Raw genomic sequence first — 72,089 nt, forward strand, 5'->3', positions numbered from 1 at the left:
TATACTTTCCTTATCCTAGCCGCCATCCAATGTCAGAACTTCTTGTGAGATTTCATTTTCATTTACCCCTTTCCTGAGGCATTTTGTATGCTTTCACCTCGAGATAGACTTTTTGTGCTACCATAGATAGTAGGAGTTTATATGTGCAACTGCCCTGTAATGGTAGAAGAAAAACATATCCCCCAATTTATCATTCATGTGTATCTCTCACAGTCTTTCCACATAGTGTTCAAATAGGTTACTTCCCAGAAACCCAAGCCTTACTCTTTCTATTGTGGATATTTTTTTAGTTCACCATTGAGACACAGGAGAGTTGGCTTCACCAGGCCCAGGAACTACTTTTCTGGTAAAAATATTTTCCAACACCACAGTGTGAGAAATAGTCAGACACATGTTTTTGTAGCTTGTGGGCCCCAGAACATGTAATTTGGCTTGACATATTTTTAAAAATTCATTGAATAGGAGGTTTCTTGAATCCTTGGTCCTGGTTCATATTTTATGACATTGATTTTATTTTTTCAGTATGTGTGTGTTGGGGGGGGGGTCCTTGAAAATGTATCACATTTAGGGCTAAGCATTCTACATTGTTTTATTATCTACACATTGACCATTTGAATGCCTTTGGTAATTACTAACTACTGCAAGATGTAACACATACAAAATAAATAAATAAGTAAACAAATAAATAAATGAAAGGACTTAGAGACAGATATAAGGGTTCTGTCTGAATATCAGCGAAGCAAAGCAGCCAGCAACTAGTTCTCACATCAAGTCCTAGCTGAAAAGACTGATCCACCAGCTATTCATCATGCCTCAAACTGCTGACTCTACTCATTGTGACTGGAAATGAAAGCCTCCAATCGTCAGTGTGGCTGGAGAAGGAATGCTTCCTACTTAATTCCTGATACTACCTTATATACCTCTCATGAGTCCTGGAATTAAAAGAATGAGCTACAATTCTTTTAGACTGATTTAATCTTGAGCAGATATTGGTGGCCTTGAACTCACAGAGATATGTCTACCTCTTAATCCTGAGTCCTAAGATTAAAGGTATGTACAACAACCTAGCTTCTTGTTTCTGGGATATGAGGTGTTGGCCTCGTTTCTATGGCTTGTGGATGATTTTGTTTTCTGAGTCCCCAGGGAAGCTTTAATAAATCATAAATAATATATCACTACAGCAAGAAGTATCTGTCCCAAACATGCACAAATCTGGTTTTTTCAAATGCCAATTATGGATTCAGAAGTGGCTAATTGAGTTAAACCTCATGGATGTTTGAACAGAGGAGTCACTGTCTTCAGATTTTTTTTAAATATTTAATCATCTCTCATGGTTTTTATTAAAATAAGAAAGAATCATATTTGAAAATATAAGTGTCATCCAAAATAAATGGCATGAATTACAAAATACAGTGTAAAATTTATAATAATTTGAATCAATATTTACAACTTGTTTTCAATTCCTAAAATACAATATAGTCAAGTATGGAACAAACTCTTGAAAAATGTGGATTCAGAAGATTTGAGGCAGGAAAATCAGAAGTCTCAGAGAAGCCTGAGTTAAGCAAATCTAAGAAAAGTCTTGTCTACATAGAAAATCACTCTTTGTAACAAAAATACAGGCAGAAAAGTAAAATATGAATCATATACACATGCATCTCTAGAGCACTGACCAATCACATCACTACAGGATTTTTTTGTTTGTTTTTTTTTTTTTTGTTTTTGTTTACCATTATTTTAATTTAATCATGAACTATATTTTTAGGGATCATTTCTATACTTTGTTATTGTCTTCAGATTTTTAACCACTGATGAGTCCAACGGTATCCAATAACAGCTACATATTCATATTCACAAAGAAAATAGTAATTGAAGTCTGTGGGATACAGAAGCCAAAAAAAAAAAAAAAAAAAAAAAAAGTCCTGGGTATTGGGAAGAGACTTGCATAGAGAAGAGGGAATTCATGGGTCTAGGGTGGAGATAAGAAAGAGTATCCTTTTATAATAGCAACAAACAACATAAAATATCTTGGGCTTGTTTACCAAACAAGTAAAATATCTGTATAGCAAGAACTTTGAGTCTCTCAAGAGAAAAATTAATGAAGATACCAGAAAATGGAAAGATTCCCCATGATCATGGATAGGCAGGATCAACATAGTAAAAACGGCAATCTTACAAATACCAGTCTAGAGATCCAATTCAATCTCCATCAAAATCCCAGCACAATATTTCACAGACCTTGTAAAAACAATAGAGCCTTTAGTTGATAGCTGATGGAAACAGAAGCAGATACCCACACCTAAACACTGAGCCAAACTCCTAGATTCCATTTGCAGAGAGGGAGAAGTGATAAGCAAAGGGGTCAAGGCCAGACTGGAGAAACCCACAGAGACTTCTGACTTGAACAAGGGGTAGCTCATGGACCCCAGACTGATAGCTGGGAAACCAGCATTGGACTGAATGTGGGTGTAGTTAAGAGGCCTAGGATATAGATACCACCTCTGATAATGGAACGAGGATGTATCCCTAGTGCAGGAATGGACTTCAGGAACCTGGAGTCAAGGCCCTATTCCAAATGATCCTCATTGAAGAACTCATGCTCTCCCTGGGGAGTAAATAGGATTGAGTTGGGGCAGTCTGTGAGGGGCATGGGAGGATGGAAGGAGAGGGAAATGGGATAGATATGTAAAATAAGAAAATATATTTTAAAAATATAAAAAAATTAAAAAGCTAAGATTAAAGAATTATACAGACAAGATAAAATGTGTGGATTTTCATAGATTATCATAATTGTAAATTGATGTAGGGTGACTCAATATACCTTGGGCAGCATCAGTCCTTGTGGATGTGGCCCTGGCTGCATTGGAATACTAACTTAGCATGAGCCCCAGAGCAAGGCAGCGAGCTGTGGAAAGCCACAACCCCATGATGGCGCCTGGCTCGATGCCAGGTAGTGCCAGCTTAGCTGTAAACAAGCCTTATTTGGAAGTGCTTAATGGAACTGGTGCACTTCCTCCTTCTGTGGCCTATCTGAGATCACCAGGTGGCATGAGCTGACTGGGCAGTGAGCACATATTTAAGGGCTTGCTGGGGCTGGGAGGAGCAGAATTTGATATACAAGGTGCACTTCCTTCTTCTGTGGCCTATCTGGGATCACCAGGTGGCATGAGCTGATTGGGCAATGAGCACACATTTAAGGGCTTGCTGGGGCTAGGGGGAGGAAGAAGCTGATGTACAAGGTTCCTGAATAAACTGCTTGAAGAAGAGTAAGTCGTGGTCGTGTTTCCTTGCCGGCTGAGGTAGACACAATGAGTGGTGGCCCATAAGGGGAGCCTATCTCCATGGGTGAAGAGCTCAGAACTTCCCGCAGTCAGGGCAGTCAACTGGTAAGTCCCAGGTAAGGTGGAACCAAGTTAAGGACCTCAGTAAAGAGACAATAAAGTCTCCAGTAGGAGCCATAAGGACCTCGGTAAAGAGACAATAAGGTCTCTGGTAGGAGTCTTAAGTTCTGGGATCAGACAAGGTAACAGTAACCAAAAGTGAAAGTATGGGGAATGCGACATCACAAGCCATTTATCTCGCTCTTCAGGAGCTGTTGCATTCTGAGAGAATCTGGATACTATATGGTATTATATTGTTTTTGTATTGTTTGACTACTGAGGAAACAACAACTGTTAAAGGAAATGCTTCTGGATTAATCCAATTTATATATTTTAAAAATGCGTTGACTCCAAAATTTAAGTTCAAGGACAAGTTACTAGGGAAAAGGATTTCTATTTTTGTTTCCACAGATATTAAAAAGCTGTGGATTCCTTCCAGACTAATGTGGCTTGAGCAAGCCACACCCCCTGAAATAGCTGATGTTTTTGCTCTTAATCACCACATGGTGAAACCATTTGGAAGAGCACTGCCACCTGGATTAGAGGTTGATAGCCTAGAGCCCGGGAGAGGCATAACTGGACTATTCCCCCGCAACCCAGGTGGGCTCCTTATTGTAAGGGACAGAGAGATAAGTATTTACTACCTTGGACTGGATGTCAGGCTGGGCAAGTTACGTGGGCGTTAAAAGGATACTTTACCTTTACCCACCTAATTGGGACATATTTTAATGAGACAACTTCTGGGTATAATTGGACTTATCAAAACCCAGCTCAAAATGGAGCCTCTAATCCTTTTGATCATTGGTTACTCTGTGGCGTTAATGGTAGCTGCACTGATCTCTCCCCCATGGCTATGATTAAAGGGGGGATGGAATACATCAGATTTGTTTGAAAGCACAGTAAAGTTGATAGCCCCAGGAAGGAATATATCTTTTGCACCCACCTCTGTGTGTGTTTGGCCTCCTTTTGTGTTTGTGATTAGCAATAGCACCTTTGAAGCTCTAATGAGAGAATGCTAAATTGTACACCTGAAGTATGCTTCTATTCTTTATGTTGGGATGGAGGAAAATTTCCTTTGGCCCTTGTGACCAGAATGCCCAGGTACGTTCCGGTTCCAGTAAAGAGCCTGAGCACCATGACCCTCTTTAGACAGAGGAGAGTTGTTGGAATCACTGCTGCTATCGTGCTTGCCATTACAGCTGGAGCTGTGGGAGCCACCATGGCTGCCATTGCCATGCATTCCACTGTTCAGACTGCAGCTGCCTTAAATAACCTATCAGTGAATGTAGCCACTGCTTTGGACGTACAATCTTCCCTTAATGTTCAATTAAAAGATGGTATTATGGTACTGAACCAAAGAATTTATCTAGTTCAGGAACAGATTGACACTTTGTGGCAGTTGGCATGAATAGGATGTGAACCTCTGTGCCATATCAAAAGTATTCGGTGGCTGCCAATATGTCTAACCAGCTTTCTCAGTATCTTTTAGGCAATTGGTCTGGCAAATTCGATAAGTTAATGTAGGACCTGAGACTTTCCATCATGTATGTGAATTCCACCAGGGTCAACGTCTCGATTGCAGAGGGACTATCTACATGGATCACTCAAGCATGAATTACCTGAAAGAATGGGCAGGAATGGGTGCCCTGGGAAGGGTGCTTATCCTAGTCAGTCTCATTGCCTTATGGTGTATCTGCAGGATGAGGGTTACACAGTGGAGAAGTAATGCCATGATTGCATAAGCCTTCGCAGCCCTGGAGACAGGGCAATCACCTTGGTTAACTGTGTTAAAAGGCTAAGCAGTCATCATGCAAGATGAAGTACTGCACTTAAGGCCAGCTTCTAGTGGCTTCATGGAGGGCAAGTCTGATTGCATATGGGTTGTTATCATAATCCCATCTCTGAGAAAAGATACTGGAAGGATGTGGCACCAGCTTGGCTGATAACTGGGCACGGGGGCATTACAATGTCCCTTGTTCATCAGAGATCAGACCTCTGCCCTTGCCTGTTGCATTTAAAACAAAACAGGGGGAACTGTGGGAAGCCACAGCCCCAAGATGGTGCCTGGCTGGATGCCAGGTAGTCTGAGTTTAGTTGTAAACAAGCCTTATTTGGAAGTGCTTGATGGATCTGGTGTGCTTCCTCCTTCTGTGGCCTATCCTGGATCGTGAGGTGGCATGAGCTGATTGGGCAGTGAGCGCATATTTAAGGGCTTGCTGGGGCTGGGAGGAGCAGAATCTGATGTACAAGGTTCCTGAATAAACTGCTTGAAGAATAGTCATGGTTGTGTTACCTTGCTGGTCAAGGTAGACTCGACAGTTAAATTTTGAGAGAGGCACAGAAATAATTAGAGTTGGAGAAACAGAAACAATTGTTATTCAATTTCAACTACCTTTAAAAAGTTTTGATATATAAAAAGGGCAATTATGGGTTGTAGATTCTAACCAGTAACTGTGATTCTACTAGCACTGATTAGATAGCTAGGTTTTCAGTACTAAGCACAGTATCCTCTTGGAGAGTCTTCATCCTAATCAAGAAAACTTCTCTCTACACTAGATGTAAATATTACAGAAAACACAACCAATCAATTTGCAGAATGGTGGAAGTGAGTGCCAATGGTTACATCTACAACTTTCCCATAGCTAAAGCTTAGGGGTGACTTTACAGAAAGGGGACAGAAAGATTGTAAGAACCAGAAGAACAGGGAATTCCATGTGAAATACAATCTCCAAGGAACATCAAAAGCTACATCCTAAAGTGTCACCAAAACAACTTCACAAACATGAGCTGAACAAGCAGAGCATCAAAAGACATGCCAAACAGCACTAGGAAGAGTCCTTAAGGCCTGATCTCCATCTACACAAAGGACTATGGGCAATAGATTAAAGCTGGTCAAGGAAGCACAATCCTTGGTTATTCAATGCCAAATGGTCATCTTTGAAAACTAACACACACACACACACACACACACACACACACACGTATGGAGTGAGCATTTCATATATGTATATAAAGTATATACATGTATAGAAGAATAATTGATGAAAGAGGCAATGAATTTGAAGGAGAGCACCATTCCTAGGAGGGTTTGGAAGGAGGAAAGGGAAGGGGAAAAGGGTAATTAAAACACAGACTCAAAATAAAGAGAGAAATGTGGAGAAGGAGGAAATGGAGAAAGGAGGAAGAGTTTTGAGTAGAAAGAACAACAAAAAGTCAATGACTTACACTCTTCTCTGTTATGGATGTATTCTTTCTATGACAGAGTATACATGGTTTGTGTAAGACACTGAAATTAGTTTGAAATTTATAATATGTTGACAAATGTATTAAATTTTAATGAAATTTTGAAATAAATTAGTGTAATACATAGGAAAATATATATGAATAAAATGTTTCTGTGACTGCTAAATAAATGATATAATGTCTCACATTAAATTTGAAAACAAAACCAAATAAAGTCCTCAGTGTTTAATGAATGTAGTGATACATGTCTGTGATCAGTAGACAGAAAATGTGCTTTGTGAAGACTCCAACAGGAGGAAGAGATGGGAGAACTTGAGGGCATCTCAACCAGTTTCCATATGATGTCTCAGCCCTTCTTTGAAAATGCTAGACATGTGTTTGCCCAGGATGTGCCTTAGCACTCTCAATGATGTGGAAATCATGATGGCCTGAGCCCCAGCCTCCAGGGGGAATGCCTCGGGTATGTGCGGACAGCTGTGAGTGGGGGAAAATCCTGCTCTACAGTTAGCTAAAATTGGCCTCCACGGAGTTTCTACGTTTCCTCCCAGCTTTAAACTGCAGGGCCATCAGCAGCCAATCTGAGGCTCTCACACATGAAAGCTCTCGGGCTATTTGAGAGGTGCTCTCAACTTCCCCTTGAGCCTTCTCATCTGCAGATTCAATATCTACAATTCCTGTAAGGAGGCTTCATCTGTCAAGCTGTCAATTCCCTACCCCAATGCTGGGCTCCAACTCTTAATGCCAGCCTCTTTATCAATATCTTTCTTAAAGTCAGTGATTATAACTGAACATGCTGAGATTCCATCCAAGGACAGCAGAGCTGTCACTTTCCTCCTTTTGTGCTCCTTCTGCTGTCCTTATTCTGTGTGTCTATCGATATCAACCCATGAAAATGACTTTTTCGTGGCAGTGTGGTGCACAATGACTCGTGTTATGAGCTTGATTCCCTATTGCTGCCTTTGATTCTGCTGTCAAGAAACTGCCACATTATTATTATTATTTTTTTAAACGAGTAGTAGCTTTCCTTCTCTGTGTTTGTGCGGTCACTATGTTAAATGTTTTTGTATTTACCTGTTTCTCGTCTAAGATATCTGGGTTAATCCAACTAATTCTCATCATGCCAGCTTAGTATATTTCTCTCACATGTCAAGATATTTATAAAAATCGTACCTTGCGATTCTGTATTTCCTCCACATTTAAAAATTTAAAGGATTGAAATATCAGGCTTTAGGCTATATTTTTCTTTTTCAAATTATTTTTTTTTATTTTACATATTGATCCCAGTTCCTTCTCCCTCCTTCCCTCTCTCCATCCATCCCTCCCTCCCTGCCTCCCTCACATCCTCCCCCTCCCATCCCCCCAACTCCACAGAGAGGATGATGCCTTCCAGGAGAGATCAGCAAAATCTGTCAAGTCATTTGGAGTAGGACTAGGCCCTCCCTCCTGCCTCTAGGTTAAGGGAGTATCCCTCCATTGGGAATGTGCTCCCAAAGTCCTTTTGTGCACCAGGGATACATCCTACTTCCACAGACTATATTTTTCTAATCAAGTACCAACCATCTATTCAAGATAGAAACACAATTATATAATAAGGATTTCAAATTCCCTACATTATCTAAAATTTGTTTCAGTTACCTTCATTTCTTTTCCACATGTATATTACAAGCAATAAAACATGTGTAGGGAGGTCTCCTTGGAGTAGAAGCTTTAGGGTAGCATGGTTTAAGTTTCTAGTGTTTTTTCTTGTGAAGAGGAAAGTAAACATTTAATGAATATGATAAATGATGCTATCTTAATATTTCATGGTTGCGTTTAATACATGAAAAAGCTACACAATATTATTTCTTGAATACTGATCTACATAAGTATGCATGTTCTTAGCAGATATTGTTATTTTCTTTCATAATTCAATAAAACAATAACTCATGGTGTAATATATCTAAAATTTTTACTAGTTACTTTAGTATATCTAATAAAAAATATAACAAAAACTGATAAATATTCACACCTGAGACAGCCAAAGTTGGATTTTCGAAGGTTGTTTTGTCATGGGTGGCTATTCTAGAGAAGGGCATTGGTACCAAAATTGGTTGGAGGTTTATAGAAAATGTTCCTTTCATTTTTGTTCCTGTAAAAATTCCAACATGTGAGAATTCACATCTTTATTTGTGGCCAATCTAAACATAAAATCTATTGAAATCGTTTTTGTATGCTGTCCAAAACTCTATGTTATGAGCCAGAAATTCATGAAAATGGTGCTTATTTTGGTAGTTTGGCACATTGCTCATTGGTCATTTGAAAACCAGAAAATAACAAGGTTTGAAAGAATCTGATTGAAGAGAGCTGTATTGAGCATACTGAACAGATTATGATGTGTACAAAGGTTGTCTTTTATATTTAACCAGGCTTCTCCATCCTCATCATTCTATCCCTGTGTGAAGAAATATTTAAGAAAAAAAATTACTTAATATTATAAATTTTTGATATTATGATATGGTTTCATTACTCCATTCTTTAACCTTCCTCAAACCCTCCCAATCACTCCTCCTATCGCTTCTTCAAACTCATGTTCTCTACTAGGTCACATGCTCAGAGGATCATGCAGATAGTTTCCTATTGTCTTCCAACCTCACTTCATCCCTTTCTTAGCTGCCAACACTGAAGGCAATCTTCTTTGTGAAAACTGGCTGGCCACAGCAGCAAGGAAAGCAGGTAGGTAATCTTCCACTCTCATGCCCATCAATTCCAGTTCCAATTCTGAAGTCTCAACACTAGCCCTGTAGTTGAACATCCACCAGGGCCTGTTTTTCCACTCTTTTTTTTTTTCTTTTTACATATGGATTCCAGTTCCCTCTCCCTCTCTCCCTCCTTCACATGCCCCCCAACCACCCTCCCATCCCCCCCAACTCCACAGGGAGGGTGATGCCTTCCAGGAGGGGTCAACAAAATCTGTCCAGTCATTTGGAATAGGGACTAGGTCCTCCTCCTGCCTCTAGTTTAAGGGAGTATCCCTCCATGGGGAATGTACTACCAAAATCCTTTTATGCACCAGGGATCTATTAACTTCATCTTCACCTTGCTGATGAGAAACATTAAAAAATGTTATTAAAATTAAATTGACATACTGACAATGGTTCAAGCTTAGCACATACTATGTGGAAATGGATTACAGTCTCAAAATGACTAAATTAATGGAGCAAAATGAATTTACCCTCAATGTGTCTTAATGCTACAGAGATCACTTCCTTAACAAAGGCTACATTGAGAAAATATTTGAGTTTAAATTATTCTCTTTTTATGCTAAATCAAATACCCTTGTTTACTCTTTGGAAAATAAATCCTTCTGAAACTAAGCAGTTGCTTCATCAATGGAAGCTTCTAAGGAAGCTATTGTAGTGTATTTTCAGACAGTAAAGTAGAACTAAGAACCTACCCACCCAGTTCTTGTGTAAAGAGATACCTAGAAAGTGATATGTTAATGGACACTTGGTACCTCAAAGACTATATTCTCTGTTTATGGACAGCCAGAAATGATTTGAAGCAAACTTGAAGCTGAATATTTAAGGCTCTTTAGCATATGGAGCCAGAATTTCCTTTAATTACAGTGGCTGGTTTTACTAAAACATGATGTGAACAATCGTATTGAAAGACATTGAATACTGGGCCCATTATTTCTTTAAAACAGTAAAGGTCATTAGTCATGTTCATTCCATCTCTTGTTTGCATTTATTAAAGTATGATATTGTAATTCGAAAGGGACTTATTAACTTCACATCCTTCATTTCCAACAGGACTTGCTGTCCTTGAGAGGTTGTTTATATGGCCATGTAATCCAAATTATAACCTAGTAATCCAACTATTGCATAGTTGTTCATTTATATGTTAGGTCTTTTCAAGGTAAGAAATGCTGAATTCTATTCCAATTTGAATTAGCAAAGACAACAACATTTTAAATCTTGAGCTGTACTGTGAAATACATTCTGTTTTTTTTTTTTTTTTTTTTTCTGCACAATCAGCTCCTTGGCCAGTAATCAACCGATTATCCGTGAAAGCCAAATCTATACTTCACTGACCACGTCAGGAACAGAAGTGGGCCCACTATTGTTCCAGAGCCAGCTGGCTTCTGTTATGGATATCAGTGGATGATGCGAAAAGGATGAAAAAAAAAAAAAAAAAAGAAAGTTTCTTCATGATCTAACCTACTCCTCTCAGCAAGTTTCTGCACATAAGCCCTCTCTAGGCTCCAATCCTGCCATGCGGATGAGTTCTATATCTGGTGTTCAGGATCCTCTGTACACGATACCCCTGAACTTCACAAGATTCAGCATTTAAGAACAACGTATAAGCCACTAAACATTTTATAATTCAAATTGTTTTTCCTACAAAACACCTAATGATAAAAGTTTTCTGTTACATTTTAGGAAAAATAAATCTAGCTATTTATATCAATGGAACACTTCAACTCATTAAATCATTTCCAGAAAATTCTTTGCCCTTTCCCAGAAGATGAGAAGTTGAACCATTTTTCAGGTGCCCTATCAGTTCTTCCAGGGTAATGGCTGACAATTACTTCTATATCTGTGCTTTAAAAATTCTGATTTCCTCCTTCTTGCCCAAACTGTCTTTAGTCCACTTCCTTAATATACTTATCATGAGTTTTATCAAAACTTTTAATATGTTGTATTTGAAATGGTATTACATTATTTCATATTCCTTACTTTTCTCTGCAGTCCCACCCAGCAACCCTTCCTTCAACCCTCAAGTGGATAGCCTTTTTCTTTATTATTGTTACACAAACACACACACACACATATACACATTCATATACTGTGCACATATACATAACTTGCACACCCATCTTCAACCTGATGTATGTGCCTGTTTTTTGTTTTAATGTGTAGAGTTTCAGGAATGTCTGCTCTCTGATGCACTAGGCAACCAAAATAAACAAAGGGGCTCATCTTTGTGATAGGCTAAATCTTCTTCTCCCAGCTGCCATCAGTTTCCTATACTTCTTTGTCTTGGTGGTATATGATGGAATTCTCCGACATCCATTCATATTGCTGTTGTTCTAGTCTTTTTACTACAACTATGAGAGACTATTTCATGAAAGACTTCCTTATAGTCTAGCTCTTAAAATCCTTCTACTTGCTCATCCAAGATGTTCCCAGGGGCTGTGATGTAGACATTTCATTTGAGGTTAATCTCGCCATGACACATTCATTTGTATAGGATGTTCAAGTATGGTTTTCAAGAATCGTCTCAACTAGCAAAAACTTTGAGAATTAGGAGAAGATTAAGGAGTCCATTAAGAAAATATGTATCCTCATTAAAATAGTAGTAATAAATTCTTTTCTAAGTACCAAGACCTCAGAAGCCCAAAGAAGATTGTTTCTGTTACTAGGTTTCTGGTACTGGAATTGACCTCTCTTCTGTTCTGTCCACTGGGCCTTAAGTTTACTTAGCCTTTGGTTGCGACCAGAATGTGAGTTTCACTTTCTACACATTTATGCATATATCATGGTAGTAATTGTTGTATTTCATAGGTATTACATGTGGTAAGACTATTCAATTTATTCTCTCCCTTTGCAGCTTTCATAGTATTTTCTGACAACTATGCAGCTAGAAGGAAAGACACTTTTAAGCTAGATTTATATCCTATGATCTGAGTCCTATATCCTAAATTTGCATTGTGTTTAACAAGAGGAACCTATTCAAACTCCTGAAAGGAAACAAGGGCTACATATATAATCTATATTATGGGGGTAGTCACTTGGATTATCCTGACAAACTTTTTTTGTTTTTTTGTTTTGTTTTGTTTTTGTTTCTCGAGACAGAGATTCTCTGTATAGCTTTGGAGCCTATTCTGGCACTCACTCAGCAGCCCCGGCTGGCCATGAACTCACAAAGTTCTGCCTGCCTCTGCCTCCTGATTGCTAGGATTAAAGGCATGTGCCACCACTGCCTGGCTCCTGAGGAAACTTTAAAAGGTTTCTTCTTCTGTGTGGATTTTATTGGTCTCTGGTTCTCTTTTTGTCTGTCCATCTTTTGGGTACTTGTCTATCGTCTATACATCTACTCTAGACAAACATTCAGATAAAATAATATGACTCTTTGAGACTTTATTAAACACCTGGTTTTACTTGTCCTTGTACCTCCTTCTTCTACTACATACCTCTTATGATAAACCTCGTGGGGAACCTTGGTACATTCCATGGCAGGTGAAGTTAACTGAGGAAGGAGGGACAAACACACGATAAGATTTATTAGGAAGGGGAGGTACAAGGGAAGGAAAGCGAAAAGAGGTAAAGAGACACAGAGAGAGGACAGAAGAGAAGAGGGAGACAGGAAAAGTCCTGTCTGCCCCAGGGGAACGCAGAAAGGAGAGAGAGAAAGCGTGTGGAAGCCAGGTGAGGTCTTTCTTTTAAAGCGGTCCTTTGTACCGGCAGTGACTAGGGTACTGCCAGAGTGCATTCTGCCTGGTGACAGGGCCAGGCCCAGCATAATGCCTGAATCCTTACACTACCTTCAGCCACTGTTTGTTTATCAGTTTCCCATTTCTTGTTATCCATATCCTTCTATCTCTCTCCTAATCCTCCTCTTCTGCATAGAACCCCTTTAAAATTTCCTGGTTTGTGTGGTTACTCCATATTGCATATTCTCCTCAGATGTAGAAACCATGAATGAGGGAACACATAACATGAATCTTTCTTGTTCTGTGTTACATGACTCAATATAATCTTTTTTGTTCCATTCATTCACAAGCAAATTTCATGATTTCCTTTTCCTCTAAAGATGTACATTTTTTTAATTGGATAAATTACCATACTTTAAATATCCATTCATCAGATATTGATGTCTCAGCTATTTCTAATGCCTGACTATTGTGGCAATTAGCATTGCTTAATAAATATCTATGGATCAAGATGTCAAGTCCGTTGAACATATGCCAAAAAGATGTATAGTTAGGTTGTCTGGTATATTCGTTTTAAGGGTTCTGTTTTTGGTTCTTTGAGTATTTTCCATAGGAGTTTTCTGAATGGCTGCACCAATTTGTCTTTTTACCAACATTTATGAGGGCTCTTATTTCTCCATACTCTTCCCAACATTTGTTGTCAGTTGTTTATTTTGCAACCCTTTATTTTGTGTTGTTACTTTTATATTTTCATTGGACTAGGGGGAAGTTCTCACTTGCCTGGAATCTTTTCCTCTATCTACATTATGCTATGAACTTATCACTCAAGCACCCAAGGTCACCTTCAAATGCCATGCCCTCAGCAGACATTTGAAACTCTATCCTCAGACTTTAGTAATAGTTGACCTCAATGTGCCATGAATGAGCTTAACTGCAACAATTTTGTCTCTGCTTTACTATTTGTAGCTTTACTACATTTTTGTAATCTGTAAAAGGAAGGATAATATCAATATCTTCAACCAAAGCATAACCCACTATTTTGTACACAGAGAAGCACTGTAATATTTCCAAATTCTCTGTAGCTCTAAATCCAATAATAGATTTTTGTAGCCTATAAAAGCCAGGTGGAATTTTATGGGCCTTTCTTTTTGAAAAATCATTGAAGATACAATTATTAATACTTCCATAATTTAAAAGTATCATTTGGATGGCTTAATATCACTTGGATTAAGTAAAAAGTTGCCTTTACAGAGTGATAATGAAGGCAATGCTGTGTCTCATTGACGTACTACTCTCTAGTTTTTGTATTCCACAGCATTCCCCAGATTCCAAAATATCTCCTGAGTCCTCATTTTCTCACATTCTATTCATCTCACTGCCAGTTTCTGAAATGGCACACACCCTCCTCAGCATTCTAAAATGCAGACAGCTTCCAATCACATTTAATGACAGTGTTTATTTGATTAGTAAGATGATAAATAATCACATACTCTGTGTCTGATTAATGTAAACCCAGCCATAACTTATCTTTGTTTCCTGTCCTGCTTACTCCTCATTTTCAGTCTTTTCTCGTTGTAGTGATTTGCTTTTGCTTCACGTCTTTGGAAGTCCTTATTTTATTTAACAACTCTTCTCCTATGATTAGCTGTAAAGATTTTATGAAGCCCATTACAAAACTAGCTTTCAAATAGTTCTCAAAACCTCTGTACTCACTGTCTCTTGATTTTGTGGCGATATGTGTTAATTTAAATGATCTTTTCTGGAAGCTTTGTACTTGACTATAGTTTATATGTCACTCCTCCTTCCTATAATTACCATCCATGTCAACATTCTTATTCCAAATTTGTAACCTTTTGTTTTTCAATTATTAATGTTATACAGGCCTACATATATTTCTATTATGCAAACAAACGTATGTATTACAAAGTACTGAGTCCATTTAGCATCACATAAATGTAGAGATATCCAGGGCTGTGTGTGTGTGTGTGTGTGTGTGTGTGTGTGTTTGTGTGTGTGTGTCTGTCTGTCTGTCTTTCTCTCTCTTTGCCTGTATTTGTTTTGGGTACATGTCTCTGTGTGTTGTTATATCTCTCTTTCTTTTCTATCTAATATGATAAAAGTCTTCTTTGTCAGTAAGAATTTACTTTACTTACCATGTAATTTTTGAGAGGAACTGAAATAGTGGTATCTTGTCATGAGAGGCAACATGCAAAATACTCAGGCGGTATACATGGTGCAATGAAGTAAATTATCCAGAAACAAAGTTCATGAAAGTAATAGACCTAGCTGAGATAAGTGAAAGAAATGTACTTTCTTTTCTATGAGAGTTCCTATGAAAATGTCAGGCAGGCTATTCTCTTTGTTTTAGCTCTGATTTCTTTTTCTTGCAGTATATCATCCAAAATTGAATCAATTGCATTTGACTTTTACTAGAGAGATTGCTCTGAAGTGCATTGTAATGCCTACTAAAGTGGAATTGGACCCAGCATTATTAGAACATGACATATGGACTCCTGTCTGTTTAGAATAGCCAAGGAAGTTTCCACAGGTAATCTGGCTGAAATTGAAAACTGAGTTTGACTCTGTCAGGTGGACAAGGACAAGGAAAACAAATCTGACAAAAAGGGTGATTATTAGACAAAACATAGAGGCACAAAGGAAATAGTTATAAACAGCTAGTTCTTGGCCTGCTTTGAGTTTAATAAACAGATTGAGGGTAATGGATGTTGGGATTGGAAGAGTTAGGTGCAGAATACCACATGATTTGAGTATCAGATATAGACTTCAAATAAAGTTTTTATGTTTTGGCAGTTGGGACCATAAACAATGAATTGGTTGCCAGGGGGTAGAGTTTTGAAGAGTAGTTTCATCATCAAGGTTCTGCAGAATTACAATTTGATGGGTATTGAGAATATAATAGAGACTCAAGAAGGCAAGAAGCAGTTATAAGGAGTAGACACTTGGGGCAATACACTCAAGAGCTTTATGTTTCCCATAGAGCCTGTCTCTCTGTCTTTCTCTTTTCTCTTTTTTTCTAGTTTCTATTACCTTTAGAGCATGGGGCATCTCCCCTCCCTGATTTTGCAAACATGCTTCCTCCAAATAAAGAGAAGCCTATCTGCTTCTGTTGAAGCCTCTATAATCTGTATTCAAGCTCTAATAAACCTCTCCACTTTATGACTTCCTGTTTAAATCCTAAAAAAAAAAAAAAAAAAAAACAAACTAACAAATAGCTATTTGTCATGTGGTGAGTGAATTTCTTTTGTAAAAATGAGATTATACAAATAAGAGAGGGATGGAGATGGGAGGAAGGAGGGAAGGAGAGGAAAAAGACAAAGGCAGAAGAGGAGGAAGACCAAGAAGAAGTACAGAATAGGAGAAGGAAAGGAGAAAGAATGGGGAGGAGAAAGGGAGAACGGGGAGAATGAAAGAGAAATTGTCATGTGAAGCTTTCCAAATGATCCTGGAGGAAAGATGTGTGAAGATGTCTCCTTCACCAGGAACTTCAAAGGACCCATGAAAGAAGTGAAGAAGTTGAAGTGTAAAAACACAGTCTGCCAAGAATCACAACGTGATCAAAAGTATAAGAACTTTCTTAACATTTAATAAGGTTTTATTGTCATGAAGAGAGGGGTGACTATCTAAAATGTCTATAATATAGCAACTAGTTTTTAGAAGTGGTTCTCTGAGACCTCAGTGTACAATGACAAAGTATTACCAAAATTAGTTTAAAACGAAACAAAAACAAAAACAAAAAAAAAAACAAAACAAAAAAAAAAAAACACTGTACTCCAATAGGCAAGTGGTGACTTGATTCCTTCTGGTTGCTAGTGAGTACAATTTGATTTGATTTGCGTACCAAGACCAAGAGTAAGAAGAAAGGAAAGGGAAGAATACACAAGTGGAAAGGGGTTGAATGTATAAGAAACGAAAAGAAATTAATAGAGTATATCTTTAAGGAGAGAGAATTATATAAATCTACTTTACAGGTGATGGTAAGAACCAAGGGCATGCATTAAAATCTACTCATTATTCTTTATAATAAGAAGGAAATTCTACATGGGATGTGTGTGAATACATAATTAGATTTCTATTAGTTTAGAATGTATTTGTTTACATTGAAGTCTTGAACTTTAGTACAAAATAAGAGTTAGTGAAATCTTATAAAGAGGAGGAGGCCAAAATTTATCTGCTTAGAAATGCTAAAATGTTGAAACTCCTGGAGAAATGAATCATCTTTGTGTCAAGAGTAACATAATAGGATTTTTAGCACAAATATATCGTTGGCCAAGTTTAATTTGGCCAAAATCCAAAAGACTGAGAACATTTTTTAGAAATTTTCATAAGATGGGAAAATACAAGAAAATATCTCAGGAATAAAAATCATTCCACCATTAACTTTTTAATAACCAGAATTTCAGGGAAATAGATATTATAAAGAAGCTAATGGGTAATGGATGGTAAAGAAAAAGTTATCAAACAATTAATAATATGCATGGGAGCAAAAGTATCTGTGGTAGGATCCTTGCTATGCATAGATCGTTAAAAACCAAAATATAGCAGTAGGGTGCTTCATATAGTTTACCAAATATTTTACAGTAAGGAATCTAGATAAAACTTTGTTAATATATGGATAATGGAACATTAGGGATACTAATTTCACAAATAGTAGGTAACAGCAGTGTTTCTTAGGCCATAATATCTAATCTCCACTGCTCAGTCTCACTCCAGTCCATGCTGAAACATTTGATACACATATGTAGATAGCCAAGTCTTCATGCTGATATCCAATTACATCCTTCATAAACCACACATGGTATTCTTCAAGTGGACAGAGCTTTAGAAATGGTCCATGAAGACCCTGTAGGCAAGTACATATCCAAGTAGGCTGTAAGTTCAAGTTACCTCTTACATAGTGCACAGAAGTTAAGGGGTAGGTGACTGTAGGAAGAGGCTTAACTTGGTCTTAAAAATTTCTTTCCCCACTAGTTGGATAGTAAATAGTGAAAGAGCAGATGGATTTCTTCACAGAGGGTGCTCCACTCTGTGTGCAAAGAAATATTTTGGAAAATTGGGAACAGGGCCATTGAGAATTCAAAAGTAAAGGCTGTGTCTGGAAATTTTACTGATATTATACTTGTGGTTATAGAAAGAAGTAAAAATGAATCTATATAGTGTTTCAGAATGTATATACTGTGAAGAGAAAATGTAAGAGAAATAAGCCAAATTATTCAAACTCTTACTTGAAATAGTCTCTACCTACCACATCACATAGTACAAATCAGAGCTAAAGTGTCGAAAAATACAGTGACTTATTAAAAAAAAAAAAAAGCCAAAGACAGAGATGATGGAATGCCTTAAGAGAGAGCAGGGATATGTAAGAAAATAGAAATAGAAAAGTAGGAGACATGTGCACTAACCTAAAAAAAAAAAAGTGATATCATAATTAGAAGCTGGAGAGAAAGGCTGAATACTACATGGATTCCTAGAAAACAATCATTCCTTATCCTCTATCGGTCAGGAAGAGGATGATTCAGGAAGGGTCAAACACCTCTTTAAGTCATGGCCTTGAAGAAGTGGTGAGGAATAACTCACTAACAATGAAAGTGACCTCATCATTTCTGCAAGCAAACAAATGAGCAGGTAATACAATGGCTGGATTTTCAACATTACTTGGCAGAAATGTATGATCGTTGTTTGGAAGATGTTCCCAGGGAGGGCACAACAGTCCCACCCAACCTCCTCCCCCAAAAAAAGTAAACTAAAGGACAAACACACAAACAAACAAACAAACAAAACCTAAGATGCGCCTGGCAGAAAACCTCGGACAGGGAATCTACAGATGGTACAGAGGAGAAGGGAGTGGGAATGCCTATACATGTCCCACACTTCATGTGGAATGTTAACTTTTGAGTGTTTGAACAAATGTGAAACTTATATGTAAGGTAGTTTTTATTCTTCATATAAATTAGTACCAAAGAAGTGATTTTGTCACTAATTATGAAACTAATGACAATGATGAAAAAGTTATGAATAACAACTCTCAACTTCTAAAATGGCAAACAGCCTTTCGCTTGGTGAAATTTTACTGATTATTAAAGTAACTGTAAATATCTCAAATTTTATTGTGAATGCTTTTTAACACATTTTATTTCTTTAAAATTGTAACAAAATAGCATCAGTTTCTCTTTTCCTTTTCTCACGTCAACAACTCTTTAGAACCTGAGTCCTTGATCTATCACATTCCTTACTTCCTTTTCTCTAGTTGTTGTGGTGATATTTTGTTGGTACTTTAACAGATACAGCTTGCCTGAAGATCAGAGTGTGGAGCTAGCCACTAATTAGCCTTTGAGGCCAGGCGGTGGTGGCAAATATCTTTAATAAAATCCCATTGGAGACAGTGGCAAGTGGATCTCTGAGTTCAAGGCCAACCAGGGCTACATAAGACTGATCCAGTCTAAAAGAAAAACAGAGCCAGGTGGTGGTGGCTCATGCCTTTAATCCTAGTCCTTGGGATTAAAGCCTTTACTCACAGCACTACCGAGGTAGAGACAGGATTGATATGGATGGGCAGATAGAGGCATGTATTCAGTACGTGATTTCCTAGAGACAGCATTTATTCAGAGGATTTGTAGGGACAGGATCACCCCTTTGGTCTGAGGATTCAGTAGAGGTAAGAACTGGCTCCTCTGCCTCTCTGATCAGTATTATCCCCTGTAATTGACTCAAGTTTTTTATTATTAAAACAAATTATAATGTGTCTAAAAAGTTGCTGCTGAAATTTAGGGGTAGAATGACAGAGACAATCTCCTTTATTGAAGAGCTTAAAACTGCAATATCGACCATCATACTCAGCAGCCACCTGTGCCAAAGGAACATTTGAAAACTGTTGATTCCAAGTTGAGATGCTCAGGTAGTATAAAATATATTAAACTTTAAAAACAAAGTATGTCAACATTTGATATAAGTATATAATAATTATGTTAATTATATGATTAAAAGGAAATATAGAGATTTTTGTTATATATATAAAGTCCATTAAGTTACAGATGTTATAATTTCAGAATATCTGTAGATATTAGGTCTGTATATTGAATTTCTACAAATATAATAGATAATTTTTCTATTAAATTGTGAACTGATAAAAATTAAAAGCAAATACTAATAATTTGCAACTCTGATTTAATACAACAAAACTCATATAATACTCAGGAATAATACTAGAGAGAACAAAAAGGAAGTAATTCATGATGAAATATGTATATAGACATTCAGATACTAAACAAGAAGAGCCCAGATTTTATCTGTATACAGATTTCTTGTTCAACCTAGAAGCCACAAAAAGTATACTACACATAACTATGTTAAAGTAGTCATTCAAATGCCCAAACAGTGTCACTGTTACTTACAATGGGTGTAATTATCAAATATAAGAAGAGTTCTAAACTGAATAATTTCTTTCACACACCACAAATTCCTTCTTTTAAATTATATTCCTATTAAATAAAAAATCATAATATTGAAGCATGACATTGTTAGTTTTGTAAGTTTTGAGCAGTAGTGAGTTCTGTGTACTTCCAAGGAAGGCAATAATTACACATTTTATAAATAACCAATTCTTAGAGAGATCACTTCTCAGATAAGCCAACACATAAAAGGTAACCTTTGTTTAAGACTAATAGAGTTTGGAAATTTGTTCTTCTAAATTATATTTAGCAAGTACTTAGATGGTGCTGAGACATTAAAAGGAGAAATTGCAAAGTCTGGGAGGCAACAAAGTACATAATATACTGTTTAACATAGTGGTTAAGGCATGAGCTGCAGAGATAGATGTCTCTACCCAGTTTTACATCTGCAGTGATGTGCTATGGAATAAGAAATCACTCTCTCCTAGAGTTCAGAGTGTCTTTTCTATAGAATGAGTAGATAAAGCATATTCAGGTAGGGCAGGGTACTAATCCAAAAAGCAAGCATTGAGGTTCCTATATATTTTTTCACTTCACACATTACATAAAAGAAATAAGAGCAGAAGCAATGTTGTATAATATTCGTACACTGTGTATAAAATGTATTGCTGTGACTAGTATAATAAAAAGTTGAATGGCCAATAGCTATGCAGATAGAGGTTAGGTGGGACTTCCGGAGACAGAGTAAACTCTGGAGGAAGTGACTCTGGGAGTTGCCAGACAGATATGGAGGAAGCAGCGTGAGCAGTTTGGAGAAATGAGGTTATGAGGACCTGACAGAGTGTAGTTTATGGTAAATTGGTTAATTTAAGTTATAAGAGCGAGTGGAACAAGCCTAAGATAAGGCCGAGCTTTCAAAATCAATAATAAGTCTTCATGTTATTATTTAGGAGTTGCCTGTTGGGACAGAAAAGAACTCATTACAAATCAGTGATTAAGACTTGGAGACACAATTAGCAATGCAAAACATGCAATCCTTCTGTTGAAAGGGCCTTACATGCACTTACATCATTGTTGATTGTCTTCTAATTTGTGTGTCACTACTACATCTCTGTGGATATCTTTTGCATTGCTAGCCATAGTTGTGATTCAATTTTATTACAACTATTGATTACCCACCTTTACAGCTTGCATAGGATCTTTTAATAATATGAGATCGTATATTTTGGGGAGGAGTTTTCCACATGAGATACACATAAATCCCTTCAAGTCTCGCTTCAGAAATATATGGTGTGTCCAGAAATAAAGAATTACCTTCTCATTCTGGAAGGCCACTGAAAAAAATCACAAAGGGAGAATCAAGCTATTATGAGGATGTGGCTCCAGAGAGATCATCCAAAGCCCTAGCAGATTTTGTTTGTTTTTTTTTTTTTGTGTGTGTGTGTGTGTGTGCATGCATATGTGTGTGTCTGTGTCTGTCTCTATGTATGTATGCATATGAATGCACACATGTGTATGTGTATGTGTGTGTGCATGTATCTGTGTATCACAGTAATTGAAGAATAAGAGCTAGCAGATAAAACATAGAAGACGTTAAAGAGAGAAGATAGAAGAGGAAAATGATGTCAACTGTGTGTGTGTGTGTGTGTAAAAGAAAATATAAAATAAAAAATAATGAATATTAAGACCTTGATTCAGTCAAGAGTCAGTCTGGTACAGAAAACAAAGGTATTTTCCTCTACATAAGTTCACTAATAAATGAATGTAAGTATAGTGTTTTGTCACTTATAATAAAGAAAGAATTGGGAAAAAACTTCCAGAAAGGAGAAAAATCAATTTTTAAGTTGGTGTCAGCATCATCACATTGTAAAATAAATTCCCTGATACAGGTCATCTCTTGAGTTAGGCTTTCCATTTTGGTAGCTACATATATTAGATTTTGCTATCAGAAAATCCCCTACTGCCAAACATCTAAATTACATCAGCCATAATCTGATTTCTCTGAATTTACTTCAGCAGCAACAAAAACTATTTTTCAATCTTCAGAGTTAATATCACTACCATGACAAATAGGAAAAAAATAATAGTCTCTTGGACTTAACCTCAAATTTATAGCCCTGTTCTTTGGGTACATGCACTGGTATAAAAGTAGTAACTATAAGTTTAATAACAAATATGTCCAGCACCTCATCAAAGCATCACTTCTATATTGCCATGTGCCAATTAAAAACACAGACATATAAATACATATTATATTTTTTCTTATTACTGTTTTATTACATCTAAACTATTTATGATCAAACTATCCATTCAATAATATGTGTCTTCAGGAAGGAATGAGTTCGCAAGTTTGTACCTTCAAAGTGGATTAGTCTCCATAGGAATAGAGAGATATGAAAAATTATGTCTCCACTCAGTTCTTGCCATACGAGTAAAGTGTCTACTTCACTAAATGCACCTGCAACCCCTGAAACCTTAAACTTTCATGAGTCAATAAGTATTAATGAAAAATATTTGTTAATTAAGATAACAAGTCTATAGAAAGTTTGTAGCAGCCCACACTGAAAAATACTTCTTCTAGACTTTATAAACTATAATAATTGTAATGTATGCATAAGTGGATTAATATGTATAAAAGATAGGCAACAATTTAGAATAAACAAAATATTACATTAACATGGTTTTCCTAATCAGCTTAAAGAAAGTCTCTAGGAGTAATTAACAAGATGATACATTATGTGAATAATATTTATTAAATATCTACTATAGGTTTTTGAAATTATTCTCAAAATTAATTTTCCCAGGAAAGCATCATTATATATATTCTATTATAAGAGAAATTATTTTAGATTACAATAGACAGCCAGGTCAAAGCCAGAAACTTACTGTACTGTAAACATAGGACAACACTTTAACAACTTATTTTCACATTAGAAAAAAAAAAAAGAAAACCCTGTCTTTAAAGGTCATTGCTATTTATTATGAATTATATATTGCACATATTCCAATAATTCTCAGAAAGACAAAACTATCCCATGCTTTGTTAAGGACTAGTAAAATGCAACTGAGTTCCAGAACCTTAGCACATGATTTGCTGTGGGTCACATTTGCTGTTGATCAGTAACAATCCACAACCCAAAGACACTAGGTAAAAAGGAGGACCCTAAGAGTGACACACACTTCCCAGGAAGGAAAATAGTTAAGATCTTCTGGGTAAACTGGGAGGGGAGTAGAAGGAAGGGATTATGGCTCAGAATATGAGGGATCAAGAAGACCAAATTGGGGGGGAGGGGCAGAGAGTAGAGTGATGAAAGAAAAGTCCTTTTTTATTATTTAATTTATTCATTTAATTTATTATTTTACATGTCCATCCCAGTTCCCTCTCTCTCCCTCCCTCCCTTTTACCCTGTCTGCCCCTTCACACGCACCCTGACCAACCTCCCCTCCCATTCACTCACCCCAATTCCACATGTAGGGCAATACCATCCAGGTGGGGTCATGTAGATCTGTAAGGTCATTTGAAGTAGGGACTAGAACTTCTCTCCTGTCTCTAGGTTAAGGGAGTACTCCTACATGGAGGATATGTTCAAAGGTCCTTTTGTGCACCAGGGATACATTCTGGTTCCACTGTCTGATGTACCTTAGACTACTCAGTTCTTCTGGCTGAGACCCATATTTAATTTGTTTGTCTCTTTTTGATTTAATTTTGGTAAGTGATCGTTATCCTCAAAATTGTTCATTTACTTTGTAATTTCAATTTTTATGGAATACAGATTTTCAAAGTATGACCTGAAAATTGTCTGGATTTCCTCTGTGTCCATTGTTATGTTCCCCTTTTCGTTTCTGATTTTGTTAATTTGCATGTTCTCTCTCTGCTTTTTCATTAATTTGGATAAAGGTTTGTCTATCTTGTTGATTTTCTCAAAAAACAATCTCTTCATTGCATTGATTTTTTTGTATTTTTTTCCTGGTTTCTATTTTGTTGATTTCAGCCCTCAAGTTGATTATTTCCTGGCGTCTGCTCCTATGGGGTGAGTTCGCTTCTCTCTGTTCTAAGGCTTTCAGTTGTACTGTTAATTCTCTTATGTGACTATCCTCTGTTTTCTTCATATGGGCACTTAGTGCAATGAACTTCCCTCGTAGCACTGCTTTCAAGGTGTCCCATAATTCTGGTATGTTGTGTCCTCATTCTCGTTGGATATTAGAAAGTCCTTAATTTCTTTATTTCTTCTTTGACCCAGGTGTGGTGCAATTGCACATTGTTCAGTTTCCATGAGTTTGCAGGTTTTCTGCGATTTGTGTTGTTGTTGAATTCCAATTTTAAAGTATGGTGGTCTGATAAGATACAGAGGACTATTCCAATTCTCTTGTATCTGTTGAGGTTTATTATGCCACCTAGTATGTGGTCGATTTTAGAGAAGGTTCCATGTGGAGCAGAGAAGGTATATTCTTTTGTATTTGGATGGAATGTTCTATAGATGTCTGTTAAACCCTGTTGAGACATAACTTCGGTTAGTTCTTTTGTTTCTTTGTTGAGTTTCTGACTCATGGTCTTGTCTAGTGGTGAGAGTGGTGTGTTGAATTCTCCCACTATAAGTGTGTGAGGTTTTATGTGAGCTTTGAGTTTTAGTAGCGTTTCTTTTATGAATGTGGGTGCCTTTGTATTTGGGGCATAGATGTTCTGAACTGAGACTTTGTGGTGATGTCATATCTAGTTGTAGAAAGAGTAAGAAATTCCTCCCATATTAAGGTTAAAAGAGGCAATCCTGTAGGAGGAAAGGGTCGCAAGAGTAGGCAACAGAATCAGAGATAGGCCCGTTCCCACTGTTAGAAGTCCCACAAGAAGTTCAAGCCACAAAACTAACATACATATGCAGAAGGCCTAACTCAGTGCCATTCAAGTTTTCTAGTTGGTTATAAATATCTTTTTTAATCCATTGTATATTACTACAGCAAAACACCAGAAGCAAGATGACATACAAAATAAATAAATAAATAAATAAATAAACAAACTTTAATGGAATTTTGGAAATCATCTACTGAGTATGATGAAGGCAAGGCAGCTAATAGATGGCATCAGCAAGTAGAATGTACACCGGAGAAATAAATACAATGCATAGAAGAATGATTCTTCAGGACTGGAAGAAGCTCCCTCATACCTGTTCATACTTACTGATCAGCATTCAATTCTTCTTCATGTGGGTGTTCTATGAAAGAACTTCTGTGCATTCCTACCCACCCCTTATCATTGCTACAGTGGAGACACAAAGGCATGTGCCACCACCTCCTGATGATATTCTGCCTTCTTGAAGAAAGGATGCACATCATAAGCCACAGCTTCTCGCAGATAATCTCAAAGGACTGGTAATAAATCTGATATTTTCAAACATAAAGTGACTTTCCTAAAGTAACATGGCGAGTACACTACTTTCCAGAGACTTTTGTGGTTCATCAATTTGCTAACACATTTTAAACAACTGATTCTGTAACAATCGTTCTTCCTTTCCTATCCCTTTCATCAACTTCCTTCCACCTGTTTTCCCTGACTTTTCAAACTACTTTAGTTTCAGTCTTTGATTTTTTTCCTTTTTGTTTCCTTGAATTTAAAACATAAACATTTAAAGACAATCATTTTCTTTAGTAAGATAAAAAAAAATTCACTGACTTAGAAAGCATATGCCATTTTGCATCAAAAGATAATTGTTTTGTGTTATCACTCAATCTCAACTCCAGTAAAATAAAGGGAGGGACTTGAGCTTCTCTGGTTACTGAATTACTACACTCTCCCTCTATAACATTCTGCCTCACATTATAGGTTATCCCCCCACAATCCTCCCCCAAATTCAGTGGGTGATTTCCCAGAATACATGACACAACATCTGTGGTGCCTTCCACTGAGATTTATTTAGTTAGATTTCATTAAAATAGCAACTGAATTGACTCAATAAAGTGTTGCTTATCTTAATAAAGACCCTTAGAGCTTTGCAAATTTGCATTTAATAGTCTTTAGTGTCATTATGGCATTAATAATCTGTGCCTAAGGAGTACTAACGAAAACTTTAAACTTTCTGTTTAATGGAAGTTGCTTCATATACTTGCATTTCCATGCAACTTGGGCTTTTAAAATATCAAACAGAAAAAGAAAGAAGCTCCTAGCAAAATGTAGTTCAACTGGAGCTGCTTACTTAGATCAATGAGTCTCTGATTTCTACGGAGATACCAGACTCCATGTTACTTAAGATAGGAAAACTCCGTATATCTGCTTTCTCAACTCTTTTTCGTGTCTCATCATCATCTCATTAAAAATAAACTATTTGTGATTTCTTCAAGACTGTGCGAAGACAGCAAAGATCGTGTTTGGTGTGGTGGTAAGGTGGGAATGTGTAAACAAGATAATAAAAATATAAATATTGGCCACATAGGTTTTTTTTCCTTTGTTTTTTGTTTTATTGTTATTTTTATCTTTCCTCCTTTGCCTTGTTTCATTGAATGTTAATGTAGAAGATACTTCCTTACCATACTGTTTCAGCTGACAGGATATTCATGCTTTTAGGAAGAACCTATTCAGAGATCTACCATCTTTTTTAAACTAACCTTATCTACATGACATTTAACATGAGTGATGACATTTATTTTCTTTGGTTCATTCATTGATACTTAGCTCATGAGTAGAATATAAATTAACAAATACAAGAGAATTTTAACATAACAATGAGATAGGTGAAATTTAACAAATCATCAAAAGAAATAACAAAAGTGCTATCCTTACTTTACGTTGCTTTGTTAATAATTTAATATTGTAGAATTCTTTAGAATGGATGGCCCAAATGAAAATACAAAGAGGTAAAACAGATAATGATAACTATTTCAATTGCAAATTTCAGCAAAGAAATTAATTTTTGTGCCAAAGCAGAATTATTAAAGAACTGTGAACTAATTTAGTTTTACAGATCAAACCTCAGATTTAAGCTAATGGAGGCTTCATGAGCAGTGCTTCATCCGATGTCTCAAATTTTAGCCAGAAAGATTCAAGAAAATAGTTGTGACTTTTGCAGTTGAAGAAGACAAAATTGTGGATCTGACATTAGGTGAAAATGAAGATGTGTCTTTACAAGGGGATGCTGGAAAAACTACAAGAATGGCAAGAGGATTTGTGCAATAGTTTGTGTTTCAAGTTTTCCCTGGGGTGCATTTTAAACAGCCAACGCTAAAATTTCCTCTGAGATCACTGTTGTTTTCTCCAATTCAAAGCTGTGTAGTGAAACACAGAGAAGCCTTTTACTTGCATTTCTTCACTCTCTCAAAATGTCATCTCTCACAAATGGGCCAGAAGCATCTGTCAGCAAACCAGAAATGACACATTCAGAATGAACTCCCAGGAAAATATTCAGAAGAAGAATATTACAAAATTGATCCAGGAAAATGATTTTTAAAAGGCTAGCAGAGTTTTTCAGGGAAAATGTGGTGTACTGAATGATAAAATACCTTCAAGTCAAACGTAAATATGAGGAAGGCGTCTATTATTGTGCAGAGTCGTAAAGAATGAACACTAAGGCATCTTAAAGTATCCTCTCAGAGACAACTGTGTCTTGTGTTTCACACAGGAATACAGGAAACAAATCTGTTATTTAGACAATGTCTCAAAGCTAAACAGAAAATCATAGTAGCAACATTCTTTTCTAATGCAAGAGCCAATGGTAATTGTCAAGGAGACTTTTCTGAATGGAAGAATTTTTGTAATATCTTCTCATTGACTTCATACTGTTCATATGTGTTATTAGTCCTCAATTATATAGCCAGAACCAAATCCACGAGATAGGGCAAGTTGTAAATAATTTAATTAACTCACTGATGGGGCAATTTACTAAATCAGTCTATAGTAAGAGCTCTGCAATATTACAAGTAGTTTTCCTGCCAGCCTGGTCCCACAGCTCTATCAGCCCCAAATAACACACAGAAATGCTATATTATATATAAAGATGTGGTCCAGTTACAATCGTATCTTATTGGCTAGCTCTGTCTTAAATATTAACCCATTTCTATTAATGTAAGTGTTTCCACGTGGCCTTATATTAAAAGAGAGAGGGTCCTGATCTTCTCAAGTCCCTACATCTTGACTCTCCTCCTACAGCTCCCAGACTCCTCCTTGTCTTCTAGTCTGGCCTATCTTGCCTTTCTATTGGCCAACAGGGCTTTGTTCATTAACCAATTAGGGACACATATTTACAGAAAGACATCTCTCATCAGTGCAATGCCTCAATCTCAACCTATACATTCTAATCAACATGGCTGCCTAAATATGAGTTGACCTGGAACTACAGCACTAGACAGACTAGGATGGCTCAAGCCTACACAGAAAACTACGAACAAGTAAGTAAGAAATTGTGGAAGTGGTGAAATTAGTCTTCCCAAGAGGGGGAAAGCATTCAATTGTTTATCCAATACTTTGTCTTTTTTATTATTATTAAAGATTTAGTTAAAATATATTAATGTTATAAGCAGATATTTCTAAACAGATTAAATAAAATGAACAATAATAGTCACTGGGTATAGGAAAGCAAATAAAGTAAAACTAAGAATCCCCCTCACTCTAATCAGAATTGCAATTATTAAGAAGTATAAAAATGAAGCCAGAAAAGATGTGGAGAAACCAGCACTCTATGTGCTACTAATGGAAATGTTAACTAGTAATGCCACTGTGGAATTCAGAGTGGAAGTTTTCAAAATAAATGAAATAGATTTATCATAAGGCTTGGTTATACCAGTTTTGGGCATTCCTCCTAAGAACTCTAAGTAAACATTATCACAAAGTATTTTTTATTAACTTTATTGAAATGTTATTCACAATAACTAAATAATAAATCATCCTTTTGCCAGTCAACAAGAGGAATAGTTGTTTAAGTATTTTGGAAATCTTATAGAAGGCATATGTCACCTTCACAATCACATGTAAGTGCTGAGATAACATTTTTTGTACTTTCTGAATACAAAGTCACATTTTAAATTGATTGAACATTAAATTAAATTATATGAAATTACAAACCTGAATAGGTGTTCTCAGAAAAGCAATATATGTAGATATGCTGAGTTCCATGGTAATTATGGGAAACTCTCAGGAGTGTACTTGTCAACGATAAACAGGTTCCAGAGTATTTTGTTGTGTTTTCTCAATTGTTTAAAACAAAGCAGTAATAATTGCCTCTAAGGAGATGTATTCAAATCAGATACATAATTATCCCATAACTAAATAACATTTTTAGTGTTTTAGATATAGAGGGAATAGTTAGTGGGATAAAAGGTTCTATTTTGAGTATTTACTTAATTCCACATAGTGAAGTCTGTGAAAAAGAAAAAATATTTTTCTACTGAAATAGTTTTACCTTCCCAGTTCAACATTGTGTTTTGCAAAGATAGACAGCTGAAGTTCCCCAATTATTAACAGAAAAAATGGGAAAAAAATGTAGCTTGTATCTGAATTTGTTTTTCAATCTCCATAGTTAGTAAACCTCTGAAATATGAAAATCTAGTTCAGCATGTAAAAAAGCTGCCATTATACACTTGCCATTATATAAATTATCATAGTATGTAAATATGACATGAAAAAAATTAAAAATAATTTATGAGAAAATAATCTATTTCTTAATTGGAGATTGAGCTAACATTAAGGCTGAGGAATAATATATAAGTTCATTCAAAAAGACTGGACTTAGTAAAACTTCAAACATATTGTTTATATCTCTATCATGTCATAAAATATCCTTTAATGGCATCAAGGAAAATATTTATTTTAAGAGATAATATAATTATTTGTATAAAGCTGAGACTGCCTGGGATGAGAAATATTGAGAAGGGAAGAATACATCGTTTGTTTATGCAATACAAAATGGTCATCCCTGAAAACATATATAAATGTATTTGAATGAGGACATGGGGTAGGTATAGTGGAGTTATTAGAGGATGGAAAAATAATGGAATTATATTTTAATCTCAAAATACAAAATGTTATTTTTTAAAAGAAGAAAATAAATAAAATTATAACTGTGATCATTGCACTGGAGACAGTCTGCAATTGATGGTACCTTTAAAACTGTTGTGAGCATTTCATGTGCTTATTAAATGTATAGAAGAAAATTATTGCTAAGCAAAATCAAATATAACCTGACAATATAATGCTAAAATATATCATGGCTTTTTACTTTTCTTGTACTATCCTACTTTGACATATAAAAGTACTTTCTTGATATTGCAGATATTATAAGGACTACTTGTCATGACTGAAATCTTAACATTAGAACACATTATCTTGATTATACATTCACCTGATTTAATATTTCAGTAAGCTTTTCCTAATGACTACTTTCTGATACCATGTACAATGCAAGTCAGAGTGATACTTACTCAATATTACCTACTAGTATTTCTTTCTTTGACATCTGTGTTTCTTAGATTTGATTTTTAAATATATAATTTAAAGTGCTAAAATTCCTCATTTAATGCTACAGATAACCCTCCATTTCACAGTTTCCTCTTGGGCAAACCCTAATGAGATAGCTGCTATGGGCTTGGAGATCAAGAGAAGAGTGATAGGAGCTTCCTGAAGCCTGGGGCCTATGCATCCTCCAGAACCTGCCAGATTCCTGGTCCTACCTCCACCACAGAAGGAGCCTGCCTTCTGGTGCCCTGCTCTCAGAGCCTTGTGAGGACTGGGGACTCTGTGAAGAACAGCCCATCCCCATGAACTGGCCTATCCAGAGTCTGCCAGCACCCTGGTTTCATCTCAACCTCAGTAGGAGTTAAGCTTGGGTCGGTTTCCAGCCTACTTTCCAGAGCCAGAAACATGGAACCCTGAGAAATGGTCAAACCTAAGAATAATTGGTATAGAAAAGGTGAAAAAAAGCTACTCAAAGGTGCAGAAAATAAATTCAACAAAATCATAGAAGAAAACTTTCCCAAACGAAAGAAAGACATGCCAATGAAAGTACAAGAAACTTACAGAACACCAAATAAAGTCGACCACATAAAAAGTCTCCTTGCCACATAGTAATCAAAACAACAAACACAGATTAAAGAGAAAATTTTAAGAGCAGCAAAAGAAAAAAGACAAATAGCATATAATGGCAAACTTATCAGAATTATATCTGACTTTTCCATGGAAAATCTGAAGGACAGAAGGACCTGGGAAATTATTCTACCAACACTAAGAGACCATGGATGCCAGCTGAGACTACTATACCCAACAAAGCTTTCAATAACTATTGATAGAGAAGCCATCAATATGCTCAAAAACATAGACAATAGATAATCCCACTTTACCAAAAGAAAAATGGTAAATACCACCACCCATCAACAAATTCAAAACAAACAGGAATAAACAATCAATGGTCATTAATATCCCTCAAAGTTAATGATCTTAACTTGCCTATAAAAAGACACAGGCTAACAGAATGGATAAGAAGGCAGAATCCATCCTTCTGCTGCAAACAAGAAATACACCTCAGCTTCAAAGACAGATGTTAACTCGGAGTTAAGGGTTTTGAGAAGATTTTCCAATGAAATGGACCAAGAAGCAAGCAATGCTAATATCTAACAAATTAGATTTTACACTAAAAGCAATCCAAAGAGATGAAGAAGGTCATTTATGATTCATCACAAGAGAAATCCCTCAAGATGAAGTAACATGGTAAAATAAGGATCAGGATAAACAAATAGGCCGAATAGATGTTTATTCAGGGAGAAATAACTTACAACCTAGACAGATGAACACCAGGAAATTCAACCCGATCCTCTCCTGTCCGAGTCACGCCAGAAAGAGAGCGCCTTTCCTGGCCCCCTCCGACCTCCTACCACAGGTAACTCCGCCCATGGCTCCACCCCCAATGGGCGTGGTCAGTGCCACAGAACTATCTCACTACAATGAAGTCTTAATTCTGAACATCTATGCCCTAAATACAAAGGCACCCACATTAGTAAAAGAAACATTACTAAAACTCACAGCATGCATAAAAGCAATGAGAGATTTCAAAACCTCACTCTCAACACTAGACATGTTCAACAGACAGAAACTTAACAAAGTAACAAAGAAACTAATAGAAATTATGACCCAATTGGGTTTAACAGAGATTTATAGAACATTCTATCCAAACACAAAAGAATACACCTTCTTCTTGGTACCACATGGAACCTCTAAAATTGACCACATACTCGGCAATACAGAAAAGCTCAATAGGTGCAAAAAAATGGAAGAATCCCCTATATTTTATCAGAGGATCATTTTTTAAAGTTTGAATTCAACAACAACACAAATTTCAGAAACCCTACAAACTCTTGGAAATTGAACAATGAGCAATTGCACCATTCCTGGGTCAAGGAAGAAATAAAGAAAGAAAATAAAGACTTCCTGGAATTCAATGAGAATGAAGGCACAACATACCCAAACTTATAGAACACTTGAAAGTAGTACTAAGAGGAAAGTTCATTGCACTCAGTGCCTACATGAAGAAACTGGAGAATAGTCACAATTAGAGACTTAACAGCACAACTGAAAACTCTAGAACAAAAAGAAGCAAATTCACCCCAGAGGAGTAGACAGGAAGAAATAATCAGATTGAGGGCTGAAGCCAAGAAATAGGAAATTAGAAAAACAATACAAAGAATCAATGTTACAAAGACTTGATTCTTGGTGAAAATCAACAATATAGAAAATACTTACCCAAACTAACCCAAAGGCAGAAAGAGAACACACAAATTAACAAAATGAGAAATGCAAAGGGAGACATAACAAGGAATACTGAGGAAATCCAGGGAATCTTCAGGTCATACTTTGAAAACCTTTACTCCACAAATTTCGACAATGGACAATTTCCCAGAGAGATACCACTTACCAAAATTAAATCAGGAACAAATAAGCAATTTAAGTAGACCTATAACCTCTAATGAAATAGAAGCAATCATCAAAAGTCTCCCAACCAAAAAAAAAAGCCCAGGGCCAGATGGTTTCAATGCAGAATTCTACTCGTAATTCAAAGAAAAGGTAATACCAATTCTCATCAAAGTGGTCCACACAATAGAAACAGAGGGGTCGTTGCCAAACTCTTTTTACAAGGTTACAATTACCTTAGTACCCAAGCCACACAAAGACATAACTAAGAAAGAGAACTACAGGCAAATATCCTTCATGAACATTGACTCAATGTTCATCTCATGAACTACTCAATAAAATACTAGCAAATCAAATCCAAGATCACATCAGAGAAATAATCTACATATCCAAGTAGGTTGCATCCCGGGGATTCAAGGATAGTTCAACATAAAATAAATCAATGTAATCCACCATATAAAAAACTGAAAAAGAAAACCAACCACATGATCATTTCACTAGATGTTGAAAAAGCCTTTGACAAAATTCAACATACAGGAACTCAGAACATTGTTTGCCCAAACAATGTAACAGAAATACCTCATTATTTTTGAGCTGTTCTGTAACAGTTGCCTCTTCTCCAAAAAAGTAACTGGAAAATATTATTACACATCAATCTTGTTAACAATGTATATAATACACGTGAAAGTCATAAAAGTCAAGCAATGGCTTCACCAAAGGAAGTGAGGATAATGCGAATTATGTAAGAAATCAGAGTTTCCTTTCCAAATAATCCATGAAAGTAACTAGTTATATATAGACATTCTCCAAGTAATACAGACACAAATAAACAAAAAATGACAAGAATAAATTACATTTAAAAATTTAGTGTCATGAATGATTATCAAGTCATCCAAACATAATAAAAAACATGAAGCAATGAATAAAGTTGAACATGTGATTTCAGAACACAGTAAAACACACAGAACTTTGGTAAAAAAACAAAAAAACAAGTATACAAAGTTTTAAAAATAGAATAAAGACCACAAACCTGTAACATTGACAGAAGCTGTGAAAGTCAAGAAAGGAGATGCTCTGCTAAAACTCCCAGAGGAAGTAGGCCTGGCTGGAACATTACTTTGTACTAATTAAACTGCCTCCAGAATTGTGGCCCCTGGGATGCTCATGGAATAGGTGTGTGATTTTTTAATGCATTCAGTTTGCTAGGGGAACAATGGTAATCTAAAACTAATGATCAGAAGCCTGAAGAGCTTGAAAAAATAAAGGCACAATCTCTTATCCATTCTGTGGGCTTAAGTCACTCTTTTGTTTGTTTCTTTGTTTGTTTTTTGTTTTGTTTTGTTTTGTTTTTCTAGGCAAGATTTCTCTGTATTGCTTTGAAGCCTGTCCTTTTAGTACTAGCTCTGTAGACCAGGCTGGCCTTGAACTCACAGAGATCCCTCTGCTTCTGCTTCTCCCTCCCGAGTGCTGGGATTAAAGGCGTGCACCACCAACACTGGGCTTTCTCTTAAACCTATTAAATACCTCCTAAAAGATCTTTCCCTATGAGGAAGAAACTACAAAGGTGGACAGAACTCACAAATTTATCTTTGTATAGTAATTATCCTACTACTCCCATGAAATGCTCTATGAGTCATTATTGCACAGGACTTACGGAAGGAACTACTTAAGAAAGAGATCACTAATTCCTTACTAAAGCAATTGCAAGTGTGTATCAGCACACTGTGGGTTTGGGATTTACACCACCTTTAAAATTTGATTTAATTCCACAGCCTGGCATTATGAAGTCATGCAGAACACAGTGATTGATACTTCTTATGGAATGTTGTCCTCAGAGTATAATATGGTCAGTGCTTTGCTGGACTCTTCTAACTGTGTTTACTTGAAAATGGCATTAGAATGCAAAATATGAAATCAAGAAAGAATCATATAAAGTTAGAAAAGAAAGGAAGAAATTGGTGTGTTCTTCCTTGGGAGGACTATTTCTCCTGATCCCAGTATTCTTTATCATTCCTTTGTCTAAGGATGAGGTATTCAACAACTTCCCATATCCATGTTACATTTATATTGATATTTCAATTTTTCTTGGTCGTGTTAAGAGTCATGTTTGTGGGTTTTCTCAGAAATTGTGTGTGTGTGTGTGTGTGTGTGTGTGTGTGTGTACTCACATACATACATGTCTTAGTGTTTTCATGCCTATGAAGAGACACTGTGACCACAGCAACTCTTATAAAGAAAACATTTAAGTGACGGTGACTCATTTACAGTTTCTGAGGTTCAGTCCATTATCATCGTTAAGGGGAACACGGCGGCATGCAGGCAAACAGCGGGAACTGAGAGTCCTACATCTTGGAAGCAACAGAAGTTGACTTGATGGAGGGAAACAAAACATGAGAAAGAGACCTCAAAGCTGGCCCCACAGTGGCACACTTCCCCCGTCAAGGCCCCTTCTCCTAAAGTACCACTGCCTTTGGGAGTCATTTTTTTTCAAACCACAAAAACATATGTGTAACAACACTTAAAACAAGAAAATGAACTTGAAATAGAATAAGAGCTGTGGAAGCCAGGGAGAGAGAAAAGGGAAAGGAGAAAAGAGGTATTCATATTATAATCTTTATAATAATTAATAAAATTGATATAAAAATGGAAAATATTCAGGATTTGAAGGTAGACTATTCGTCAGCTATGAATAACATTTAAACCCAATTACTGGGTAACAAGTGAAAACTTTCGGGCTCCCAAATATGTACAGGGCCCAAATTGATTGCCATAGTCATGCCACTCAAACCACACAGCTATATATGTTTTATTTCTAGGTACTTTGTCGTTAGAAAAGTAATATATGTAAATTATCGTGGGACTTTAAATCAAAATGTAGGCCCTTGTACTTCTGGAGCAAGGCCATGCCATCTGCAGCTGAAAATTATATAGAATATCTAAATCAGATTCCTGCCTGTGGGCTTTGGTTCAGGTACAAGACCTGGAAGCGATTCATTAAATCCTATGCAGCCAGGAAACATTGTATGAGATGGCTTTAATTATACCCACAAAGGTATAGGTCATGTGAAGAATAGATGCAATTAGGTACATGGTGGAAGCATAGATCTAAGATTAGACAGTAAGTCTAGAGAGTTCACATCATCAATAGAGTAGGTAGCCACATATTGCCCTGGATGCTGTTCTACTACCCATCTTGTCCATGGCTTCATGGGAGAATGATAAAAGATCTAAAACCTCAGATGGAGTCCAGGTTAGTAAACGTGAGCTACTCATAAATTGATGTATCTACACTCAAGGCACCTGAAAAACAAAATTCTCATTGTTCTGTGATGAATACACATGCCACCATATCCTACAAAATAAAATATTAGTGACATATGACAGCTATACTGGATAGACATGCAGGCAATGAATGATAGTCTGAATGTTTTGCTTCAAATGTTAAGTGGAGAATAAATGCTAGATTTCTCAGAAGGCATAAAGAAGTGGAGTCATACATTGTGAAAATGTCCCAGGTGATGATCGCTTTATCTTTTGCTCAACCATCTGAAATGATTAACTATAATAAGGACCCCGATAGGATAATTCAATTCTTTAATCCACCAAGACTATCATGGCACCACGTAAACTGTAGTGAATTATAATGAATCAATCATAGATTATAAGATAAAGGAAATGTGGAAATGTGCACATCCAGTCACACTGATTTAGTTTTTGTCATTGATTCCTGTTCATCTCCACTATTCCAGCTCTTCTCAAAGAAATACAGGTAATTAGTAATGACTGGAGAGAGGAAGGCTTAGCCTCTCATGAGAAAAACAGGTTGTGTGTTACAATATGTGTGTGTGTATGTGTGTGTGTGTGTGTGTGTGTGTGTGTGTGTGTCTGCATGCATTACAGTGATGATTAAAGAAAAAGAGGCCACAAATTTTAGAGGGAGGGAAGGGAATCATGTGTCCAAATATCTGTGTCTATATGGATATTTCTCATTTAAGCATACACACAGGGTGAGATCCATCATATACTGTCTTTAAGACAAATTGCTGCATCAGAGGCCTAGAAGCATTGGAGGCAGAAATCCAAGGACAGAACCTGTGTCATCAAGGATCAAGAACAATACAGCACATATAAAATTAAATTCTCCGTAATAGGGTTTACTAACAAATCTCCATTCATATACTGAGAAGCTATTTGACAAGTTCAAAGACTATAGTCCTCTATATTATAACACTTATTAAAATGTTTATATGATAGAGAAAATACCTGTTGGAGATAAAAATAAAATCCATCACACTGGAATTCAAGTATGGTATATAAATTTTGGCTTTGGATTTTCTTTATTTCTCCGGAACTAACTTTCCCTCTGTCTTTGTCTTCAAATGAAAAGAATGGGTATTTCTTCTGATCTCTGCTGAGCTGCTAATTAAACTCACTTTGTGGAGTAAATATGCTTTTTAATATTATTGACACAGTGTAGACTATGATATCCATCCAAAATCATAGGGATGGCTTTGAGAAAATCTATGCTCATAGTAATTATGGAATTAAAAATCACTTGTGCAGTATCCTGTTATTGCTAAAATTTTTCAACACTTATTGTAAACATCCCTTCTTAATAGTTTCAGAGTCATGATGATGGCATGTCTTTGCCTGAAAGTCAGTATCTGCAGATTTCTTTAGGTTATTTCTATTTGTTTTTAGGAGTTTCAGTTATAATAGGCATCAACCAAAATGTAAGAATGTTCCATTGTGTATAGTAGTGATTGCTCGCTAATGTGCCATCACCACAGAAGGTATAAATAAAAATTGACTAAAGGTGTTATACCCACCATCTGGAAACCCAATATCAGGCTTCAGTGAATGGCTTCTGCATTTACACAGTCTAATATACAATCTTCTTATAATAATATTCTAAGGGCAAATCCAGTTCACAGTTTCTTTTTTTCCCTTTTACCCCATTAACCTATTGCAGTTTTGATTTCAATTATCTTGTAATGCATATAAGAATAAATTACATAGTGAAAATATTACAGAGAGGTTTAACAAGTTAATGGTAAATTAAATGCACTCTCTTCTTCATTATGCAAATTTGCAGTGCTGTGGAACATTTAGTACTCTCTCCTGGATAGCACTAAACATTTTATATGCAGATAAGTCAACAGCTTTAGTGAACTTCTGGCTTACCAATGCATTAATACAAGAAATAGGAACTGATTTTTTTTTATCATTTGCTTTATCAGCATAAGGTACGGTAAAAGCCATTCATTCTTTCATACGGGCTAAAACAAGTATTTGCAGTCATAGTCATGCCAAATATGATATCCCTTTTGAAATTCTAGGTTGGTCAATGAGCCACACAGCAACACCAACTTTTAATTCAAAGTTAAAATATTTAGGTGCAAAAGAAAAACTAAAAGTATATGTTATCAAAATTAATAAATATTACTTTCAAATCTAGTTCATCCTATTTATTATCCATTTTAATTATGGCTGTTTAAAATGATAATGGCCTCGGTTCAATTTGTTAAAGGCAAAGTTGTATAATCAAACATTTTTAATGAGTCAAAATTATAAATTTCATGTCATATCTATTTTCCTCAAGTTGATTTATACGATTATATGCACATTTGTCAAATATCTCTGTTATTAATTTTAAATATTTCTTTCTTTAACTACCTCAGCAACCTTTCAAAAATGCTCTACTGCTTTCTGTCAAACCCATTGTCCCTTTTCTTTGCATGTTTGCCTGTGTTTGTATGTGTGTGTTTCTACATATATAAATACAACTTGCACAATCTGTATGGTGTTACTTGTATGTCTATATTTTTAGGATGGAGTATTTGATATTAGAGATCCACTTGGTGTGCTCTTACTATTTCTCATGTCCTCAGCATTCTTATTTGCCTGGAGTTTATTATCTAAGTTTGAGGCATCATAAACTTTCCCCTTTCAACATAATGTTAGATGGTTTTGTGTTAGAGAAGCACTTAGTTTGTTCTTCCATTTGGAAGACTGTTTCTCCTGTCCTGTGCATTCTTAGTTGTCTGTATTTTTTGTTTTGTTTGGTTTCTTTTTGTTTTATTATTTCTTATTTTTAATCTAAAGTTGAGGCCCCATGACTTTTCCCCCTCTTCTACAGAATGTTATTTGGTGACATGTCCAGTCCAGTTTAGGCAGCCATGTGGATAACACTTCCTGTTTATAGCTTCTCTGAAATTTCTGATAGATGCTATATCACTGCAAATTACACAACTCTGGCTCTTAAAATCTCCCCATACCATCCTACAGTGATTCCAGAAATTTGGAAGTAGGGGTTGTTTTGTTCTTGTGTCAATGGAGCTAAACTCTATATCTCTGAGATTTGATCAACTGTTATATTCTGTAATAGTGTTTATTTTTTAGAAAGACAAGTTTCATTGGTGAAGGCTGAGAGCGACACTTATATGTAGCTATAAGGACAAATAGTGAGAGTATCTATAAATGGAAAAGATAACAAATATCTAGCAAATACCATATATGAAAAATGTTTTTGACATATAACCATAGGTTTTGTAGATATTTAAAATATAATAGCAGTGTGCAGTGTCAAAGTGTAAATGACAAAATATCATTATAAAGGTAAGCACATTATCTGAAAAATTTATTATTTTTAAAAAATTTCCTTTCCGAATGATAAGCTGATATTTACTTCTTATAGCCCATTTCATGTGTACCAAAATTTGGTGGGCAACTGAATTCACATTCTCTGTAATTTCATTCACTTCTTTCGAGAATATAAACAAAAATTTCACATATTTTCTTGAGAAAAAAAGAACCAATTTCCCGTAGTTAAGCTCACATTAGTTGCCAGCGGTTCTTCATACTATATTTGACTCCCTTCAGAATCTCCAAACTCTCATCTGTAGACACAGGATCTTACCAGTGACACATTTAAATTATGAAGCTTGCTATAATAAGGACAGACCCTACAGAGGACTCCCTCACAATACTTCATTTCAAAAGGCTCCTGTGTCACCAGAGGGAGAAGAGCATGGACAAAAGATAATTCTTCAACACTAGGCTAAATCAATTACCACACTTCTGAAGAGAAATTCCTTTGGTCTTTGATTCTCACTTTTAACACCCCAGGGATTTCTGAGAAAGGAGAAAAGAGTCATTTGGGAGAAAAAAAATAATTTCTATTCAAAGTTATCTTTTCTATGACAAACCCCACTGGTAAAGAAGGAAAAGCAGAATTTGGAGTGGGATCTCCAATTGTGCTGTTGTCACTTAACCCTTGTCACCTCAAGCTGAAAGTACTGTATCACTATTGTTTGTGTTGTTCAGTCATCATCATTTATACTCTCTGCAAACCGATGGGCTCAGTTACGCTATAAACACTGGTTGAACTCTTGCCACTTCTACAGTAAAAAGTCAAATAAAACACAAAAGTCCTTTAAATAAGATACCTGTATTCATTAAAACCAACACAAACGTGTGAAGGTACAGAATCTATGTCCCTGCTGGGGAAAGTATGTTTTGAAAATAAGCAATTATAAGTCATGTCAGAGTCTAATGGGCAAAGGAGGACAGAAACACACAGATGGATTATGTCCAAAACAAGGCTGTCATTTAAGTATAGCAAACATGACAATGCTTATTAAAAAGTGACATTCTGGCTAGTATTTCTGGTTAACAACAGTTGTCAAAACAGGTATCATTAGAGAGAAACCTCAGAAAGAGGAAAGTGTGATGCAGCAAAATTTGGGATTCAAAGGGAGGTCGAACAAAACTACATAAATGGAAGAATGCATGCTGGATAATAGTGCCATAAGTCTAGTTGCTCATTGTGTTCAGTTTAGTGAAGTAGTATATCATTAGTAGTAACTGAGAAGCAGCATATCCATAAAGTACTGTACCTTAATTCTTGAGAGAAGATTGTTTTTGAGACATCTATTTTCATATGTACTCACTACCATTATAAGAATGTTTGTAAATTTATAATAGAAATTTTATATAGGGATTTTTTTGTTTGGTTTATTTTATTTTGTTGGACATTGAACTCAATGCCTTGATCATGGTACATAAAAACTGTACTGCTAAAGAACACCATCACCTGAAATAACTTTTAAGATAATGTACTTTCATGAAAAATAACAAGAAAACTTATTAAAATTAATGACGACAGTTATCAATAAACAATAAAAATGCATTTTATTTAGAAACCAAAATGATCATGTATGTTATTAAGTACTCTAAAATTTCTTCAAAAGTGTGTGTAAATGTTCTAAACCTAATGTAACGATATTGATGTATAAATCAGATGTGTGTAACTAATTAATGCATTATATTAAAAGTCATGAGAGATGACAGAGGAATGAGAAGATATTAAAAAGAAATCTGAGAAGAATTCATCCAGGTCAAAGGAATAAAAAATGAAGTTGGGTAAAATAACAAATGAGTGATAATTATAAGCTTTTCCTTTGTAAAATCTACCACATTAAATGTGTTCTCAAAAAGGTTTGAGAGAAAAAAAAGCAGTTTACTAAAAGTGAATAGGAAAAGGTTTCCATAAAAGAACAGAATTACAATGAAAAATACATTTTTATAAAGTTTTACTTGGGTCCTAAAATATTTAATTTATTTTCCTATTTTTTTATTATCTAAATTATCATCTGCCCTATAGCAGAAAATAAAGGAAGATTTATGGAATACAACATTTAATAAATCATTAAAGGAGACATAATGTTTTGAGCATAATTTTTTAAAGATATGATTTTATTTTTTATTTTATGAACTTAAATGTTAATATTATTCTCATGTATATTGATTGACTCCTAGTATCAGAGAGAGTATTCAAAATTAGAAGTGAGCTGTGTTGACAGGGGTAAGCTTTGAATTTTATTTTTATCTCTTTATGATTGATGTTGTCTCCTTTCTGAGACTGCTGAAACTATAGGGAACCCATGATACTATTTTATTCTCTTCATTTATCCTCACTTTTCTTCATATACCGCTGGTAATATTAAAGTCTGTTTATGAAATTGTGGAAAGTTTGCTGTCTTTATACCCTCCTTTGGCACATGATTAAGTCTAATGAATTCTTGCATTTCTTTCCTCAAAAATATTTTCAAGTTAGTTCACTCATTTATTAGATCAAGAGTTCCAAAAATAGGACCTTTGGCCAACCTAACCAACTCCACCCTAACTTTTTATGGTCTCTCGCATTCTGAGACCCCCACATCACTTCTACTGGATGAGAAACTTAGAGAGGGTCAAACATTCTATTTCATAAAGTTCCAGATGACTTGGCAAAATTTGCCTTCTGAAACCCACTGTATGAGAAGTAGGTTTTAAGGAGTAAGGTTTTTCCACTTGCTGCCGGTCTGGTCCCACCAGGGCACCAGCCCCATTTAACACACCAAGACTCTCTATTTGATATAATGCTGTTGGCCAGTTACTTGTTTCTTATTGGCTAGCTATGTCTTATGTATTAACCCATTTCAGTTAATCTAATATTTCCACGTGGTCTTATCGTACAGGAGAGAGAGCCTGCCTGCTGCGTTCTACTCTCTCCGGCTTCTATCTTGGCTTCTCCTTCCTACTTCCTCTATCCTTCTTGTCTCCTAGTCCTGCCTATCTTGCTTTCCTATTGGCCAACAGTGTTTTATTCATTAACCAGTATGAGAAACATATTTACAGATGACATCTCCCATCATCTCCTCTTTTCTTTCTAAATAAAAAGAAGGGTTTTAACCTTAACATAGCAAAATACATAACACAACAGTAATCAAGTAAGAATCACAGTTAACAATATTTAGTCCATTAACATTTAGCAAGATTTGAAGAAAATATTACATCATCTATCCTATATTTGTATGTCTAAAGTCCTATATATAACTTATCTTTAAGCTTAACTAAGGAAAATTATAACCATAACTGTCTTCAACTCCTTCAAAGACCACAGAAGGATAGTATATAAACTCTAGAAATACAGAGACATCTTGCCTTGTCAGTCACCTGAAGTTCTTCTGTAATCTTCCACCTTCAGCCCACAGGCCATAGTGTGTCTAGCAGACTCTTCACCAAAGCAGGAAACTTTTAACTGTTTACTTGTATTGGCAGTTTGTCAGTCACTTTTCTCTGTGTCCTGCAGACTGTCTGGCAGATTCTTCCATGAAGCAGGAACTCTGTAACAATGTCCATCTTGAATCAGCAGTCACTTTTCTGTGGGTCCCGCATGTCCAGTTTATACAGCATAAAGTCAAACAGTCCAGACAAGATCAGTATATTGCCCAAATGGATAGTGTTGCCATACTGGGAGCAAATGTCATAACTCCTTTCTTCAAGGTCCATCTTCCTTTCTGATGCAGGTGGTGTTGCCAGGAGCATTTATGTCTCACTGTCAAGAAAAACCCTAAACCATTTTAAATGCTATATTCTGTAGGTCTTTGAAAGGTTTGAAGAATGCCTATCTATCTCAAATACATCTCTGCATATCTAGAAAACCTAACTCACCTAGCTATAAGTTTTGACTATTATAGGTAACTATCTAAAATCTGTACTAAATTATACATTAAATTTTTAAATGAGCTATATAAACACAATGCCTAAACAAAAGGAGAAATATACATATCACAAAATTGACCTTAAATTGTATCAATGAATGAAAATCCATTCCAAAACAAAGTAATCATATTTATACCATAATTCCCTTTTTACCTTTAAAAAGAGATTGGTTGTGGTCTTTAACCATTTATAACCAAGCCCACATAAATGAAAACAAACATTTATAAACAATATTTGGGAATTTGGGCCTCGTTCTTTCCAAACTACTTCCTGCTGATAGAGGGCACTGTCATGGGGAGCCTAAGAAGATGCAGAAATCCTGGCTGTGGTCTGCAAGGCTGGCTTGTCCCAAGTGTTTTGAATGTTGGATCACCTGGAACATTGTTTCAGGGGGTCTGGCTTGCTCAAAGCACATTAGTCTGGAAGGAATCCACAGGTTTTCATTTTTTTGTGGAAACAAACATAGAAATCCTTTTCCCCAGTAACTTGCCCTTAGACTTAAATTTTGAAGTCAAAGCATTTTTAAAAATATAAATTGAATTAATCCAGCAGCATTTCTTTTATCAGTTGTTATTTCCTCAACAGTCAAACAATTTAAAGACAACAGAATAGCATATAACATCCATAATTTTCTGTGCTTTCCATCTTTAGGTGGCTTTTTTATTACTCCGTTTTTTACTTTCTATTTTTTTCATTTTTTGAGACAGGGTTTCTCTTATCTGTAACTCTTATCTGTCCTGGAATTTACTCTATAAATCAGTTTTACTTTGCAAACACAGATATCTGCTTCCCTCTGTCTCCCGAGTACTGGAATTAAAGGCGTGTGCCACCACACCCAGTTCCTCGCTGTATTTTTAAAACCATTTTATTCCTTTTCTCTCCCAAACCTACATATATTTTAGAACACACTATAAACCTTTAGAGGATTTCTTAATGTGAATCTGTCTTTACTGTAAATCTTTATCTTTTTTTGGCCATGAGTCTTTTATCTCTTAAACATAGTTAAAATGAAAGTCATAGTTGTTTCTGCTGCAGTTTATCAAAGATGGTGGCAGGTACCTTTACTGCCAGCAGTGAGAGCTGTGCTCACCTCCTTGGTCTGCACTGCCATCCAGCAGCATGTTCCGGCTTGGAGATGTGGTCACTGCCATTGCCAGCTCTCATATACACCAATAAATTGTTAACAGTACTTCTTAAAAAGCTGTGCGGTTTTTTGCCACTTATGCTGAGTCAGGAATCTTCCCTTAAAAGAGCTGTGCGAATATCTGCTTGTCTCTCACAAAGCAGAGTCCAACGGAGAAAAATGCTGCTACCAAGAAACCTTGCTTGTCTCTGTTCTTTTGTTTCTAAAACCTTTTTTTTTTTTTAAGCTTTTGTTAATTTTTAAGTGGAAGTTCTTATTATCCATGTGGGCACCATATGTAAGGAATAAGGTTTTTCCTCCCACCACTGGTCTGGTCCTGCAGCCGCGCCAGCCCCAATTAACACACTGAGACTCTGTATTTGATATAATGCTGTTGGCCAGGTACTAGTTTCTTATTGGCTACCTCTGCCTTAATTATTAACCCATTTCTATGTATTTCCACATGGTATTATCTTACATGGGAGAGGCGGCTGGCGGTTCTGCTCTCTCCAGACTCTCCATGCTGACTCCTCCTTACTAATTCCTCTATCCTCCTTCTCTCCTAGTTCACCTGTCTTGTTTTCCTATTGGCCAACAGTGCTTTATTCATTAAACCAGTATGAGAAACATATATACAGAATGATATCTCCCATCAGTAGGTCATGAAAGCAATGACTGTAAGGAAATGTACAATGTCTGGAATGAGATAGTCATATGACTGAACCCATACTGGGCAAAAAGCCCAGTACATCTAATCATTTCACTTGAAAACTGACATTCAAAGACATAGGAAGGGGTAAGGACTGACATCAATGTGGATATGTTGTAAGTTTTCATGTAATAGGCAGTGAACGAGTATCAGGAATCTATTAAACATTTGAACAGTGATCAAATTAAGGCAAATTCTGATTCCCAAGGAATTAGATTTCACTATATTAGGATGCTGTGATGGTTTCAATCATTGGGATTCTAAATAGAAAAATGTATGGAAAATTCCATTTCTTGGTGCTATCTGATTGCAAGGAAACAGAAAACAGAAGGTAAGTATGGATTAAATTACCATTTCATAACATAGGACATTCAGCTGCCTTTAACACTTTCAGTAAAAGATAGGCCAGTAGGTAAAATTGCTACACTCTGATCAAGGCTTCAGAATGGAATGCGGGTAAGATGAGTTGTGTGTCTAAGAGGCACTGTGAATACACAACTCAGGAAACCTGTGAGTCTTGGCCCTAACATCGGAAGGGAGGTTTTCTCCCAGAGTCCTTCAGTGTTTCACATCTCTTGCAACATGAACTATGTGGAAGAAATGACCCAACAGGTTGCCTACTTGAACATTGCCAGAAAGGACTTTCATTAATCTTCTAAAAATAGCACTTTCTTCAGAGCCGAAATGATTGGAGACTGGTATGTAGGTCATGGTCTGAGCAACGCTTCACTTCTCGCTCCAGCAATGATCCTCCAGACGTACTCAATCTGAAATGAGTGGTTCCATTCCATCCTAGTCTAGTCTTGCTTCTTGTTTTAGGGCAGTATAGTAAACCTGTATATCTAGACTTATATTTTATGGTACAAAAATACCACTAACCCAGCGTCTAGAATTTTAGTCCACTTTCTGTAGCCTGTAGACATTTTCACTGTTTACTTTGTTCATATCACTGCTCTTATATTATGGTACCTAATATCTAAGCAGGACTGTTTTGTTGTTGCTATTGTTTTATTTTTCTGTGATTTTGTGTCTTTGGCCTTATATTGATTTTGAACTGACTCTTTTCAATCCGCAGTGGTATTTGGCAAATTCTATTCATAGTGACATATACCATCTACTGTATGTACATACATACAGATCCTTCAAAAAGTGTACTGCAGTGTAGAAGAAATCTTCATATAGCAAAGGACTATAGGATATGAAAGGATAATAGTATTGAACTTGAAGTTCTTTTTCTATATTCCTCCAAGGCCGTTAGATATTTTCAAATACCGTTTCTCTTATTTTCTGAATTATCCCATTTGTTTCCAGAGCAATAACTGTATGTTTTACCTCAGGAAAATTAATAAGGTTTTTCTACCACATTGACATTCAGTTGATGAATGTTAAACATCTTTAGCTCACTTGGTGCTGATGCAAATATGCATTCTGAATGGCCTTATTTCTCTATTTACTTGACTTCTTACTCAGGGTGTGATCCGTCAGTTAGATTCTAGCATGCATATATTGGGTCCACCTTATTACTAACATTCATTTTTATTCCAGGTTCAAACTGCATCCCACCGAACATAATATTACTATAGATGATGTACTGATCCTTTGAAAGATTCAGGACACTGTAATTATAAAGAAACCTAATGATCCAATGAGAGGGAATTATCTTTGTAGCACTAGTGGAATATTTGTCTTTCCAAATAAGATTCATTTACTTCTTGCTTAACAAATTTTATAATCCTTTTATTTGTTATGCTATACAATATGTTTGTGCAATAAAATAAATTTGCTTGGTTATACCAATAGCTATATGATAAGTAGTCTAATGGAATTTATTGAATCTTAAATAAGACATACAAGTAATACAACTAAAAAATATTAAAACAATTGCTATGATGCATAAAGACCTCATTGGACCTTGCACAGATAGTACCATGTTCTAGAACAGGGTCACTGCATGTAATGCACATAGAAGGCAATGGGTTGTTGTGGGAGGATGTATGTCCAGGCACAATGAGCCTGGGGTGACTAAACTGACTATCTGAGCATTCAGTATGGTAACTTCCCCAAATTGAACCAACCTAGGTCTGCCAAAGCACCCAACAATAGCTGACATGCAATGAGACAAGACGACTTGACCCAGTCACTCATCCCCATTAGAGACCCTGATACCAGTGCTGTTGTTTCCCCTACCAAGGGAGGGTAGAATGTATATAAGGCTTTCCCCTTCCTAAAATAAACTGAGCTTGCTACACCCAGCATGTCTCCCTGGTTCTGTAACATTAACTCACTCATTGCCTATTTGCCCCCAACCCCAGAACGGGACATTACGTGGGACAAAGCAGCATCCAAACAGCAGGTTGGGTTAAAAAATAAATTGGTCAAAAACTCTCCAGTTGGAGTTGACATCTTGTTAGGGTCTTCAAGATCTTCTCAAGAGTAATTCAAGAGAGTTGTAGAACTTACAAGTGTTTGTTATCAATTATACTACTAGGTCTGGTATAGGACAGATAAAATAACACTAAATGGGAGTGGGGTGGGATAAGGTAAATGCCAAAACACTAAAAAGGGAGTACAAAGATGGATCAATGAGCTCTTTCAAAGAACCTGAGTTCATTTTCAAACAGTGGAACCAGATGCCTGACAACAATCTGTAACCCCAGCACCAGCAGACCTTTCTTCGTCTTCTGCATATGCACACAACAAATAGAAGTATCACATAGAGACTTTCACCAGTCTTTTGCAAATAAATGCATATAAGATGTTCTTAGTTTACTGTCAGTAAGTTTGTAACAGAAATAAATTAGTCTCTCCTTGGAAAGTTCCTGAATTTAAGGATGACAGGATAAGAAATAACTTTACCTCGTGTGGAGGAATGGTTACATATGTCCCTGGGTGTGGGGAACATTATCTCTCAATACAACATTGGTTAATACTAGATGATGTGGTGTAACAAAATAAAATGCAAACAACACATATTTCCTCATCACATACATTTAACAATATGAGATGTATTTACAAAGCATTTTTTTCAAAATTTAAGCGAAATAATTCCATGATCCTCAATTTTGTGTACTATCTTTTAGAAAAATTAATTAAAACCTGCTTGGATATTTTTGTGCTGTCACCCTCATGACTTCTTAAAAAAATTTAGTCATGTCTGAGAAGGGCAATTTTTGTCTGTTCATTGTTGTTCTTGAAGAGTAAGATGGAGGCCATCTGGGCATAGCATTATGTCATCAGCTGTTTTAATAATTATTTGGAACATCTATGCTGGCAAGATATAGTTTTTTCTTCAGTGTTTCTTTTTTTTTTTTTTTCTGCCCTGAGAACTGTTGAGTTTTCCTGGCAATAATCCATTGTCTGTCTCTGTGAACACAGAAGCAGTAACAGCTTTGGTTGTATTGGCACTGTCCCATTTGCTGAATATTCCAAACACATGCCATCTTTGGAAAAATATTCCTTGAAACACAACTCAGTGGAAAGCATAATAAACTTTATGTGTGGGTGTGTAAGGGGTGAAGATATAGTTTTCTCACTAAGCCCAGTTAATACCTCTCTGTCTTAGTGGTAAGAGCTGAATGCTTGTCTAGAGCCCACATTGAGACAGAACCTATATATTTTGATCCATTTTTAAGTGTATTAAGAGGAGAAGTGTTTTTTTAGAATTCTTTCTTCAGTATAGTCTTGATTTCCTTTTTTCTTTGATAAGAGTTTATTGCATTTAGATTTTTGTTTTGTCACATAAATGTCTTATTCCACAGCATATTTTTCTACTCTTAGTATTACCTGAAAGATTAGATAGCCCCACATATGTTGTTTTTACAAGATAAACCAGAGGCACTACTTGGGTTATTAATCGTATAAATAAAATAATTTTGAAATGAACTCAAAGAATAGTTGAAAACATTTTTTACTAGATGTTAAAAGGAAAATATCAGGGCTGACACTCTTCATATTTGCAGAACTGCTGTTAGGGGTAAAATAGGGAGAAGAGAGAAACTGTACATTTTATGTTAGGCATGAAGGTCAACAAGCAAGCAGAAAACAACATCAGGCAGCATGGCACAGCAGGAAGGTTTAGAAGGAAGTGAGGAAATGCAAAAATCATGGGAAGCATGGCTAGGCTTAGGATTATGGGTAGTATCTGAAAGAAAGGAGAGGGATTTCCAAGAGAGGCAGTGCAAAAGAAAGAAATGCAGTCTCAAAAAAAAAAAAAAATGATATACAATGTGATAGTTGTTTAATCATTTACAATAATGATGTGTTTATGTATCTACATTATATATACATGAACATATATGTATATAACCATTAATACTTGCACATACAAACATGCATGTCCTATACATGATATAAATATCTTAATATACATTAAATAATATATCCATAATTATTTCTGGAGTAACTTTGCCCCTTCTTTGGACAATGTACATTATATACTACAATGCATGCAAACTTCTGCAGAGCACACTGTATATTTTTGACATTTGTCAATCCCTTGAAGCAATGAATATTAACATAAATAATATGACAGTATGGTTGTTAGCCAGTACCAGCTCTTTTGGTGTTGGAAGAAGTCATGATAATTTGTTTCCTAGATACGTTTTGTGTCCCTGACTTCTAAAGTCCTTCATGTCTTCTTACATATCTGAGAGTTAATATGTAACATGTATAGCGTTGTCCTAATTTCCACTGTGAGAAAAATAGATTTAGCTTTATTGTCTAACCTTAAATAGCTCTAAGATAGGACTATTCTAATGAAAACAGGCCATTATTTACTTGGTGTTCAAAATGTTTCCTGGATACATTTCTTTTTTTTTTTTTTTTTTTTTTGCTCTTAAATGATGATGGAAGATTCTCGGAATCACTTGCCAAGGCAATTTCATTTCTATTTTGAGTTGCCAGTAGTTTGCTAAGGGAAAAACTTGGCTAAGAGTTAATTTAAAAATAGAAAGCAATTCTAAATCAAATATCATAAGTATAAAAGCATACTATCTTGGGAAGAAGAAAGACAAAGATTCAAAGATATTATGAAATAGGCAATTTTTATAACTATGAGACTGTTAGTTAGTAAGGTTCTTCATGTTTCTAATAAGTGGGATTTTTTTTTTAAATCTGCTCTTTTGAAATAGAGAAACAAAGAATGTCAGAGAAAGCGAACACATAGAGAAATGTCAAATCCCATACTTTTCCACAATCAATTCTTCATGACACCTGGAGAGTAAAACTTTGATAAAGCATTGTGCGTCATTGGAATACAACAGCCATGAGGAAGCAGATGACAGTCATTAATTAAAACAAACTCAAAAGTCTATGTTCATTTATTTCTATTTCTTGAGGATATTATTCCTAGTGAATTTCAATTTTACTTTCCTATTTTCATTTCTATTCCATTATAAAACTCTTCTATCACCAAAATACAAATTATTATTTTCCCTTATTATATAAACAAAGAAAAACTGATCAAATGTATAAAACAAACATCTGCTATCTCCACCACTCATCCACATAGCAATACCTCGCACTGTGCTTTGCAGGAACATGATGAGAAAGAGTTGTCTATCTTAGATAAGTATTATTCTTCTATTGTAGTCTGTCTTCTGGACTGTCAAAAAAAAAAAAAAAAAAAAAAAAAAAAAAACCTCAACCATCATGATGAGGAAAATCCTTCCAATACAGGTCACTGGCTTTCTGAAATATAACACCAAGATTTACAGTCACATCTCATTGTAATTATATTAAGGGCTACTAACCGAGTATATCAAAATAAGCTTAACTCAAATTGCTTTTTTAATTATGTGGTCTCTATCACTGCTGTAAAATTTATTTATTTATTTAGCTATTTATTTAATAAGGCTTTTTCAGTGCTTAACTATCTGCTTTTTACTGATGATATACACAAAATGAATGAGTGAGTTAATGAGTGAGTAAAACATAAGAGTAAAAGTTTATCTGCACAGAATAATTTAAAAATATCAATGGTAAGCATATGTAAAACTATGAAGTTATTTAATACATTGTGATTCATTTGATCTGTGGTTATGTTTATAGAAGTCAACTTTGAAGGAAAGACTATTAATGAGATCAATAAACTACAGCTCTTCAGAGTAGATGTCCAACCACTTTTATTTTGTATTTTACAGTTTACATAAGGTTTGATATAGCCCTATAAATATTCTGTTCAATGATAAAAAATGTCTAAGTGTGTTGGGTGGTGGTGGTGCACACCTTTAATCCCAGCATTTAGGAATTCAAGGCCAGCCTGGTCTACACACAGAGCCAGTGCCAGGATAGGATACAAAGCTACACAGAGAAACCCTGTCTCGATAAACCAAAACCAAAATAAAAATAAAAAAAAGTGTCTAAGTGCTCTTTTAATATTGCAATGGATAGGAAAAGTCCAAGATGATGCTGAGGAATTTTTCCTGGAAGTTTCATTATCCTGTGCAGTGTGTGTTTTTTTGTTTTGTTTTGTTTTGTTTTTTTCTTTTGGTTTGTTTGTTTTTTTTCCCCCCAGCTCCAGGTATAGAAGGGATCAATTGGAGAAGCCTATTCAGTAAAAGAGATGTAATACTTTCTCGGTTAACTAAATGGTGTCTTATCTATAAATGTAATGGAAGAACCAAAGCACAAATTCTCCTTTGGTAGAAAATGAAGTCTCCAAGGAATAATGTGCTTAAATAGCTACAATTTAGAAAGCAGTTTAAATCATACTGCATGCAGTTTACATGGCTAAAAAGGATTGTTGATAGGATTCAGGCTGTTTGTGTTCAATTAAACTTAGCTCTTGTGAAGGGAATAGTATATTAGTAAGAAGCCCATGGGGAAGCTTATTGGTCACATCGCCCTAGGAAATCAATGATAAATAGCACACTTGCTTTAACAAGTAAGATAAGGATTAAGAGTAAGCCAGAAAACCCAAAGCATGTTTGTAGCCTACATTGCAGAATTTAGTATTTCGAACTAAAGTGAGAAATACACAAAAGGATAGGTTGTGAATACCAGGATAGGAGAATGTCAAGAAAGAATAGCATATTACACAAAAGACAGAAGCTCTAGGCTATGTTGCCAAATATGGAAAAATTCACCATAAGAAACAAATGAACTAATCACCTGTACATTCAATTTCTTCTATTTATGCATAAAATTAAAGAAATTTGGAATGAAAACAAGCTTTTTTGGGATAAATATCTCCTGAAAGTGGTTTTTAATGAGATTTTAAAGGTTCTTGCCTTCTGGATGTCATTTTCTGAGAGATGCAGGAATCAAAAGGTTCGTAAAGAAAGACATAATGTTCATTGTTTTGTTTTCCTATCATTTAACTAAAAACATTCTACATCTGCATAATTTATTTTTTTATTCTTAGGTTTTCAAAAGAGATACTATTTAAAATGGCAGTACAAATCACAAATATTGCTGCTTATTTATAACACGACTTAAGGAATTAAGACAGCTGGTCAAATATTTCATGCACAAGTTAAAAAAATGTAAATTTTCCCATTATATTTGCTTTATGAGTTACCTTTCATAACCTTTCATGAAGGTTGAAGTTGTATTTGCTCCATTAGTGTTTTTTCCAAAAAATTTAATGTGCTCTTATAAAAGCCTGATTTCCTTTTTTTTTTTTTCTTTCATTATCTATCAGGAGTGATAGGACTGGATGAATTAAGTTTCATCTTTGCCCGTGTTAAAGATGTGAATATCTTTATCATTATTCCATGTGAGATTTGAATTTCATGTTTCCTAGCAAAATCAAACCAAGGACAACTTGAGTGCCCTGCACCAGCAGCATGTTTATACTTTCTGATCAAATTAAATCACCTACTAACATTAATTTATCCAATATTTCAAATTCAAACATTTGAGGTGATGGATGGAATTAAATACTAAATAATTTTCCTAAAGCCAACGACTACTGCATTTACTACACTGTAACTGACTAGACAGCTATCACTTGAGGGAAATGATACATTTTCACATATTCATTCTGATTAACCACTTAATTATTAATCTGAAAATTTAGTGTTCTTGCAATTAAAAGGAGACTGTTTATTCTGTTAAAGCTAACATTAAAATATTTTACTAAAAAAATATTTCCAAAATATTTCCAAGATTTTAAATTTCTTCAGAGACTTAAGGATCACAATTCAGAAATGAATTTTGTATTCCATATATTTACATATGATACTTAATTATCAGTTAATAATTTATTTAGTAATTAGCAATATATGAACTAAAATAACAATTGAGGATATATTTTGTCTATGTTTTATCTCAAAAAATTTTAATTTAGTACTAAATATGTGATAATAACAGTACATGGTTCAAAGCCAATAGACAAATAGCTTACTTTGAATAAACATTTTGTACTTTGCCAATAATATCCAGCCACATTTGTTTACAATTCCTATGAAAAATTTCAATAGCATGAATGCACACATGTAAGCCAAAACAAGAGGAAAGATCAAATATTTATTGAATATGAAAACTGGAAGGCATCTAACACATTTTTTAATTGTTTCCTTTGTTCTATTATACACTTTAGCTTCTATTAATATGTAGTTTATTAAAATTTTATGGAAATTTGAATGATTTGACATAGTTTAAATGTTTTAGGAGTAGTATAATTACTTAACGTAATAAAACTATTCAAGCATTTATGTGTAGGAAAGAAATCTAAATGTAACTGCCAAATAATGGGGGAGTCAGACCCCAAACTTGACATATCCTATCACCAAATGAACCTTTCCTGTACCAGGATTTATAAAAAACTGAGTTGTTGGCTAAAGGAGTCCCATAAGTAATTTTACAACGGCGTAGGCTATTGCCAAGACTATAGATTGCTCTCAACAAACTAACAACTAGACCCATTGAAGAAGACTATGCTAATCATTGAACTTGTAGAAGCAGAGCTTGTGCCCACATTCACCTCTCCATACTAGTCTTCAGTACAGGAGTTATTCTGCATATTAACAAGGGAATAGGATAAACAACACAGCTGCAAAACCTTTGATTTTCATTTTCAATGATGTCTTCAAGATTATCCTAGTTCAATAGTGGCACAAATTTGTGTGAATAATTAATCAATAGCAGATTAACCATAGGCCCACTTCATGAGAAAATAAAATAAAAACTATACCTGACAATGCTTGGGTGAACAAGAAAATGAGTAACAACTGTTCCAAATAATCGTAATACTATAAAAACATCTCATGAGTCTTGACATCTCATGAATCTTGAGATTCAAGTCATGAAATCAATTATTCATCATAGCTGTGATTACCACCCTCATAGTTACCATATCCCACATAAGCTATGCATTTTAGGAAAACTCTATGAGGTTTCTAGCCCCTTGCTGAACAATGTCACTAGTTATTGACTTTTTCCAAGCAGTGCTATTGGAGTAGAACCACAAACTTTAGAAAGAATTTAGAGATGCAGATTGTTAGTAAAGTTAGGTTAAAATGTTTTTGTTTTGTTAATGGCTTTGATGGAGAAAATATTGGGGGACAATTTAAAGTTTAGAAAGACATACTTTTTTTTAGGTGAGCTAGGTGCTCATTGAAGTGAAGGGACAAGAACAAAGGCAGCCCACTTAAGACTAGCTGATGTGCCTTTCTCGCTAAATATGGTTTGGGGACCAAAGGTAATGATTAATTTTATTTGGGGATTGCTGGTATAATTTAGTATTAAACTGTTAATGAGTAGGTGTACACTATGAGGACTTAAAGTAGAAATGACTATATATATATATGTGTGTGTGTGTGTGTGTGTGCGTGTGTGTGTGTGTGTGTGTGTGTGTGTGTGTGTATGAGTGCAGATTTGTAATTCTCTTCCGAATTTTATAAGATTAGCTTTTGAGATGAATAATAAAATGATTGGTATTTTCTTTATAATTATACACAACTGACAATACAAAAGTAATTGACTGAAATTTGCATCTAAATAGTGAGAATTTATTGTGCTTAGAGATAAAATATATATTCATCTGAATATATATTCAGATGACAGAATCTATTGAAATTAACCATATAACAATTTTAAATACTTGAGAAGCCAGTATTTAGACACATTTTCTTATTTAATATGTACATTTCTTGTGCATTAATATATTAGATAAAGGCAATAAATTAAAATAAATTAGCCTTTAGAAGAAACAGAGGAACTTTAAAATCTATTAATTTTCTTCCATATTTTTTAGCTATTTTTCTACTTTGAATTAAAGATTATTATTTTTAATAATGTTTTTTACATTTTTGAGATTATAATATAGTTCCTCAATGTCTGCTTCCCTTTCTCTTTCCATATCCTTCCATGAACCTCTAGTTCTCTTTCAAATTGAGAGTATTGTTTTCTTTAATTGTTATTAATATAAACATATATACATATTTCTATATATAACCCATATATCTAAATACGTGTTATATGCTGAGTCTATTTGATAATTTTCTGTGTATGTTTTCAGGGCTGGCAATTTGGTGCTGGACAACTATCTTGTGGAAACTCTCCTTTCCATTTTCAGTTACTAGAATTATGGAGTGCATAATTCCAGGCATTAACATTTTTTGCTGTGTTCAAGTACTTGGAAGTTATGAGTCACTCCACAGTTCTTTTCAAGCACTTCTAACTATAGATACTAGGGTAGTAAAAATAAATAGAATTATTTGTGCTAGGGGTCTGGAGACACATCTAGGTAGTAGAGGGCATATTTAGCATGCCTAGCACTCTGTCCTTAATATAACATCTTATACACACAAAATACACATCTGGTGATTCTGAGATTACAGGTTCTGGGCCATTATTGTATATGATGAAGAAGAGAGGTTTTCATGTGGAGACACATATCCCTGACCTAGAAAAATGAGCTGAGTTTTATTGTTATAAGCCTATTTTAGGGAGGCATTTTAAAGCTATTTTTTTCAAGAGGATCTCATATTGTGTTTATAAAATCCAAGTAGAGGGACAGATATAAAATAAAAATATAATATTAGAACTACCTGGTCTTTTGAGTAAAGATAAAACCATTATGGGATTTAAATACATCAATATTCAACATTAGAATGCCTAACATGCTTCATAATTCAATAAAACAACCACATATTAGAAGGCTTCATAGAGTTTTAGTAAAATAAATATGTGACCTGAATTGTGAACATTTGGTAATGTTGCATATTATGAAAAACTCAGAATATAATTTTATGAGATCAACAGACACTATATGTGAACAGGAAGACAAATTATATATGTCATTTCTTATTGGCATAAAGGTAATCCTGAATTTAATACATCATTCATTCTTATTTGAAAGCTATGATATGCCTGATAAATGAATGCATTTTTAATTCATGCATGGAGTTTTTTTAAAGCTCTGTTCATGTTTTTTGTTTGTTTATTTGTTTTGGTTTGCATTGTCTTTAACACTGGATCTGTATACCTTTCTGTTGACTTTGCTCAAAGGTCAATAATTAGCTATCATTCCTTATTTGACAACTAGATTGAGAGGAAGGATATGATGGAGATGTCTCAGTTATTTATGGATGAAAGGTCCAAAAAGTTTCTCATTCTGGTTATTTTCCAGTAGTGGGTGTTTCTGGTAATTAGCACTGGTGGGAAAGAGAAGCTGCTCTGATGATTTAACAATGCACTTATCTATGAGTATACCAGCATGTCATTCTACTTTGGTTTTCATTTTGGAATGACAAGACTAGTTTTGCATTTCAGTCCCATAACCTGTCTAATTTTATGTCATTGGCTGAATTAACAGTGTCAGATATGTGATCCAATCTCATGGAATTGAGTTAAATTCAACTAAATGTATTTCATTATCCCCATTGCATTTGTGGCCCTATTACAATAGTGAACATATTATGCAAGTAAGTCACTATTGTAAGTCACAGAGACCTACCCTCCTATAGTCTCTATATGAATTTCCAGCACTATGCACTAGTTAGTATAAATGAATCTTCCAGTTGAGAACCTGTTTAATTTCTGCAGGTGGATTTAAGTATGTGTTGTTGTATGTTTTTAGCAATAGAGTCTTTCAGTGAAATTGTTATGGGTAACCAATAGCATAAGTAATATCCTGAAATATTTTGAAATATTTTGGCTGTCTATAAATCTCCTTGGTCTAACACTTAGAAAAGATATAACTCATTCCTTGTATTTTGTATTTGATAAAAAGCATTCTAGTTGGAGTATTCACTCTATCACTATATAATAACTATTTGAATTCATTTTATAAATTATTTAATCTTATTTTTACTTAAAATCATAAAAAGTACAAGTGTATGTTTAAATACATATGCAACATAAATTTTATAATTATGAAGAATATCACATTCGGAAATATTTTAAACTTTTCAGAATTGAAGGCACATGTAATAAGAATAAGGGCAAATGAAATCAAAAGTACAAAAGCATTGCAGAAATGGAAGAAAATTAATCAAGAATTCTCAATAGAGGAAATCAAAAAGGCTGAAAGACACTTAAGAAAATACTCCACATCCTTAGCTATCAGGGAAATGCAAATCAAAACAACTTTGAGATATCATCTTACTCCTGCCAGAATGGCTAAAATTAGAAACACCAGTGATGACTTATGTTGGAGAGGATGTGGAGAAAGTGGAATACTCCTCCACTGCTGGTGGGAGTGCAAACTCATACAGCCATTTTGGAGATCAGTATGGCAGTTCCTCAGGAAAATGGGAATTAGTTTACCACAGGACCTGGCAATCCTCCTCTTAGGCATATACCCAAAGAATTCACATCCATTCAACAAAGACATCTGTTCAACTATGTTCATAGCAGCACTATTTGTAATAGCAAGAACCTGGAAGCAACCTAGATGCCCCTCAATTGAAGAATGGTTAATGAAGATGTGGCACATCTACACAATGGAATACTACTCTGCAGAAAAAAATAATGGTATCTTGAAATTCACAGGCAAGTGGATGGCACTTGAAGAAACCATCCTGAATGAGGTAACCCAGTCACAAAAAGAGGAACATAGTATGTACTCACTCATATATGGATTTTAGAACTAGAGCAAAGGATCAATATAATTCACATCACCAGAGGAACTAGGATAGATGGTGTATTCTAAGAGATTCATATAAAGTCCCTCACAGAACTGGGAAGGGACAAGTCCCCCAGAGCTCAGGTGAAGTGGGGGGGGGCAGCAATGGAGAGAGAAGTAGGAGAAAATGAGGGGGAGGAAAGGAAAACATGTGCGACCAGGAAGATTGAGCCTGGTTAGGAATAGAAGATAGGAAAGAGAGAGACAGAGACAAAGACAGAGAGAGAGAACTTAAAAGAGGGAGCCAATATTGGTTTGAAGATAAAATTGAAGACAAAGAAAAGTCTAGAGAACTACAAGACTGCTCCCAACTAACAATTCAAACTTCCCTTGAAAGGCTATCATAAATGCCCTTCCCAGAGAGTGAGATCAACAACTAACTTCTCCATGGAGCCCTCAACTAATGCCTGTTGGAAACAGGAGCAAACACCCATACATAAACACTGAGTCGAAGTAGAACCCAGATGCAGATGGAGAGGACAAGACCATGTGGCAGAAACACTTACAGATAGCCTACCTGAACAAGGAGGAGGTAAGGGCCACTAGACTGATAGCTGGGAAGCCAGTATGGGACTGACTCAGGCCCTCCTGAATATGGGTTTCAGCCAGAAGGACTGAGCAGTCTAAGAGACCTCAGACAGTGGAGCCAGGATGTATCCCTGGTGCAGAAAAGGACTTTGCGAACATATCCCCCCATGGAGGGATAACTGCCTTAATCTAGAGACAGGAGAGAAGCCCTAGTCCCTACTTCACATGACCTGTCAGATCTACATGACCCCAACTTGATGGCATTCCCCTACATATGGAATTGGGGTGGGGGGATGGGAGGGGAGGGTGGTTAGAGTGCATATGAGAGGGCAGAGAGGGTAAAAGGGAGGGAAGGAGGGAGGGACAGATGGAGGGAGGGAGGGAGAGGGAACTGGGATTGACATGTAAAATAATAAATTAAATTAAAAAAAATGCTTTGACTCCAAAATTTAAGTTGAAGGACAAGTTACTGGGGAAAAGTATTTCTATTTTTGTTTCCACAGAAAATGAAAAGATGTGGATTCTTTCCAGACTAATGTGGTTTGATCACGCCTGACCGCCTGAAACAGAGTACAAGGTGATCCTACATTCAAAACAGCTGGACAAAGCAGCCCTACAGACTACAGCCAGGATTTCTGAATCTTCTTCGAATGCCCCATGACAGAGCCCCTTACCAAGCAGCAAGTAGTTTGGAAAGAACGGCACCCAAATTCCCAAATATTGTGTATAAATGTTTGTTTTCATTTAATTGGACTTGGTTATATAAAATAAAATAAAATAATAAAATTTTAAAAAAAGAAGATCTGTTTTAACTACACTATTTAAAATAAAATTTGTTAGTGAAATAGCAACTTCTTGATAGAATTAAGTCTATAGCCTCATATTACTGAAGTAAAGAGTTTCATTTCACTGTCAGAAATATTATTGTGGTTCAAAAATGTAGTCACTCTCTTATCCATGTGAGCACTAGGCAGTTGAAAGAATCTAATCTCCAAACCTCAACATACACAACTAACTCAGAAGTTAATGAAAAATTTGTGTTCATTCTGTGAATTGGTATACAGATCAATATGTCCATTAAATGTGCTCCTCCTTTAAGTGTTATTTATAGACTACAACTCCATGTTATCTGTATGCCCACACCAAGACCAACTTTAGGGGTGATTCAAAACTGCATGCATGCAGTCTTTTTTTTGGATTGATTATAAATTTTTGAGCTCCTTCTTTAAAAATATGAAGCAGTTGAATATTAGATTTAGATTCAGACCAATAAGGTTTCCATATCAAACACAATGAGATGAGACACTCTGCCATGTATGAAACATTGCTTTTCACAGGGCTTGTCCACAGCATTCTTGTAGTGTTCCACAAGAAGAAAATCCATTGCTCATTTACCTCCACATTCTCTACTCTTTGCCACACCTGTTTGACCAGAGTCCTGAGCTGGTGGAGGGTGTCAGGATTGAAGCACTTAACAGACCACCATGAAAAGTGAAGAGGCAGCTGCTTTTTATTACAAAGAATACACCTAAGCCAGGGGATGGGCTAAGCATAGGAGGAAGTCATGAACCATCTACACCTGGGGTCAAGTTACCGGTGCTGTGCACCAGAAAGTTCTGAGAACAACCTTGTTTGCTCAACCTTGAGAGCACAGGAGTTTTTCTGCTGGGTAGGGAGGAAGAGAGCTGTAGGGGACAAGACTTAAATTTCCCAACACTCTTAATTTGATTTGATGTAATGACAGGTGAGGGCATCCTTCTTTCTATATGATACATGTCCAAATTCCTTTAAGTGCTGCCTGACCACCTACAATTGTGGAATCAGTTTCTTTCTCACATACTCATAGCTCTCATAAGTCTTTGTCTGTTTCGCAAACATAGAAGAATATTTTCAAAGTCGCTAATGATTACAGTTCGCATTGTGACCAACACTTCCCTGACCTTGATGTAAAATTATGGGCCCCCAATTCTGTTAATTATTGAATTTGAACATTAATGGTAGCTTTTAAAAGGTACTTATATGTAGAAAGCAAATTTCATGTTTAAAGGTATTAAATATTTCAGTAAATAAGAGCATAATAAATAGCATGGGTATAAGGAAAAGAGCACAAATATGTATCTTTCAAGTTCTAGTTTCTGTAAAGAACTAGATGAACATTTGGTATTAGGAGCCCTTTCTTATAGAATTAACTGGAAGTTTAAGTTTTACAAATCCCAGTGAAACTAAGTTTAATCTCAGTGTGAAACCAGCGGGTCTTAACTGGATCTTTAGGAAAAATGGTTCAGTCTTTGAAAGTTTTACTATACTAAGAGGGTGTGACAAATTATTTTTTCTTGCATGAGGAGTGTGACAGTTAACCTACACCAAATACTGCCTTCCTCTAAGTGATAAGAGTGAAACTCGAAGTCTTATTTCAGGTTTTTGCATCAATTTGGAGTTGGTGAAAAATTCCTGGAGAAAAGCAGGTATGGAAATGAAACTCTAGACATGCAGGTAATTATGTCCAAGACTGTGGAATGCTGTTCAGTGATTCAGTTCACGTGCAAATATATCTGTGAGAAACAGAAGGAGGATTTTGAAATTAGTGTTACTTTAAGGAGATATCATGTGAGTATAAGCCAGCTAACTGCCTTTGAGGATAAATGCCAACAGCCACTGAAGGCCTTGGCCCCAGGATATTATTGTCTTTTCCAACCATGCTCCTAGTTTTAGGACAAACATTGGAGCATCAAAAATAGCTTTGCACAAATGTTGATCCTAACATTAAAACCTTAAAGAAAATACAATATCCTTTCTCACCAGTTAACAATTGTCAATACTTCCTCAGCTAGCAATAGAGCTTCCTTGTTACGAGTACGTTTTTCTGCTTTCTTGGTCCCACACACAGCCATGCCAGGTCCAAATAATACACAGAGACACTGTATTTGATATTATGCAGTTATCCTGTCACTAGCATTTCTTATTGGCTAGCTCTATCTTAATATTAACCCATTTCTATCAAAGTATTTCCACGTGGTCTTATCTTACTGGAGAGAAGGCCTGGTCCTCTGTTCTCTCTCCATCCTACATGTTGAATCCTCCCTAACACTTCCTCAAATCCTCCTTGTCTCCTACTCCCGCCTATCTTGTTTTCCTATTGGTCAACAGTGCTTTATTCATTAACCAATATGAGAAATTCATAAATTTAACCTTTGATGTCTTGGAAGCAGAACATACACAAATATTACCAGCATAAAATCATTCTGCCATAGTCATTACCTGCTTTAAAACATGAAGCAAGAGAATTCTCAGGGTCTGGGGACTTCATTGGACTGAGAGAGTCCCATATTTTTGTGGTTCAGATTCTGATTTATTGAGATCATTAATATGAGTCACTGTTTTGTTTCTGCACATTCACATGCCCATTTACATAAATAAATGTGTAAATTATTTGATTTTGTTCCTAAAATAAATTTATCCTTTATAAAGGAAAAAAAAAATGACACATATTTACAGAATGACATCTTCCATCACTTCATCTGCCCTTTGGTATCCTTGCTAAGATTGTTACTTTTATTGTTGTTGTTGACTTGACTTTGAGTAGTGAGATATTCACCTTGTCCATACTTGTGGCATAGACCACACCCATTGGGGTTGGAGACAGGGCCAGATGTGATCTGGGGGAACTAAGGTTGAGGAGGGGCTCAGTGAGTACTCTTGCTTGCAGCATGGGAACAGGAGTACATCTGGAGGCATCCTTGGGACCAGGAACCTGCTGGTGTTCATCTGTCTATGTTGTAAGTTATTTCTCCATGAATAAACATCTATTCAGCCTATTTGTTTATCCTGATCCTTATTAAACATCAATAACTTTGCATAGGTGTTATAGATAACCTCACCTTCACTCTGTGTCTATATATGCAACTGCCTTGTTTTGTCAGAAAAAAAAATAAATAAATCACCATAACTTTGTAATCATCCACTTTCCCCTGTCTCTCACAACCTTTCCAATCCACTGTACTGAAATGGTCACCAAACTTTGGGATGTGGGCCTATGGTAAAGAAGTCCCATTTAGCACTAAACATATAGCAATATATCTTCTCCTCATCAGCACTAGCTGTTAGTCTCTAGTAATCCCCATCTACTATGAAAGACCTTTAATGAGGTCTATGGTGCAAACCAGGTCATTGATGTTTATGATCCTCTGTTCAAAATGGGCAAGGAATGGAAACAAACTAGATCAATGAATGGATGAGGAACATGTGCTGCATTTACTCGTAGACTATTAGTCTAGTATTAAAAAAAAAACAAACGTAAATTTTCAGATAAATAGATGGAACTGGTCAAAAATCATTCTAAATGAGTAGAATGTCAACTACATCATGTTTGGTTTTTCATTTTGTAGATGTTCATTTTGAATTTCCATAGATGTATATTTTGCTTGGCATACTTAAAGACTTCAGGAAATTATAAGGAGTTATAAGAAAGCCAGACCTGACAGGGAAAACTGCCCAAGGTCTAAAGTATACAGTAATTAATTACAGGTGACTCAGGCATGCTGGGAATGGGAAAGATGATCATTCCCATGAAAGAGCACATCAATTGGTGGTCTAGTGTTAAATGGTCAGCAGTAAAAATATAACTACATGTAGTATTAGCATTATACAGAAAAAGCATGTAATTTAGGAGTATGTGTGTTTATGTGCATACATACAGGTATGTGAATACATACACAGGCAAGCACATACACACACCCATATATGCAATAAAAATTAGTAAGTAGTAATAATAAGCAATTAATTTGAACGATAGTAGGAAAGGGTATATTGGAGAGTTTGGAGGGACAAGAGTAAAAGGGAAAATACTGTATTAAATTATAATAAAAATGCAACAATAGAAGATATTGCAAAAATAAAGTAAAATACAAAAAATAAGAAATACAACTTTGTTTATATTATCCAACAATCTTAGTTCAAGCTAAATAAGATAGAATGACTTTTCTCAACACTGTTTAAAAAAAGCCTATTATTTCATTCATTTGAGAAACACATCCAACTTTCTCTATATGGGTATATAGAGGAATCTGAAAATTTACCAAAAGAAATATCAAAGTAACCATAAATGATTAAACAATAGGTGTTTGTGTTCTTATTAATACCACTTTCTATTGTCTACTGATATAAATGGGAACCAAAAATTGATACTTTTTAATGATATTTCTTTAATCACAGTAATATACCCATCAACTGATTGTATTTTCTTTTGTCTTCTATGACAAAGTCCAAAAGGAAATATTTGTAATTAAGTTTGTCAAAGTCTTGATGTGTTTTGTTGAAATTCTTAAAGAAATGTTTCTAAAGTATCATAGCTATTGTCATGCATACATAGATATTTTAATATACAATATTATTGAAGTGGGATTTCATTTATTTAAAATAATTTAATGTCATACATTTGATTTTTCTGATGACCATAGAGATACAGTAACAAGTCTTGTTTCAATAACCAAGAAACATTAAGATCTAAAACATTCATTGATGACCCTCAATTCTAGCAGTTCAGAACATAATCTTGTAATGCAGCTTCAAAGTCAGGTGCTTCTTAATTAAAAGGGAGTGACATTGGATTAAAAGAGCAGAACATTTGTACTGGCAGCTAGCACCCATGCTGAGCCATCATAGTCTCATCATGAAAGATTGATTAATAAATTAATTAATGTAATTAATGAGAGGACAGCAAGAGTGGGCTGAATAATTCAAATTGTTTTAGCACCAAAAAGGTAATATTATTGCAACTACTCTAGTTGTTTTTTTCCTTTTGTGTTGTCTTTTGGCTTGACTGCTAGAAATACCTGTCTCATTTTAGCATATCTATCTTTTGCTAGATATGTAAACTCAGTTCTGATGTGACTTCCTTGGTAGGCAACTGCAGTTGTAGCAACAATGAAAACCAATGACAGAATTTAAGAGTTGACAAGCTGATGACTACAAAACTCCATTTTGCACATCAGGTTCTTTTATGCTCAACCCTTTAGTACAGCCCTACTAACTATATTGCTGAGTGATTGGCGCAATAGTTTTCCTCTGTGTCCTTGCTGGAAGCAAGGGTGGTATGAGATGGGAAGATAATCCTAATTAGGATCAGGGGACCTGGAACTCTTTCCTACTTCTGCTCATTGAGAGTCATTCATTCCATTCTGTAGCCAAAGGGTTTTGTTTGCTTGTGTGTTTGTTTTGTTTTGTTTGAGACAGGGTTTCTCTGTGTAGCATTGCACCTCTCCTGGAACGCTTTCTGTAGACCAGGCTGGCCTAGAACTCACAGAGATCTGTCTAACTACCTCTGCCTCCTGAGTGCTTGGGATTAAAGGCTTGTGCCACCACTGCCCCAATGCTAAAGTTCCTTGATAGACTTTTATCTGCAGATTTGTCATCTCTGAAATAAAATCCTCATTAGGAAAAAAGAAAAAGAAAAAAGCAGCTATTTACTACCTTCAATTCTATGAGATTATCTCAAGTTTTGGATTCAAAAATAAATGGATTGTTCCTTTGAAGAATACTATTCCTATATTACACCCATTAGAATTATACAAATGACCTAATTATTAATATAACCATCAACATAGCCTGTAAGTAGAGATCAAAAAGGGGGGCAAGTTAAAATTATTATGTTGAATCTCACAGGATTAAATAATAATAAAAACACTATTCTATTTGGAATTTATTTGAATTTTTAACACTTTAGGAGCTGGACTGAAAAGATAAAATTCATAAATAATTGCTTTATAGCTGTCTTTAAATGTGAGACTAAAGATATACTCAGTAGCACATCAGAACTTGCACTTACAAGTTTACTTTCTAATGTGGAACTCATTGTGGTCCTGGTGATCCACAAGTATTCTACTCTTTTGGCTGCTAGTAAGGAAGCTTCACTATATAAATGATCTTTGTTGTTCTGGAAACTTCCTGCTTTCCTTCGGCCTAGACTCGGCATAGTTATATTTTTCAAAGCAACCTTTTTCTAGATGTAAACTCATTAGGTGAGTATGTGTCTGTAAGTATATTCTAATTAGTCCATTTCTGACAAAGTGAGGAAGGTAACACGCAGATGAAAAGAAATTCAGCCTGGACTGCAATGCAGAAATTTACAAAGCAAAATCGAAAGGCAGCTGAAGATAGAGGTGAATACACAGTTTCTTTTTAAGGTAAAAGAGAAAGGGCATTTCTTCAAGCCACACAAAGGGCATTATTATCTTGGTTCTTCTTCCCCCTCTTCCAAAAAATTACTTGTGGTGTTTTCCTTTCAAAGTTAGATGACAAATAATTAATGACTGGGTGGGCTGTTATTTTTGCCCCAGTGGGACTTCAATTAACACAATTATATTGCTGTCTTTTTCATAGCTGTCATTTCTTTTATGGTAAATATGGAGAACCTCCAAAAAAATAAGTAATGCTCTCTGGAGATTTACAATAATGATTAATAGGAATTACTTTAAATTGTACTTCAGCTATTTTCAATATCAACACCATTGATTATAGAAGCAAATGTATATTCATACATGTAAATTTTATTAAATTAGAGATTTAGAATTACTGTACTTTAAAGCAAAAATACATTGTGAATAAACTCACAAAACTCAAGTATTTTCCCAACTGGTGAGCACTCGACAGGATCACACAGACTGTGCCATGAGCTATGGGTGACAATTTGATTGTTCATTTTACCCTGGTACATCTCCATTTCTTCCTTTTCAAAATGAAGTAATTGCCACATGTATTCCAAAGCCTACCAAACAAACGCACGTTTGGATGGATGCACATAGTAAGTCCTTATATGTATAACACTAGATAGCAATATTTAAACATTCTGTGTTGTGTGGATAAAATAAAAACTTCAAATTTCCATTACGCAACTTATTGCCAGTCATGTAGCTTGCTAGCATTTATTTATGTGAACTCAGATGCTAAATAACCACCTAATCTGGGTAAATGCTTGAAATTATATAATCCTTACCAGGTTTGCTGAACTTACTTCAGAGAAAACGTAACTTTTTTTCTAGACCCATTTAGACAATAAATCCAGAGTATTCTGTCCTAAGGCCATGTTATTGGAGTCTGTGACACAGCTGGGTTGATTTCAAAAAACATCATTTCACATTATATATGGATCATGTTCCTTTAAGTTACCTATATTATATAGAATAATGAAAGGTTATACATTTTCATTGCTTGCTCTTTGAGTAAGTGGGGACTATCCTGCTCTTAGCACTTTAGAGGTCTCTAAGTTATCAAAGAATATGAGAAAACTTCAATATTTATTTAGCTGTCATATTTAAATAACTTATAAATCCAAATATTAAGTTATCAGCCTTGTGAGAATGTTTTTGCTTTGTATCAAAAGTGAAAATGATACACTCACAAACTGGTAAAATCATTGCAAAATATTTGAAATCATGTGCAAAGTTTTTCTAATTTTTTTTTTTTTATAAAATCCTCATGGCTCCAATCTGATAGCTGGGAAACCAGCATAGGACCAACCCAGACTCCATAAATGTGGATGTTAGGAGGATTGGGAAGTCTTTTGGGCATCTGGTAGTGGGTCAGTATTTATTCCTAGTATACAAATGGAATTTGGGAGCAATTCCAAATAGAGGGATACTTTCTCAATCTAGACACATGGGGGAGGGCTTAGGCCCTGCTCCAAAAGATATGACAGACTTTGAAAGCTCCCCATGGAAGGCCTCACCCTTCCTGGGAAACAGAAAGGGGATGGGATTGGAGTTGGTGATGGTGACAGGAATGGATGGGAAGGTGGAGGAACTGGGATTTATGTGTAAAACAAGCTTGTTTCAAATTTAAATAAAAAATTATTTTAAAAAACCTCATATTTTGTTTAAAAAACTAACCATCATAATGTAATTCATCTGCAAACATAAAGAACTATACTTATCACACTTAGCTAAATACAAATATCTATATATAAGCTAAGTATAAATCTAACTACATAGCTTATTACAGTAAGTCAAAATACTGAAGAGACATATTGGCCTATAAACACTTAATGCCTAGTAAATAACTTCAACAGCAGGCAGGGAAGGATTTTGATAATTTTCCAAACAGCTCAGAAATTAGTTAATGATGCCTGTAGAAAGTTTGTTCCATAGTATCTATCAGCCAGCATCACACTACATCAAACAGATTGTGAAAGAGAGCATATCTCCTCTTCCCCATTGCTCTCCATCAAACCTGGTTCTCAAATCTTGTCCATAAATCATTGTCTTTGACCTCTGTAACATCATTTCACTATACCAGAGGTGGAGAGAAGCTTACACTGTTTCCTCAAGGAATCAAGAAAATCAAAGTTAATTTCCTTCAGAGATCTCCTTCTCAGGTCACAGAGGAGAAGCAATCATCAGGTTACAAACTTGCCCACTCTGAACTGTGATAATGACGGGATGTTGATCACACTCCCTGCTGACACCTGAAATACCGTGAGTTAAACATATTTAAATAGAATCTGACCTTCAAAATGTGGCCCTAATTAAATCAAACAAATCTGCCCATTCTGGGGAAAAGTCGAAGCAAACAGTAATTGTTATGTCTTTAAGAAATGAATACTGATGAGGAGACATAAATTAACTTGTTTTTCTGTCTCTTAATATCTCATGTTCCTCAGAAAACAGGCTGGTATAGAAGAAGTGATGATGAATGAGGTGTGGGCTTTGATACACGCTGAGCATGTATCTGTCATAACATTCAAATAGCATTCTGAACCAGAGAGTATGGCCTTTACCCCTTTGCACTACCAAACCCAGTTCTCAAACAAAAGCTGTTACTGTGTTGAGTATCAGCATGAGTGATAGGCAAATAGAAGTGTGGAGATTATAACAAAAGCTCCCTCCATGCTTTACTTTTCTCTGCCTTTGGTGTGTTGCATGGGAAAAGTATGCATGCCAATGGTACATTCTTGTTCTATAAAAGACTTTTGTAGACATTATCCTATTAAAACTCATTTAAGGTGATACTACAGATCTGTAAGGCAGTTTAGCAAGATTGTTTATGGCTCCAGATCAAACAACAGAGGTGTATAATTTATAGTTGTGAATGATATAAAACATTTCACTGCCATACTCTTTATTTGTATCTATTGTATAAATATTATAATTATATAATTATGAAACTTAAAACCAATGTCATTTTTATACAGCCCATCTGATAATCAAAAAGAACTACAGTAGGAGAAGGTTAATAGTTCTTTATGGGAAGAAATTTGAACTAGGCATGAAAAATTTGGCCTCTTGTTGGTTGCCATTTATGGGAAGTTGGCATTAATATAGTTTTATGCATGAGCCAAGTATTAGAATCTAGTTGGATAAGCATTGAAGAAAAGGGAGGCACAAGGTGTTTATATATGGTAAAAAAGCACAATGAATACAACTGGATTAGGAACACTGATTATAGGGGTGGTCTATTTTGAAGATTCTAGGAAATGAACTTTGCTGTGTAAGGAAGAATATAACTTAGATTTTTATAAAAGCACTAAGTTTTAAATTTTGGAGAGAAAGATAAAACTAACTATTTCACATAACTCCTTTTCCATTGTGAGTGACGGGGCATATAAAACTCTTAAAACTTTCTAAAATCTGAGGCAGTTGAACAATTTAGAAAGAAAAAAAAATGGGTTATGATATGAAAGACCCATGAAGAATACTTAAATATACCTTGGGATTTAGCATCATTGAGCCACAAAATGAAAAGTATTCATTGATTTTTCTTTCAGCTCAGCTGCAGAAATGCTGTATTGAGTCACCTAAAATGGGACTTTAAAATAGGTAATATCCATTCATCTAGTAATAGAGGATTTTAGTAATGTTGTTATAAATATACAATGCAGTGTCTAGAGAGATGGCTCAGAGCTCAGAACGCCTGCCACTCTTACAGAGAAACTAAGTTCAAGTCCAAACACACATATCTGGTATCTTAGTGAGGGTTTCTATTTCTGTGAAAAGACACCATTGTATGTGAAAGTTTCTGTCTTGCCAGCAGCTTCCAAAGGAGCACACAGAGGCTTGCTTATATTAATTGTAAATGCTCTGCCGATAGTGTAGGCTTATTACTAACTAGCTCTTACATTTAAGTTAACCTGTATTCCTTATTTATGCTTTACCACATAGTTCATGCTTTGTTCTCCCATTTTCTAGCTGGCTGGCATCTCCTGACTTCTCTCCTCTCCTTTTCAGAATTCTCAGTTTGTCTTTCTTACCTAGTCTTATTCTGTTCAGCCATTGGCCAGTCAGTTTGTTATTAAACCAATCACAGTGACAAAGCTTCAGTGTACAAAGGGATTATTTCACAGTCTACCTTGACCATGGCATCTTTTGTAATGAAAATACAAGTGGGGTGGCCCACTTACAGTTTCAGAGGTTCAATCCATTATTATCCTCATGGGGAACATTGTAGCATGCAAGCAGACATGATGATGCCTGCATCTTGATCAGAAGGCAAAGAGGCAAAGGGAGGTTGACTAAGACACTGGGCTGTATCCTGATCATAGAAAACATCAAAGCCTATCTCCCCAGTGACACACTTCCACCAACCAGGTCATATCCTTTTCAACAAATTTACAATACTAACACTGCCACTCTTTATAGATTATAGGGTTCAATTGCATTCAAACTACTATTTTCCACTCCCAGGCTACCATAATTGTGTAACAATACTCCAAGCAAAAATCCATTTAGTACAGCATTAAAAGTCTCCATAGTCTATGACAGTCTCAATAATGTTTGAAAGTCCAAAATTCAAAGTTTCTTCTGTGATTCACAAAATCCTCTAAAAAATTAAAATAAAAAATTAAATCACATGTTTCTAACATATAATGGCACAGGATATACATTACCACTCCAAAAATAGGGAAGGAGCACAGTAAGCAAATATTAGATCAGACCAATACACAAAATCAGCTGGGACAACTCCAACTCTGTATCTCCAGGTCTGATGTAAGAGAAGAAATGTCATATCTGATGAGACTACATAGCTCAAGGACTTAGGGTAACACCAAACCCTACTGTTCCAAAAAAAAAAAAAAAAAAAAAAAAAAAACAATAAGGATCAATAAAATGATAATGTTATGTGTTCTGTACTCATAGACCAATGCCTTTTTCAGTCATTTTCAAAGACACTTCTTTTTGCAGTAGATAGGAGCATGTTTGGAGATCTAAGGGCATTACTGGGAGAAAGTCCTGGAACACAGATCTAAACTGGAGATCTCTATCAAATTCCTCTCCTCAGAGATCAGGGACCCCGACCACAAAGAAAGAAGAATGAATGTAAGAGACAAATGGCATGGAGTAAAAGACTTGCCGAGGGCTTGAACCCTCACGCCCTTACTCAGGAAAGGCGGTTACCCCAAATCACTCACGAGAAGCCGTCTTGATGCAAAAGCATGAGGTCTTTTATATTCCAGTGCACTGGGGTCCGCAGCCATACTCCATGTGGGGTAGAGGACTGGGAACCCTGGGTACAGGGTTCAGACAGCTTTTATAGGGTTACAACAAAGCCCGCGCATCACAAACCAATCATCTCATAGCATCCAGGGCGAACCAATCAATTTGTACTATCCAAGCCCGTGCTTAGCCCAGGAAGTCTGCTTTCTCTAGGGCTTCTGGGTGGTGTGGCACAGCTCATTTCCTGTTCTCATTTACTCACAGGTGCTGTCCATAAACCACCCTGTGGTAAACAGTCAAGAATGACCTTTTGCCTACTCTGCTAGGGGGCAGAGTCTAGGGAATATTAGGCTAAATTTTCCATCC

Source organism: Phodopus roborovskii, unplaced genomic scaffold, assembly GCF_943737965.1.
Source record: "Phodopus roborovskii unplaced genomic scaffold, PHOROB, whole genome shotgun sequence".
Taxonomy (NCBI): Eukaryota; Metazoa; Chordata; class Mammalia; order Rodentia; family Cricetidae; genus Phodopus; species Phodopus roborovskii.